Raw genomic sequence first — 71,701 nt, 5'->3', positions numbered from 1 at the left:
TCCAAATATCCTCTTGCAGATTCTACAAAAAGAGTGTTTCAAAACTGTTCTATCAAAAGGAAGGTTCAACTCTGTGAGTTGAATGAATGCATCATGAAGAACTTTCTGAGAATGCTTCTCTGTAGTTTTTAGGTGAAGATATTCCAAAACCCAGCACAGGCCTCGAAGTGCTCCAAATAACCACTTGCAGATTTTACCAAAAGAGTGTTTCAAAACTGCTCTTTCTATAGGTAAGTTCAAGTCTGTGAGTTGAATGCACTCAACACAAAGAAGTTTCTGAGAATGCTTCTGTTCAGTTTTTATGTGAAGATATTTCCTTTTCCAGCATAGGCCTCAAACGGCTCCAAATATCCACTTGCAGATTCTACAAAAAGAGTGTTTCCAAACTTCTCTATCAATTGGTAGGTTCAACTCTGTGAGTTGAATGAACTCATCACAAAGAAGTTTCTGAGAATCCTTCTCTCTAGTTTTTATGTGAAGATATTTCCTTTTCCAGCGTAGGCCTCAAAGCGCTCCGAATAAACACTTGCAGATTCTACAAAAGGAGTGTTTCAAAACTGTTCTATCAAATGGAACGTTCAAGTCTGTGAGTTGAATGTACTCATCACACAGATGTTTCTCAGAATGCTTCTCTCTAGTTTTTAGGTGAAGAGATTTCATTTCCCAGCATAGGCCTCAAAGCGCTCCAAATATCCACTTGCAGATTCTACAAGAAGAGTGTTTCCAAACTGCTCTTTCAAAAGGAAGCTTCAAGTCTGTGAGTTGAATGCACTCATCACAAAGAAGTTTCTGAGAATGCTTCCGTCTAGTTTCTATATGAAGATATTTCCTTTTCCAACATAGGCCCCAAAGTGCTCCAAATAAACCCTTGCAGATTCTACAAAAGGAGTGTTTCAAAACTGCTCTTTCTATAGGTAAGTTCAAGTCTGTGAGTTGAATGCACTCAACACAAAGAAGTTTCTGAGAATGCTTCTGTTCAGTTTTTATGTGAAGATATTTCCTTTTCCAGCATAGGCCTCAAACGGCTCCAAATATCCACTTGCAGATTCTACAAAAAGAGTGTTTCCAAACTTCTCTATCAATTGGTAGGTTCAACTCTGTGAGTTGAATGAACTCATCACAAAGAAGTTTCTGAGAATCCTTCTCTCTAGTTTTTATGTGAAGATATTTCCTTTTCCAGCGTAGGCCTCAAAGCACTCCAAATAAACACATGCAGATTCTACAAAAGGAGTGTTTCAAAACTGTTCTATCAAAGGGAACGTTCAAGTCTGTGAGTTGAATGTACTCATCACACAGATGTTTCTCAGAATGCTTCTGTCTAGTTTTTAGGTGAAGAGATTTCATTTCCCAGCATAGGCCTCAAAGCGCTCCAAATATCCACTTGCAGAATCTACGAAAAGAGTGTTTCAAAGCTGCTCTTTCAAAAGCAAGGTTCAAGTCTGTGTGTTGAATGCACTCATCCGAAAGAAGTTTCTGAGAATGCTTCTGTCTAGTTCTTACGTGAAGATATTTATTTTTCCAGCTTAGGCCTCAAAGCGCTCCAAATAAACACTTGCAAATTCTACAAAAGGAGTGTTTCAAAAGAGTTCTATCAAAAGGAACGTTCAAGTCTGTGAGTTGAATGCACTTATCATACCTAAGTTTCCTGGAATGCTTGTGTCTAGTTTTTATGTGAAGACATTTCCTTTTCCAGCAGAGGCCTCAAAGCACTCCAAATATCCACTTGCAGATTCTACAAAAAGAGTGTTTCAAAACTGCTCTATCAAAAGCAAGCTTCAACACTGTGAGTAGAATGCACTCATCACAAAGAAGTTTCTGAGAATGCTTCTGTCTAGTTTTTATGTGAAGATATTTCCTTTTCCAACATAGGCCTCAAAGCGCTCCAAATAAACACTTGCAGATTCTAAAAAAGGAGTGTTTCGAAACTGCTCTTTCAAGAGGAACGTTCAAGTCTGTGAGTTGAATGCACTCATCACACAGAAGTTTCTGAGAATGCTTCTGTCTAGTTTTTATGTGAAGATGTTTCCTTTTCCAGCATAGGCCTCCAAACGCTCCAAATATCCTCTTGCAGATTCTACAAAAAGAGTGTTTCAAAACTGTTCTATCAAAAGGAAGGTTCAACTCTGTGAGTTGAATGAATGCATCATGAAGAACTTTCTGAGAATGCTTCTCTGTAGTTTTTAGGTGAAGATATTCCAAAACCCAGCACAGGCCTCGAAGTGCTCCAAATAACCACTTGCAGATTTTACCAAAAGAGTGTTTCAAAACTGCTCTTTCTATAGGGAAGTTCAAGTCTGTGAGTTGAATGCACTCAACACAAAGAAGTTTCTGAGAATGCTTCTGTTCAGTTTTTATGTGAAGATATTTCCTTTTCCAGCATAGGCCTCAAACGGCTCCAAATATCCACTTGCAGATTCTACAAAAAGAGTGTTTCCAAACTTCTCTATCAATTGGTAGGTTCAACTCTGTGAGTTGAATGAAGTCATCACAAAGAAGTTTCTGAGAATCCTTCTCTCTAGTTTTTATGTGAAGATATTTCCTTTTCCAGCGTAGGCCTCAAAGCGCTCCGAATAAACACTTTCAGATTCTACAAAAGGAGTGTTTCAAAACTGTTCTATCAAATGGAACGTTCAAGTCTGTGAGTTGAATGTACTCATCACACAGATGTTTCTCAGAATGCTTCTCTCTAGTTTTTAGGTGAAGAGATTTCATTTCCCAGCATAGGCCTCAAAGCGCTCCAAATATCCACTTGCAGATTCTACAAGAAGAGTGTTTCCAAACTGCTCTTTCAAAAGGAAGCTTCAAGTCTGTGAGTTGAATGCACTCATCACAAAGAAGTTTCTGAGAATGCTTCCGTCTAGTTTCTATATGAAGATATTTCCTTTTCCAACATAGGCCCCAAAGTGCTCCAAATAAACCCTTGCAGATTCTACAAAAGGAGTGTTTCAAAACTGCTCTTTCTATAGGTAAGTTCAAGTCTGTGAGTTGAATGCACTCAACACAAAGAAGTTTCTGAGAATGCTTCTGTTCAGTTTTTATGTGAAGATATTTCCTTTTCCAGCATAGGCCTCAAACGGCTCCAAATATCCACTTGCAGATTCTACAAAAAGAGTGTTTCCAAACTTCTCTATCAATTGGTAGGTTCAACTCTGTGAGTTGAATGAAGTCATCACAAAGAAGTTTCTGAGAATCCTTCTCTCTAGTTTTTATGTGAAGATATTTCCTTTTCCAACGTAGGCCTCAAAGCGCTCCAAATAAACACATGCAGATTCTACAAAAGGAGTGTTTCAAAACTGTTCTATCAAAGGGAACGTTCAAGTCTGTGAGTTGAATGTACTCATCACACAGATGTTTCTCAGAATGCTTCTGTCTAGTTTTTAGTTGAAGAGATTTCATTTCCCAGCATAGGCCTCAAAGCGCTCCAAATATCCACTTGCAGAATCTACGAAAAGAGTGTTTCAAAGCTGCTCTTTCAAAAGCAAGGTTCAAGTCTGTGTGTTGAATGCACTCATCCGAAAGAAGTTTCTGAGAATGCTTCTGTCTAGTTCTTACGTGAAGATATTTCCTTTTCCAGCTTAGGCCTCAAAGCGCTCCAAATAAACACTTGCAAATTCTACAAAAGGAGTGTTTCAAAAGAGTTCTATCAAAAGGCACGTTCAAGTCTGTGAGTTGAATGCACTTATCATACCGAAGTTTCCTGGAATGCTTGTGTCTAGTTTTTATGTGAAGACATTTCCTTTTCCAGCAGAGGCCTCAAAACACTCCAAATATCCACTTGCAGATTCTACAAAAAGAGTGTTTCAAAACTGCTCTATCAAAAGCAAGCTTCAACACTGTGAGTAGAATGCACTCATCACAAAGAAGTTTCTGAGAATGCTTCTGTCTAGTTTTTATGTGAAGATATTTCCTTTTCCAACATAGGCCTCAAAGCGCTCCAAATAAACACTTGCAGATTCTACAAAAGGAGTGTTTCGAAACTGCTCTTTCAAGAGGAACGTTCAAGTCTGTGAGTTGAATGCACTCATCACACAGAAGTTTCTGAGAATGCTTCTGTCTACTTTTTATGTGAAGATGTTTCCTTTTCCAGAATAGGCCTCCAAACGCTCCAAATATCCTCTTGCAGATTCTACAAAAAGAGTGTTTCAAAACTGTTCTATCAAAAGGAAGGTTCAACTCTGTGAGTTGAATGAATGCATCATGAAGAACTTTCTGAGAATGCTTCTCTGTAGTTTTTAGGTGAAGATATTCCAAAACCCAGCACAGGCCTCGAAGTGCTCCAAATAACCACTTGCAGATTTTACCAAAAGAGTGTTTCAAAACTGCTCTTTCTATAGGTAAGTTCAAGTCTGTGAGTTGAATGCACTCAACACAAAGAAGTTTCTGAGAATGCTTCTGTTCAGTTTTTATGTGAAGATATTTCCTTTTCCAGCATAGGCCTCAAACGGCTCCAAATATCCACTTGCAGATTCTACAAAAAGAGTGTTTCCAAACTTCTCTATCAATTGGTAGGTTCAACTCTGTGAGTTGAATGAACTCATCACAAAGAAGTTTCTGAGAATCCTTCTCTCTAGTTTTTATGTGAAGATATTTCCTTTTCCAGCGTAGGCCTCAAAGCACTCCAAATAAACACATGCAGATTCTACAAAAGGAGTGTTTCAAAACTGTTCTATCAAAGGGAACGTTCAAGTCTGTGAGTTGAATGTACTCATCACACAGATGTTTCTCAGAATGCTTCTGTCTAGTTTTTAGGTGAAGAGATTTCATTTCCCAGCATAGGCCTCAAAGCGCTCCAAATATCCACTTGCAGAATCTACGAAAAGAGTGTTTCAAAGCTGCTCTTTCAAAAGCAAGGTTCAAGTCTGTGTGTTGAATGCACTCATCCGAAAGAAGTTTCTGAGAATGCTTCTGTCTAGTTCTTACGTGAAGATATTTATTTTTCCAGCTTAGGCCTCAAAGCGCTCCAAATAAACACTTGCAAATTCTACAAAAGGAGTGTTTCAAAAGAGTTCTATCAAAAGGAACGTTCAAGTCTGTGAGTTGAATGCACTTATCATACCGAAGTTTCCTGGAATGCTTGTGTCTAGTTTTTATGTGAAGACATTTCCTTTTCCAGCAGAGGCCTCAAAGCACTCCAAATATCCACTTGCAGATTCTACAAAAAGAGTGTTTCAAAACTGCTCTATCAAAAGCAAGCTTCAACACTGTGAGTAGAATGCACTCATCACAAAGAAGTTTCTGAGAATGCTTCTGTCTAGTTTTTATGTGAAGATATTTCCTTTTCCAACATAGGCCTCAAAGCGCTCCAAATAAACACTTGCAGATTCTACAAAAGGAGTGTTTCGAAACTGCTCTTTCAAGAGGAACGTTCAAGTCTGTGAGTTGAATGCACTCATCACACAGAAGTTTCTGAGAATGCTTCTGTCTACTTTTTATGTGAAGATGTTTCCTTTTCCAGCATAGGCCTCCAAACGCTCCAAATATCCTCTTGCAGATTCTACAAAAAGAGTGTTTCAAAACTGTTCTATCAAAAGGAAGGTTCAACTCTGTGAGTTGAATGAATGCATCATGAAGAACTTTCTGAGAATGCTTCTCTGTAGTTTTTAGGTGAAGATATTCCAAAACCCAGCACAGGCCTCGAAGTGCTCCAAATAACCACTTGCAGATTTTACCAAAAGAGTGTTTCAAAACTGCTCTTTCTATAGGTAAGTTCAAGTCTGTGAGTTGAATGCACTCAACACAAAGAAGTTTCTGAGAATGCTTCTGTTCAGTTTTTATGTGAAGATATTTCCTTTTCCAGCATAGGCCTCAAACGGCTCCAAATATCCACTTGCAGATTCTACAAAAAGAGTGTTTCCAAACTTCTCTATCAATTGGTAGGTTCAACTCTGTGAGTTGAATGAACTCATCACAAAGAAGTTTCTGAGAATCCTTCTCTCTAGTTTTTATGTGAAGATATTTCCTTTTCCAGCGTAGGCCTCAAAGCGCTCCGAATAAACACTTGCAGATTCTACAAAAGGAGTGTTTCAAAACTGTTCTATCAAATGGAACGTTCAAGTCTGTGAGTTGAATGTACTCATCACACAGATGTTTCTCAGAATGCTTCTCTCTAGTTTTTAGGTGAAGAGATTTCATTTCCCAGCATAGGCCTCAAAGCGCTCCAAATATCCACTTGCAGATTCTACAAGAAGAGTGTTTCCAAACTGCTCTTTCAAAAGGAAGCTTCAAGTCTGTGAGTTGAATGCACTCATCACAAAGAAGTTTCTGAGAATGCTTCCGTCTAGTTTCTATATGAAGATATTTCCTTTTCCAACATAGGCCCCAAAGTGCTCCAAATAAACCCTTGCAGATTCTACAAAAGGAGTGTTTCAAAACTGCTCTTTCTATAGGTAAGTTCAAGTCTGTGAGTTGAATGCACTCAACACAAAGAAGTTTCTGAGAATGCTTCTGTTCAGTTTTTATGTGAAGATATTTCCTTTTCCAGCATAGGCCTCAAACGGCTCCAAATATCCACTTGCAGATTCTACAAAAAGAGTGTTTCCAAACTTCTCTATCAATTGGTAGGTTCAACTCTGTGAGTTGAATGAAGTCATCACAAAGAAGTTTCTGAGAATCCTTCTCTCTAGTTTTTATGTGAAGATATTTCCTTTTCCAACGTAGGCCTCAAAGCGCTCCAAATAAACACATGCAGATTCTACAAAAGGAGTGTTTCAAAACTGTTCTATCAAAGGGAACGTTCAAGTCTGTGAGTTGAATGTACTCATCACACAGATGTTTCTCAGAATGCTTCTGTCTAGTTTTTAGTTGAAGAGATTTCATTTCCCAGCATAGGCCTCAAAGCGCTCCAAATATCCACTTGCAGAATCTACGAAAAGAGTGTTTCAAAGCTGCTCTTTCAAAAGCAAGGTTCAAGTCTGTGTGTTGAATGCACTCATCCGAAAGAAGTTTCTGAGAATGCTTCTGTCTAGTTCTTACGTGAAGATATTTCCTTTTCCAGCTTAGGCCTCAAAGCGCTCCAAATAAACACTTGCAAATTCTACAAAAGGAGTGTTTCAAAAGAGTTCTATCAAAAGGCACGTTCAAGTCTGTGAGTTGAATGCACTTATCATACCGAAGTTTCCTGGAATGCTTGTGTCTAGTTTTTATGTGAAGACATTTCCTTTTCCAGCAGAGGCCTCAAAACACTCCAAATATCCACTTGCAGATTCTACAAAAAGAGTGTTTCAAAACTGCTCTATCAAAAGCAAGCTTCAACACTGTGAGTAGAATGCACTCATCACAAAGAAGTTTCTGAGAATGCTTCTGTCTAGTTTTTATGTGAAGATATTTCCTTTTCCAACATAGGCCTCAAAGCGCTCCAAATAAACACTTGCAGATTCTACAAAAGGAGTGTTTCGAAACTGCTCTTTCAAGAGGAACGTTCAAGTCTGTGAGTTGAATGCACTCATCACACAGAAGTTTCTGAGAATGCTTCTGTCTACTTTTTATGTGAAGATGTTTCCTTTTCCAGCATAGGCCTCCAAACGCTCCAAATATCCTCTTGCAGATTCTACAAAAAGAGTGTTTCAAAACTGTTCTATCAAAAGGAAGGTTCAACTCTGTGAGTTGAATGAATGCATCATGAAGAACTTTCTGAGAATGCTTCTCTGTAGTTTTTAGGTGAAGATATTCCAAAACCCAGCACAGGCCTCGAAGTGCTCCAAATAACCACTTGCAGATTTTACCAAAAGAGTGTTTCAAAACTGCTCTTTCTATAGGTAAGTTCAAGTCTGTGAGTTGAATGCACTCAACACAAAGAAGTTTCTGAGAATGCTTCTGTTCAGTTTTTATGTGAAGATATTTCCTTTTCCAGCATAGGCCTCAAACGGCTCCAAATATCCACTTGCAGATTCTACAAAAAGAGTGTTTCCAAACTTCTCTATCAATTGGTAGGTTCAACTCTGTGAGTTGAATGAACTCATCACAAAGAAGTTTCTGAGAATCCTTCTCTCTAGTTTTTATGTGAAGATATTTCCTTTTCCAGCGTAGGCCTCAAAGCACTCCAAATAAACACATGCAGATTCTACAAAAGGAGTGTTTCAAAACTGTTCTATCAAAGGGAACGTTCAAGTCTGTGAGTTGAATGTACTCATCACACAGATGTTTCTCAGAATGCTTCTGTCTAGTTTTTAGGTGAAGAGATTTCATTTCCCAGCATAGGCCTCAAAGCGCTCCAAATATCCACTTGCAGAATCTACGAAAAGAGTGTTTCAAAGCTGCTCTTTCAAAAGCAAAGTTCAAGTCTGTGTGTTGAATGCACTCATCCGAAAGAAGTTTCTGAGAGTGCTTCTGTCTAGTTCTTACGTGAAGATATTTATTTTTCCAGCTTAGGCCTCAAAGCGCTCCAAATAAACACTTGCAAATTCTACAAAAGGAGTGTTTCAAAAGAGTTCTATCAAAAGGAACGTTCAAGTCTGTGAGTTGAATGCACTTATCATACCGAAGTTTCCTGGAATGCTTGTGTCTAGTTTTTATGTGAAGACATTTCCTTTTCCAGCAGAGGCCTCAAAGCACTCCAAATATCCACTTGCAGATTCTACAAAAAGAGTGTTTCAAAACTGCTCTATCAAAAGCAAGCTTCAACACTGTGAGTAGAATGCACTCATCACAAAGAAGTTTCTGAGAATGCTTCTGTCTAGTTTTTATGTGAAGATATTTCCTTTTCCAACATAGGCCTCAAAGCGCTCCAAATAAACACTTGCAGATTCTACAAAAGGAGTGTTTCGAAACTGCTCTTTCAAGAGGAACGTTCAAGTCTGTGAGTTGAATGCACTCATCACACAGAAGTTTCTGAGAATGCTTCTGTCTACTTTTTATGTGAAGATGTTTCCTTTTCCAGAATAGGCCTCAAAACGCTCCAAATATCCTCTTGCAGATTCTACAAAAAGAGTGTTTCAAAACTGTTCTATCAAAAGGAAGGTTCATCTCTGTGAGTTGAATGAATGCGTCATGAAGAACTTTCTGAGAATGCTTCTCTGTAGTTTTTAGGTGAAGATATTTCAAAACCCAGCACAGGCCTCGAAGTGCTCCAAATAACCACTTGCAGATTTTACCAAAAGAGTGTTTCAAAACTGCTCTTTCTATAGGTAAGTTCAAGTCTGTGAGTTGAATGCACTCAACACAAAGAAGTTTCTGAGAATGCTTCTGTTCAGTTTTTATGTGAAGATATTTCCTTTTCCAGCATAGGCCTCAAACGGCTCCAAATATCCACTTGCAGATTCTACAAAAAGAGTGTTTCCAAACTTCTCTATCAATTGGTAGGTTCAACTCTGTGAGTTGAATGAAGTCATCACAAAGAAGTTTCTGAGAATCCTTCTCTCTAGTTTTTATGTGAAGATATTTCCTTTTCCAGCGTAGGCCTCAAAGCACTCCAAATAAACACATGCAGATTCTACAAACTTAATGTTTCAAAACTGTTCTATCAAAGGGAACGTTCAAGTCTGTGAGTTGAATGTACTCATCACACAGATGTTTCTCAGAATGCTTCTGTCTAGTTTTTAGGTGAAGAGATTTCATTTCCCAGCATAGGCCTCAAAGCGCTCCAAATATCCACTTGCAGATTCTACAAGAAGAGTGTTTCCAAACTGCTCTTTCAAAAGGAAGCTTCAAGTCTGTGAGTTGAATGCACTCATCACAAAGAAGTTTCTGAGAATGCTTAAGTCTAGTTTCTATATGAAGATATTTCCTTTTCCAACGTAGGCCCCAAAGTGCTCCAAATAAACCCTTGCAGATTCTACAAAAGGAGTGTTTCAAAACTGCTCTTTCTATAGGTAAGTTCAAGTCTGTGAGTTGAATGCACTCAACACAAAGAAGTTTCTGAGAATGCTTCTGTTCAGTTTTTATGTGAAGATATTTCCTTTTCCAGCATAGGCCTCAAACGGCTCCAAATATCCACTTGCAGATTCTACAAAAAGAGTGTTTCCAAACTTCTCTATCAATTGGTAGGTTCAACTCTGTGAGTTGAATGAAGTCATCACAAAGAAGTTTCTGAGAATCCTTCTCTCTAGTTTTTATGTGAAGATATTTCCTTTTCCAGCGTAGGCCTCAAAGCACTCCAAATAAACACATGCAGATTCTACAAACTTAATGTTTCAAAACTGTTCTATCAAAGGGAACGTTGAAGTCTGTGAGTTGAATGTACTCATCACACAGATGTTTCTCAGAATGCTTCTGTCTAGTTTTTAGGTGAAGAGATTTCATTTCCCAGCATAGGCCTCAAAGCGCTCCAAATATCCACTTGCAGAATCTACGAAAAGAGTGTTTCAAAGCTGCTCTTTCAAAAGCAAAGTTCAAGTCTGTGTGTTGAATGCACTCATCCGAAAGAAGTTTCTGAGAATGCTTCTGTCTAGTTCTTACGTGAAGATATTTATTTTTCCAGCTTAGGCCTCAAAGCGCTCCAAATAAACACTTGCAAATTCTACAAAAGGAGTGTTTCAAAAGAGTTCTATCAAAAGGAACGTTCAAGTCTGTGAGTTGAATGCACTTATCATACCGAAGTTTCCTGGAATGCTTGTGTCTAGTTTTTATGTGAAGACATTTCCTTTTCCAGCAGAGGCCTCAAAGCACTCCAAATATCCACTTGCAGATTCTACAAAAAGAGTGTTTCAAAACTGCTCTATCAAAAGCAAGCTTCAACACTGTGAGTAGAATGCACTCATCACAAAGAAGTTTCTGAGAATGCTTCTGTCTAGTTTTTATGTGAAGATATTTCCTTTTCCAACATAGGCCTCAAAGCGCTCCAAATAAACACTTGCAGATTCTACAAAAGGAGTGTTTCGAAACTGCTCTTTCAAGAGGAACGTTCAAGTCTGTGAGTTGAATGCACTCATCACACAGAAGTTTCTGAGAATGATTCGGTCTAGTTTTTATGTGAAGATGTTTCCTTTTCCAGCATAGGCCTCCAAACGCTCCAAATATCCTCTTGCAGATTCTACAAAAAGAGTGTTTCAAAACTGTTCTATCAATAGGAAGGTTCAACTCTGTGAGTTGAATGAATGCATCATGAAGAACTTTCTGAGAATGCTTCTCTGTAGTTTTTAGGTGAAGATATTCCAAAACCCAGCACAGGCCTCGAAGTGCTCCAAATAACCACTTGCAGATTTTACCAAAAGAGTGTTTCAAAACTGCTCTTTCTATAGGTAAGTTCAAGTCTGTGAGTTGAATGCACTCAACACAAAGAAGTTTCTGAGAATGCTTCTGTTCAGTTTTTATGTGAAGATATTTCCTTTTCCAGCATAGGCCTCAAACGGCTCCAAATATCCACTTGCAGATTCTACAAAAAGAGTGTTTCCAAACTTCTCTATCAATTGGTAGGTTCAACTCTGTGAGTTGAATGAACTCATCACAAAGAAGTTTCTGAGAATCCTTCTCTCTAGTTTTTATGTGAAGATATTTCCTTTTCCAACGTAGGCCTCAAAGCGCTCCAAATAAACACATGCAGATTCTACAAAAGGAGTGTTTCAAAACTGTTCTATCAAAGGGAACGTTGAAGTCTGTGAGTTGAATGTACTCATCACACAGATGTTTCTCAGAATGCTTCTGTCTAGTTTTTAGTTGAAGAGATTTCATTTCCCAGCATAGGCCTCAAAGCGCTCCAAATATCCACTTGCAGAATCTACGAAAAGAGTGTTTCAAAGCTGCTCTTTCAAAAGCAAGGTTCAAGTCTGTGTGTTGAATGCACTCATCCGAAAGAAGTTTCTGAGAATGCTTCTGTCTAGTTCTTACGTGAAGATATTTCCTTTTCCAGCTTAGGCCTCAAAGCGCTCCAAATAAACACTTGCAAATTCTACAAAAGGAGTGTTTCAAAAGAGTTCTATCAAAAGGCACGTTCAAGTCTGTGAGTTGAATGCACTTATCATACCGAAGTTTCCTGGAATGCTTGTGTCTAGTTTTTATGTGAAGACATTTCCTTTTCCAGCAGAGGCCTCAAAGCACTCCAAATATCCACTTGCAGATTCTACAAAAAGAGTGTTTCAAAACTGCTCTATCAAAAGCAAGCTTCAACACTGTGAGTAGAATGCACTCATCACAAAGAAGTTTCTGAGAATGCTTCTGTCTAGTTTTTATGTGAAGATATTTCCTTTTCCAACATAGGCCTCAAAGCGCTCCAAATAAACACTTGCAGATTCTACAAAAGGAGTGTTTCGAAACTGCTCTTTCAAGAGGAACGTTCAAGTCTGTGAGTTGAATGCACTCATCACACAGAAGTTTCTGAGAATGATTCGGTCTAGTTTTTATGTGAAGATGTTTCCTTTTCCAGCATAGGCCTCCAAACGCTCCAAATATCCTCTTGCAGATTCTACAAAAAGAGTGTTTCAAAACTGTTCTATCAATAGGAAGGTTCAACTCTGTGAGTTGAATGAATGCATCATGAAGAACTTTCTGAGAATGCTTCTCTGTAGTTTTTAGGTGAAGATATTCCAAAACCCAGCACAGGCCTCGAAGTGCTCCAAATAACCACTTGCAGATTTTACCAAAAGAGTGTTTCAAAACTGCTCTTTCTATAGGTAAGTTCAAGTCTGTGAGTTGAATGCACTCAACACAAAGAAGTTTCTGAGAATGCTTCTGTTCAGTTTTTATGTGAAGATATTTCCTTTTCCAGCATAGGCCTCAAACGGCTCCAAATATCCACTTGCAGATTCTACAAAAAGAGTGTTTCCCAACTTCTCTATCAATTGGTAGGTTCAACTCTGTGAGTTGAATGAACTCATCACAAAGAAGTTTCTGAGAATCCTTCTCTCTAGTTTTTATGTGAAGATATTTCCTTTTCCTACGTAGGCCTCAAAGCGCTCCAAATAAACACATGCAGATTCTACAAAAGGAGTGTTTCAAAACTGTTCTATCAAAGGGAACGTTCAAGTCTGTGAGTTGAATGTACTCATCACACAGATGTTTCTCAGAATGCTTCTGTCTAGTTTTTAGTTGAAGAGATTTCATTTCCCAGCATAGGCCTCAAAGCGCTCCAAATATCCACTTGCAGAATCTACGAAAAGAGTGTTTCAAAGCTGCTCTTTCAAAAGCAAGGTTCAAGTCTGTGTGTTGAATGCACTCATCCGAAAGAAGTTTCTGAGAATGCTTCTGTCTAGTTCTTACGTGAAGATATTTCCTTTTCCAGCTTAGGCCTCAAAGCGCTCCAAATAAACACTTGCAAATTCTACAAAAGGAGTGTTTCAAAAGAGTTCTATCAAAAGGCACGTTCAAGTCTGTGAGTTGAATGCACTTATCATACCGAAGTTTCCTGGAATGCTTGTGTCTAGTTTTTATGTGAAGACATTTCCTTTTCCAGCAGAGGCCTCAAAACACTCCAAATATCCACTTGCAGATTCTACAAAAAGAGTGTTTCAAAACTGCTCTATCAAAAGCAAGCTTCAACACTGTGAGTAGAATGCACTCATCACAAAGAAGTTTCTGAGAATGCTTCTGTCTAGTTTTTATGTGAAGATATTTCCTTTTCCAACATAGGCCTCAAAGCGTTCCAAATAAACACTTGCAGATTCTACAAAAGGAGTGTTTCGAAACTGCTCTTTCAAGAGGAACGTTCAAGTCTGTGAGTTGAATGCACTCATCACACAGAAGTTTCTGAGAATGCTTCTGTCTACTTTTTATGTGAAGATGTTTCCTTTTCCAGAATAGGCCTCAAAACGCTCCAAATATCCTCTTGCAGATTCTACAAAAAGAGTGTTTCAAAACTGTTCTATCAAAAGGAAGGTTCAACTCTGTGAGTTGAATGAATGCATCATGAAGAACTTTCTGAGAATGCTTCTCTGTAGTTTTTAGGTGAAGATATTCCAAAACCCAGCACAGGCCTCGAAGTGCTCCAAATAACCACTTGCAGATTTTACCAAAAGAGTGTTTCAAAACTGCTCTTTCTATAGGTAAGTTCAAGTCTGTGAGTTGAATGCACTCAACACAAAGAAGTTTCTGAGAATGCTTCTGTTCAGTTTTTATGTGAAGATATTTCCTTTTCCAGCATAGGCCTCAAACGGCTCCAAATATCCACTTGCAGATTCTACAAAAAGAGTGTTTCCAAACTTCTCTATCAATTGGTAGGTTCAACTCTGTGAGTTGAATGAACTCATCACAAAGAAGTTTCTGAGAATCCTTCTCTCTAGTTTTTATGTGAAGATATTTCCTTTTCCAACGTAGGCCTCAAAGCACTCCAAATAAACACATGCAGATTCTACAAAAGGAGTGTTTCAAAACTGTTCTATCAAAGGGAACGTTCAAGTCTGTGAGTTGAATGTACTCATCACACAGATGTTTCTCAGAATGCTTCTGTCTAGTTTTTAGGTGAAGAGATTTCATTTCCCAGCATAGGCCTCAAAGCGCTCCAAATATCCACTTGCAGAATCTACGAAAAGAGTGTTTCAAAGCTGCTCTTTCAAAAGCAAAGTTCAAGTCTGTGTGTTGAATGCACTCATCCGAAAGAAGTTTCTGAGAATGCTTCTGTCTAGTTCTTACGTGAAGATATTTATTTTTCCAGCTTAGGCCTCAAAGCGCTCCAAATAAAGACTTGCAAATTCTACAAAAGGAGTGTTTCAAAAGAGTTCTATCAAAAGGAACGTTCAAGTCTGTGAGTTGAATGCACTTATCATACCGAAGTTTCCTGGAATGCTCGTGTCTAGTTTTTATGTGAAGACATTTCCTTTTCCAGCAGAGGCCTCAAAGCACTCCAAATATCCACTTGCAGATTCTACAAAAAGAGTGTTTCAAAACTGCTCTATCAAAAGCAAGCTTCAACACTGTGAGTAGAATGCACTCATCACAAAGAAGTTTCTGAGAATGCTTCTGTCTAGTTTTTATGTGAAGATATTTCCTTTTCCAACATAGGCCTCAAAGCGCTCCAAATAAACACTTGCAGATTCTACAAAAGGAGTGTTTCGAAACTGCTCTTTCAAGAGGAACGTTCAAGTCTGTGAGTTGAATGCACTCATCACACAGAAGTTTCTGAGAATGCTTCTGTCTACTTTTTATGTGAAGATGTTTCCTTTTCCAGAATAGGCCTCAAAACGCTCCAAATATCCTCTTGCAGATTCTACAAAAAGAGTGTTTCAAAACTGTTCTATCAAAAGGAAGGTTCAACTCTGTGAGTTGAATGAATGCATCATGAAGAACTTTCTGAGAATGCTTCTCTGTAGTTTTTAGGTGAAGATATTTCAAAACCCAGCACAGGCCTCGAAGTGCTCCAAATAACCACTTGCAGATTTTACCAAAAGAGTGTTTCAAAACTGCTCTTTCTATAGGTAAGTTCAAGTCTGTGAGTTGAATGCACTCAACACAAAGAAGTTTCTGAGAATGCTTCTGTTCAGTTTTTATGTGAAGATATTTCCTTTTCCAGCATAGGCCTCAAACGGCTCCAAATATCCACTTGCAGATTCTACAAAAAGAGTGTTTCCAAACTTCTCTATCAATTGGTAGGTTCAACTCTGTGAGTTGAATGAACTCATCACAAAGAAGTTTCTGAGAATCCTTCTCTCTAGTTTTTATGTGAAGATATTTCCTTTTCCAGCGTAGGCCTCAAAGCGCTCCGAATAAACACTTGCAGATTCTACAAACTTAATGTTTCAAAACTGTTCTATCAAAGGGAACGTTCAAGTCTGTGAGTTGAATGTACTCATCACACAGATGTTTCTCAGAATGCTTCTGTCTAGTTTTTAGGTGAAGAGATTTCATTTCCCAGCATAGGCCTCAAAGCGCTCCAAATATCCACTTGCAGATTCTACAAGAAGAGTGTTTCCAAACTGCTCTTTCAAAAGGAAGCTTCAAGTCTGTGAGTTGAATGCACTCATCACAAAGAAGTTTCTGAGAATGCTTCCGTCTAGTTTCTATATGAAGATATTTCCTTTTCCAACATAGGCCCCAAAGTGCTCCAAATAAACCCTTGCAGATTCTACAAAAGGAGTGTTTCAAAACTGCTCTTTCTATAGGTAAGTTCAAGTCTGTGAGTTGAATGCACTCAACACAAAGAAGTTTCTGAGAATGCTTCTGTTCAGTTTTTATGTGAAGATATTTCCTTTTCCAGCATAGGCCTCAAACGGCTCCAAATATCCACTTGCAGATTCTACAAAAAGAGTGTTTCCAAACTTCTCTATCAATTGGTAGGTTCAACTCTGTGAGTTGAATGAACTCATCACAAAGAAGTTTCTGAGAATCCTTCTCTCTAGTTTTTATGTGAAGATATTTCCTTTTCCAGCGTAGGCCTCAAAGCACTCCAAATAAACACATGCAGATTCTACAAACTTAATGTTTCAAAACTGTTCTATCAAAGGGAACGTTGAAGTCTGTGAGTTGAATGTACTCATCACACAGATGTTTCTCAGAATGCTTCTGTCTAGTTTTTAGGTGAAGAGATTTCATTTCCCAGCATAGGCCTCAAAGCGCTCCAAATATCCACTTGCAGAATCTACGAAAAGAGTGTTTCAAAGCTGCTCTTTCAAAAGCAAAGTTCAAGTCTGTGTGTTGAATGCACTCATCCGAAAGAAGTTTCTGAGAATGCTTCTGTCTAGTTCTTACGTGAAGATATTTATTTTTCCAGCTTAGGCCTCAAAGCGCTCCAAATAAACACTTGCAAATTCTACAAAAGGAGTGTTTCAAAAGAGTTCTATCAAAAGGAACGTTCAAGTCTGTGAGTTGAATGCACTTATCATACCGAAGTTTCCTGGAATGCTTGTGTCTAGTTTTTATGTGAAGACATTTCCTTTTCCAGCAGAGGCCTCAAAGCACTCCAAATATCCACTTGCAGATTCTACAAAAAGAGTGTTTCAAAACTGCTCTATCAAAAGCAAGCTTCAACACTGTGAGTAGAATGCACTCATCACAAAGAAGTTTCTGAGAATGCTTCTGTCTAGTTTTTATGTGAAGATATTTCCTTTTCCAACATAGGCCTCAAAGCGCTCCAAATAAACACTTGCAGATTCTACAAAAGGAGTGTTTCGAAACTGCTCTTTCAAGAGGAACGTTCAAGTCTGTGAGTTGAATGCACTCATCACACAGAAGTTTCTGAGAATGATTCGGTCTAGTTTTTATGTGAAGATGTTTCCTTTTCCAGCATAGGCCTCCAAACGCTCCAAATATCCTCTTGCAGATTCTACAAAAAGAGTGTTTCAAAACTGTTCTATCAATAGGAAGGTTCAACCCTGTGAGTTGAATGAATGCATCATGAAGAACTTTCTGAGAATGCTTCTCTGTAGTTTTTAGGTGAAGATATTCCAAAACCCAGCACAGGCCTCGAAGTGCTCCAAATAACCACTTGCAGATTTTACCAAAAGAGTGTTTCAAAACTGCTCTTTCTATAGGTAAGTTCAAGTATGTGAGTTGAATGCACTCAACACAAAGAAGTTTCTGAGAATGCTTCTGTTCAGTTTTTATGTGAAGATATTTCCTTTTCCAGCATAGGCCTCAAACGGCTCCAAATATCCACTTGCAGATTCTACAAAAAGAGTGTTTCCAAACTTCTCTATCAATTGGTAGGTTCAACTCTGTGAGTTGAATGAAGTCATCACAAAGAAGTTTCTGAGAATCCTTCTCTCTAGTTTTTATGTGAAGATATTTCCTTTTCCAACGTAGGCCTCAAAGCGCTCCAAATAAACACATGCAGATTCTACAAAAGGAGTGTTTCAAAACTGTTCTATCAAAGGGAACGTTCAAGTCTGTGAGTTGAATGTACTCATCACACAGATGTTTCTCAGAATGCTTCTGTCTAGTTTTTAGTTGAAGAGATTTCATTTCCCAGCATAGGCCTCAAAGCGCTCCAAATATCCACTTGCAGAATCTACGAAAAGAGTGTTTCAAAGCTGCTCTTTCAAAAGCAAGGTTCAAGTCTGTGTGTTGAATGCACTCATCCGAAAGAAGTTTCTGAGAATGCTTCTGTCTAGTTCTTACGTGAAGATATTTCCTTTTCCAGCTTAGGCCTCAAAGCGCTCCAAATAAACACTTGCAAATTCTACAAAAGGAGTGTTTCAAAAGAGTTCTATCAAAAGGCACGTTCAAGTCTGTGAGTTGAATGCACTTATCATACCGAAGTTTCCTGGAATGCTTGTGTCTAGTTTTTATGTGAAGACATTTCCTTTTCCAGCAGAGGCCTCAAAACACTCCAAATATCCACTTGCAGATTCTACAAAAAGAGTGTTTCAAAACTGCTCTATCAAAAGCAAGCTTCAACACTGTGAGTAGAATGCACTCATCACAAAGAAGTTTCTGAGAATGCTTCTGTCTAGTTTTTATGTGAAGATATTTCCTTTTCCAACATAGGCCTCAAAGCGCTCCAAATAAACACTTGCAGATTCTACAAAAGGAGTGTTTCGAAACTGCTCTTTCAAGAGGAACGTTCAAGTCTGTGAGTTGAATGCACTCATCACACAGAAGTTTCTGAGAATGCTTCTGTCTACTTTTTATGTGAAGATGTTTCCTTTTCCAGAATAGGCCTCCAAACGCTCCAAATATCCTCTTGCAGATTCTACAAAAAGAGTGTTTCAAAACTGTTCTATCAAAAGGAAGGTTCAACTCTGTGAGTTGAATGAATGCATCATGAAGAACTTTCTGAGAATGCTTCTCTGTAGTTTTTAGGTGAAGATATTCCAAAACCCAGCACAGGCCTCGAAGTGCTCCAAATAACCACTTGCAGATTTTACCAAAAGAGTGTTTCAAAACTGCTCTTTCTATAGGTAAGTTCAAGTCTGTGAGTTGAATGCACTCAACACAAAGAAGTTTCTGAGAATGCTTCTGTTCAGTTTTTATGTGAAGATATTTCCTTTTCCAGCATAGGCCTCAAACGGCTCCAAATATCCACTTGCAGATTCTACAAAAAGAGTGTTTCCAAACTTCTCTATCAATTGGTAGGTTCAACTCTGTGAGTTGAATGAACTCATCACAAAGAAGTTTCTGAGAATCCTTCTCTCTAGTTTTTATGTGAAGATATTTCCTTTTCCAGCGTAGGCCTCAAAGCGCTCCAAATAAACACATGCAGATTCTACAAAAGGAGTGTTTCAAAACTGTTCTATCAAAGGGAACGTTTAAGTCTGTGAGTTGAATGTACTCATCACACAGATGTTTCTCAGAATGCTTCTGTCTAGTTTTTAGGTGAAGAGATTTCATTTCCCAGCATAGGCCTCAAAGCGCTCCAAATATCCACTTGCAGAATCTACGAAAAGAGTGTTTCAAAGCTGCTCTTTCAAAAGCAAAGTTCAAGTCTGTGTGTTGAATGCACTCATCCGAAAGAAGTTTCTGAGAATGCTTCTGTCTAGTTCTTACGTGAAGATATTTATTTTTCCAGCTTAGGCCTCAAAGCGCTCCAAATAAACACTTGCAAATTATACAAAAGGAGTGTTTCAAAAGAGTTCTATCAAAAGGAACGTTCAAGTCTGTGAGTTGAATGCACTTATCATACCGAAGTTTCCTGGAATGCTTGTGTCTAGTTTTTATGTGAAGACATTTCCTTTTCCAGCAGAGGCCTCAAAGCACTCCAAATATCCACTTGCAGATTCTACAAAAAGAGTGTTTCAAAACTGCTCTATCAAAAGCAAGCTTCAACACTGTGAGTAGAATGCACTCATCACAAAGAAGTTTCTGAGAATGCTTCTGTCTAGTTTTTATGTGAAGATATTTCCTTTTCCAACATAGGCCTCAAAGCGCTCCAAATAAACACTTGCAGATTCTACAAAAGGAGTGTTTCGAAACTGCTCTTTCAAGAGGAACGTTCAAGTCTGTGAGTTGAATGCACTCATCACACAGAAGTTTCTGAGAATGCTTCTGTCTACTTTTTATGTGAAGATGTTTCCTTTTCCAGCATAGGCCTCCAAACGCTCCAAATATCCTCTTGCAGATTCTACAAAAAGAGTGTTTCAAAACTGTTCTATCAAAAGGAAGGTTCAACTCTGTGAGTTGAATGAATGCATCATGAAGAACTTTCTGAGAATGCTTCTCTGTAGTTTTTAGGTGAAGATATTCCAAAACCCAGCACAGGCCTCGAAGTGCTCCAAATAACCACTTGCAGATTTTACCAAAAGAGTGTTTCAAAACTGCTCTTTCTATAGGTAAGTTCAAGTCTGTGAGTTGAATGCACTCAACACAAAGAAGTTTCTGAGAATGTTTCTGTTCAGTTTTTATGTGAAGATATTTCCTTTTCCAGCATAGGCCTCAAACGGCTCCAAATATCCACTTGCAGATTCTACAAAAAGAGTGTTTCCAAACTTCTCTATCAATTGGTAGGTTCAACTCTGTGAGTTGAATGAAGTCATCACAAAGAAGTTTCTGAGAATCCTTCTCTCTAGTTTTTATGTGAAGATATTTCCTTTTCCAGCGTAGGCCTCAAAGCGCTCCGAATAAACACTTGCAGATTCTACAAACTTAATTTTTCAAAACTGTTCTATCAAAGGGAACGTTCAAGTCTGTGAGTTGAATGTACTCATCACACAGATGTTTCTCAGAATGCTTCTCTCTAGTTTTTAGGTGAAGAGATTTCATTTCCCAGCGTAGGCCTCAAAGCGCTCCAAATATCCACTTGCAGATTCTACAAGAAGAGTGTTTCCAAACTGCTCTTTCAAAAGGAAGCTTCAAGTCTGTGAGTTGAATGCACTCATCACAAAGAAGTTTCTGAGAATGCTTCCGTCTAGTTTCTATATGAAGATATTTCCTTTTCCAACATAGGCCCCAAAGTGCTCCAAATAAACCCTTGCAGATTCTACAAAAGGAGTGTTTCAAAACTGCTCTTTCTATAGGTAAGTTCAAGTCTGTGAGTTGAATGCACTCAACACAAAGAAGTTTCTGAGAATGCTTCTGTTCAGTTTTTATGTGAAGATATTTCCTTTTCCAGCATAGGCCTCAAACGGCTCCAAATATCCACTTGCAGATTCTACAAAAAGAGTGTTTCCAAACTTCTCTATCAATTGGTAGGTTCAACTCTGTGAGTTGAATGAAGTCATCACAAAGAAGTTTCTGAGAATCCTTCTCTCTAGTTTTTATGTGAAGATATTTCCTTTTCCAACGTAGGCCTCAAAGCGCTCCAAATAAACACATGCAGATTCTACAAAAGGAGTGTTTCAAAACTGTTCTATCAAAGGGAACGTTCAAGTCTGTGAGTTGAATGTACTCATCACACAGATGTTTCTCAGAATGCTTCTGTCTAGTTTTTAGTTGAAGAGATTTCATTTCCCAGCATAGGCCTCAAAGCGCTCCAAATATCCACTTGCAGAATCTACGAAAAGAGTGTTTCAAAGCTGCTCTTTCAAAAGCAAGGTTCAAGTCTGTGTGTTGAATGCACTCATCCGAAAGAAGTTTCTGAGAATGCTTCTGTCTAGTTCTTACGTGAAGATATTTCCTTTTCCAGCTTAGGCCTCAAAGCGCTCCAAATAAACACTTGCAAATTCTACAAAAGTAGTGTTTCAAAAGAGTTCTATCAAAAGGCACGTTCAAGTCTGTGAGTTGAATGCACTTATCATACCGAAGTTTCCTGGAATGCTTGTGTCTAGTTTTTATGTGAAGACATTTCCTTTTCCAGCAGAGGCCTCAAAACACTCCAAATATCCACTTGCAGATTCTACAAAAAGAGTGTTTCAAAACTGCTCTATCAAAAGCAAGCTTCAACACTGTGAGTAGAATGCACTCATCACAAAGAAGTTTCTGAGAATGCTTCTGTCTAGTTTTTATGTGAAGATATTTCCTTTTCCAACATAGGCCTCAAAGCGCTCCAAATAAACACTTGCAGATTCTACAAAAGGAGTGTTTCGAAACTGCTCTTTCAAGAGGAACGTTCAAGTCTGTGAGTTGAATGCACTCATCACACAGAAGTTTCTGAGAATGCTTCTGTCTACTTTTTATGTGAAGATGTTTCCTTTTCCAGAATAGGCCTCCAAACGCTCCAAATATCCTCTTGCAGATTCTACAAAAAGAGTGTTTCAAAACTGTTCTATCAAAAGGAAGGTTCAACTCTGTGAGTTGAATGAATGCATCATGAAGAACTTTCTGAGAATGCTTCTCTGTAGTTTTTAGGTGAAGATATTCCAAAACCCAGCACAGGCCTCGAAGTGCTCCAAATAACCACTTGCAGATTTTACCAAAAGAGTGTTTCAAAACTGCTCTTTCTATAGGTAAGTTCAAGTCTGTGAGTTGAATGCACTCAACACAAAGAAGTTTCTGAGAATGCTTCTGTTCAGTTTTTATGTGAAGATATTTCCTTTTCCAGCATAGGCCTCAAACGGCTCCAAATATCCACTTGCAGATTCTACAAAAAGAGTGTTTCCAAACTTCTCTATCAATTGGTAGGTTCAACTCTGTGAGTTGAATGAACTCATCACAAAGAAGTTTCTGAGAATCCTTCTCTCTAGTTTTTATGTGAAGATATTTCCTTTTCCAGCGTAGGCCTCAAAGCACTCCAAATAAACACATGCAGATTCTACAAAAGGAGTGTTTCAAAACTGTTCTATCAAACGGAACGTTCAAGTCTGTGAGTTGAATGTACTCATCACACAGATGTTTCTCAGAATGCTTCTGTCTAGTTTTTAGGTGAAGAGATTTCATTTCCCAGCATAGGCCTCAAAGCGCTCCAAATATCCACTTGCAGAATCTACGAAAAGAGTGTTTCAAAGCTGCTCTTTCAAAAGCAAAGTTCAAGTCTGTGTGTTGAATGCACTCATCCGAAAGAAGTTTCTGAGAGTGCTTCTGTCTAGTTCTTACGTGAAGATATTTATTTTTCCAGCTTAGGCCTCAAAGCGCTCCAAATAAACACTTGCAAATTCTACAAAAGGAGTGTTTCAAAAGAGTTCTATCAAAAGGAACGTTCAAGTCTGTGAGTTGAATGCACTTATCATACCGAAGTTTCCTGGAATGCTTGTGTCTAGTTTTTATGTGAAGACATTTCCTTTTCCAGCAGAGGCCTCAAAGCACTCCAAATATCCACTTGCAGATTCTACAAAAAGAGTGTTTCAAAACTGCTCTATCAAAAGCAAGCTTCAACACTGTGAGTAGAATGCACTCATCACAAAGAAGTTTCTGAGAATGCTTCTGTCTCGTTTTTATGTGAAGATATTTCCTTTTCCAACATAGGCCTCAAAGCGCTCCAAATAAACACTTGCAGATTCTACAAAAGGAGTGTTTCGAAACTGCTCTTTCAAGAGGAACGTTCAAGTCTGTGAGTTGAATGCACTCAACACAAAGAAGTTTCTGAGAATGCTTCTCTTCAGTTTTTATGTGAAGATATTTCCTTTTCCAGCATAGGCCTCAAACGGCTCCAAATATCCACTTGCAGATTCTACAAAAAGAGTGTTTCCAAACTTCTCTATCAATTGGTAGGTTCAACTCTGTGAGTTGAATGAAGTCATCACAAAGAAGTTTCTGAGAATCCTTCTCTCTAGTTTTTATGTGAAGATATTTCCTTTTCCAGCGTAGGCCTCAAAGCACTCCAAATAAACACATGCAGATTCTACAAACTTAATGTTTCAAAACTGTTCTATCAAAGGGAACGTTCAAGTCTGTGAGTTGAATGTACTCATCACACAGATGTTTCTCAGAATGCTTCTGTCTAGTTTTTAGGTGAAGAGATTTCATTTCCCAGCATAGGCCTCAAAGCGCTCCAAATATCCACTTGCAGATTCTACAAGAAGAGTGTTTCCAAACTGCTCTATCAAAAGGAAGCTTCAAGTCTGTGAGTTGAATGCACTCATCACAAAGAAGTTTCTGAGAATGCTTCCGTCTAGTTTCTATATGAAGATATTTCCTTTTCCAACGTAGGCCCCAAAGTGCTCCAAATAAACCCTTGCAGATTCTACAAAAGGAGTGTTTCAAAACTGCTCTTTCTATAGGTAAGTTCAAGTCTGTGAGTTGAATGCACTCAACACAAAGAAGTTTCTGAGAATGCTTCTGTTCAGTTTTTATGTGAAGATATTTCCTTTTCCAGCATAGGCCTCAAACGGCTCCAAATATCCACTTGCAGATTCTACAAAAAGAGTGTTTCCAAACTTCTTTATCAATTGGTAGGTTCAACTCTGTGAGTTGAATGAAGTCATCACAAAGAAGTTTCTGAGAATCCTTCTCTCTAGTTTTTATGTGAAGATATTTCCTTTTCCAGCGTAGGCCTCAAAGCACTCCAAATAAACACATGCAGATTCTACAAACTTAATGTTTCAAAACTGTTCTATCAAAGGGAACGTTGAAGTCTGTGAGTTGAATGTACTCATCACACAGATGTTTCTCAGAATGCTTCTGTCTAGTTTTTAGGTGAAGAGATTTCATTTCCCAGCATAGGCCTCAAAGCGCTCCAAATATCCACTTGCAGAATCTACGAGAAGAGTGTTTCAAAGCTGCTCTTTCAAAAGCAAAGTTCAAGTCTGTGTGTTGAATGCACTCATCCGAAAGAAGTTTCTGAGAATGCTTCTGTCTAGTTCTTACGTGAAGATATTTATTTTTCCAGCTTAGGCCTCAAAGCGCTCCAAATAAACACTTGCAAATTCTACAAAAGGAGTGTTTCAAAAGAGTTCTATCAAAAGGAACGTTCAAGTCTGTGAGTTGAATGCACTTATCATACCGAAGTTTCCTGGAATGCTTGTGTCTAGTTTTTATGTGAAGACATTTCCTTTTCCAGCAGAGGCCTCAAAGCACTCCAAATATCCACTTGCAGATTCTACAAAAAGAGTGTTTCAAAACTGCTCTATCAAAAGCAAGCTTCAACACTGTGAGTAGAATGCACTCATCACAAAGAAGTTTCTGAGAATGCTTCTGTCTAGTTTTTATGTGAAGATATTTCCTTTTCCAACATAGGCCTCAAAGCGCTCCAAATAAACACTTGCAGATTCTACAAAAGGAGTGTTTCGAAACTGCTCTTTCAAGAGGAACGTTCAAGTCTGTGAGTTGAATGCACTCATCACACAGAAGTTTCTGAGAATGATTCGGTCTAGTTTTTATGTGAAGATGTTTCCTTTTATAGCATAGGCCTCCAAACGCTCCAAATATCCTCTTGCAGATTCTACAAAAAGAGTGTTTCAAAACTGTTCTATCAATAGGAAGGTTCAACTCTGTGAGTTGAATGAATGCATCATGAAGAACTTTCTGAGAATGCTTCTCTGTAGTTTTTAGGTGAAGATATTCCAAAACCCAGCACAGGCCTCGAAGTGCTCCAAATAACCACTTGCAGATTTTACCAAAAGAGTGTTTCAAAACTGCTCTTTCTATAGGTAAGTTCAAGTATGTGAGTTGAATGCACTCAACACAAAGAAGTTTCTGAGAATGCTTCTGTTCAGTTTTTATGTGAAGATATTTCCTTTTCCAGCATAGGCCTCAAACGGCTCCAAATATCCACTTGCAGATTCTACAAAAAGAGTGTTTCCAAACTTCTCTATCAATTGGTAGGTTCAACTCTGTGAGTTGAATGAACTCATCACAAAGAAGTTTCTGAGAATCCTTCTCTCTAGTTTTTATGTGAAGATATTTCCTTTTCCAACGTAGGCCTCAAAGCGCTCCAAATAAACACATGCAGATTCTACAAAAGGAGTGTTTCAAAACTGTTCTATCAAAGGGAACGTTCAAGTCTGTGAGTTGAATGTACTCATCACACAGATGTTTCTCAGAATGCTTCTGTCTAGTTTTTAGTTGAAGAGATTTCATTTCCCAGCATAGGCCTCAAAGCGCTCCAAATATCCACTTGCAGAATCTACGAAAAGAGTGTTTCAAAGCTGCTCTTTCAAAAGCAAGGTTCAAGTCTGTGTGTTGAATGCACTCATCCGAAAGAAGTTTCTGAGAATGCTTCTGTCTAGTTCTTACGTGAAGATATTTCCTTTTCCAGCTTAGGCCTCAAAGCGCTCCAAATAAACACTTGCAAATTCTACAAAAGGAGTGTTTCAAAAGAGTTCTATCAAAAGGCACGTTCAAGTCTGTGAGTTGAATGCACTTATCATACCGAAGTTTCCTGGAATGCTTGTGTCTAGTTTTTATGTGAAGACATTTCCTTTTCCAGCAGAGGCCTCAAAACACTCCAAATATCCACTTGCAGATTCTACAAAAAGAGTGTTTCAAAACTGCTCTATCAAAAGCAAGCTTCAACACTGTGAGTAGAATGCACTCATCACAAAGAAGTTTCTGAGAATGCTTCTGTCTAGTTTTTATGTGAAGATATTTCCTTTTCCAACATAGGCCTCAAAGCGCTCCAAATAAACACTTGCAGATTCTACAAAAGGAGTGTTTCGAAACTGCTCTTTCAAGAGGAACGTTCAAGTCTGTGAGTTGAATGCACTCATCACACAGAAGTTTCTGAGAATGCTTCTGTCTACTTTTTATGTGAAGATGTTTCCTTATCCAGAATAGGCCTCAAAACGCTCCAAATATCCTCTTGCAGATTCTACAAAAAGAGTGTTTCAAAACTGTTCTATCAAAAGGAAGGTTCAACTCTGTGAGTTGAATGAATGCATCATGAAGAACTTTCTGAGAATGCTTCTCTGTAGTTTTTAGGTGAAGATATTCCAAAACCCAGCACAGGCCTCGAAGTGCTCCAAATAACCACTTGCAGATTTTACCAAAAGAGTGTTTCAAAACTGCTCTTTCTATAGGTAAGTTCAAGTCTGTGAGTTGAATGCACTCAACACAAAGAAGTTTCTGAGAATGCTTCTGTTCAGTTTTTATGTGAAGATATTTCCTTTTCCAGCATAGGCCTCAAACGGCTCCAAATATCCACTTGCAGATTCTACAAAAAGAGTGTTTCCAAACTTCTCTATCAATTGGTAGGTTCAACTCTGTGAGTTGAATGAACTCATCACAAAGAAGTTTCTGAGAATCCTTCTCTCTAGTTTTTATGTGAAGATATTTCCTTTTCCAGCGTAGGCCTCAAAGCACTCCAAATAAACACATGCAGATTCTACAAAAGGAGTGTTTCAAAACTGTTCTATCAAAGGGAACGTTCAAGTCTGTGAGTTGAATGTACTCATCACACAGATGTTTCTCAGAATGCTTCTGTCTAGTTTTTAGGTGAAGAGATTTCATTTCCCAGCATAGGCCTCAAAGCGCTCCAAATATCCACTTGCAGAATCTACGAAAAGAGTGTTTCAAAGCTGCTCTTTCAAAAGCAAAGTTCAAGTCTGTGTGTTGAATGCACTCATCCGAAAGAAGTTTCTGAGAATGCTTCTGTCTAGTTCTTACGTGAAGATATTTATTTTTCCAGCTTAGGCCTCAAAGCGCTCCAAATAAACACTTGCAAATTCTACAAAAGGAGTGTTTCAAAAGAGTTCTATCAAAAGGAACGTTCAAGTCTGTGAGTTGAATGCACTTATCATACCGAAGTTTCCTGGAATGCTTGTGTCTAGTTTTTATGTGAAGACATTTCCTTTTCCAGCAGAGGCCTCAAAGCACTCCAAATATCCACTTGCAGATTCTACAAAAAGAGTGTTTCAAAACTGCTCTATCAAAAGCAAGCTTCAACACTGTGAGTAGAATGCACTCATCACAAAGAAGTTTCTGAGAATGCTTCTGTCTAGTTTTTATGTGAAGATATTTCCTTTTCCAACATAGGCCTCAAAGCGCTCCAAATAAACACTTGCAGATTCTACAAAAGGAGTGTTTCGAAACTGCTCTTTCAAGAGGAACGTTCAAGTCTGTGAGTTGAATGCACTCATCACACAGAAGTTTCTGAGAATGCTTCTGTCTACTTTTTATGTGAAGATGTTTCCTTTTCCAGAATAGGCCTCAAAACGCTCCAAATATCCTCTTGCAGATTCTACAAAAAGAGTGTTTCAAAACTGTTCTATCAAAAGGAAGGTTCAACTCTGTGAGTTGAATGAATGCATCATGAAGAACTTTCTGAGAATGCTTCTCTGTAGTTTTTAGGTGAAGATATTTCAAAACCCAGCACAGGCCTCGAAGTGCTCCAAATAACCACTTGCAGATTTTACCAAAAGAGTGTTTCAAAACTGCTCTTTCTATAGGTAAGTTCAAGTCTGTGAGTTGAATGCACTCAACACAAAGAAGTTTCTGAGAATGCTTCTGTTCAGTTTTTATGTGAAGATATTTCCTTTTCCAGCATAGGCCTCAAACGGCTCCAAATATCCACTTGCAGATTCTACAAAAAGAGTGTTTCCAAACTTCTCTATCAATTGGTAGGTTCACCTCTGTGAGTTGAATGAACTCATCACAAAGAAGTTTCTGAGAATCCTTCTCTCTAGTTTTTATGTGAAGATATTTCCTTTTCCAGCATAGGCCTCAAAGCGCTCCGAATAAACACTTGCAGATTCTACAAACTTAATGTTTCAAAACTGTTCTATCAAAGGGAACGTTCAAGTCTGTGAGTTGAATGTACTCATCACACAGATGTTTCTCAGAATGCTTCTGTCTAGTTTTTAGGTGAAGAGATTTCATTTCCCAGCATAGGCCTCAAAGCGCTCCAAATATCCACTTGCAGATTCTACAAGAAGAGTGTTTCCAAACTGCTCTTTCAAAAGGAAGCTTCAAGTCTGTGAGTTGAATGCACTCATCACAAAGAAGTTTCTGAGAATGCTTCCGTCTAGTTTCTATATGAAGATATTTCCTTTTCCAACATAGGCCCCAAAGTGCTCCAAATAAACCCTTGCAGATTCTACAAAAGGAGTGTTTCAAAACTGCTCTTTCTATAGGTAAGTTCAAGTCTGTGAGTTGAATGCACTCAACACAAAGAAGTTTCTGAGAATGCTTCTGTTCAGTTTTTATGTGAAGATATTTCCTTTTCCAGCATAGGCCTCAAACGGCTCCAAATATCCACTTGCAGATTCTACAAAAAGAGTGTTTCCAAACTTCTCTATCAATTGGTAGGTTCAACTCTGTGAGTTGAATGAAGTCATCACAAAGAAGTTTCTGAGAATCCTTCTCTCTAGTTTTTATGTGAAGATATTTCCTTTTCCAGCGTAGGCCTCAAAGCACTCCAAATAAACACATGCAGATTCTACAAACTTAATGTTTCAAAACTGTTCTATCAAAGGGAACGTTGAAGTCTGTGAGTTGAATGTACTCATCACACAGATGTTTCTCAGAATGCTTCTGTCTAGTTTTTAGGTGAAGAGATTTCATTTCCCAGCATAGGCCTCAAAGCGCTCCAAATATCCACTTGCAGAATCTACGAAAAGAGTGTTTCAAAGCTGCTCTTTCAAAAGCAAAGTTCAAGTCTGTGTGTTGAATGCACTCATCCGAAAGAAGTTTCTGAGAATGCTTCTGTCTAGTTCTTACGTGAAGATATTTATTTTTCCAGCTTAGGCCTCAAAGCGCTCCAAATAAACACTTGCAAATTCTACAAAAGGAGTGTTTCAAAAGAGTTCTATCAAAAGGAACGTTCAAGTCTGTGAGTTGAATGCACTTATCATACCGAAGTTTCCTGGAATGCTTGTGTCTAGTTTTTATGTGAAGACATTTCCTTTTCCAGCAGAGGCCTCAAAGCACTCCAAATATCCACTTGCAGATTCTACAAAAAGAGTGTTTCAAAACTGCTCTATCAAAAGCAAGCTTCAACACTGTGAGTAGAATGCACTCATCACAAAGAAGTTTCTGAGAATGCTTCTGTCTAGTTTTTATGTGAAGATATTTCCTTTTCCAACATAGGCCTCAAAGCGCTCCAAATAAACACTTGCAGATTCTACAAAAGGAGTGTTTCGAAACTGCTCTTTCAAGAGGAACGTTCAAGTCTGTGAGTTGAATGCACTCATCACACAGAAGTTTCTGAGAATGCTTCTGTCTACTTTTTATGTGAAGATGTTTCCTTTTCCAGAATAGGCCTCAAAACGCTCCAAATATCCTCTTGCAGATTCTACAAAAAGAGTGTTTCAAAACTGTTCTATCAAAAGGAAGGTTCAACTCTGTGAGTTGAATGAATGCATCATGAAGAACTTTCTGAGAATGCTTCTCTGTAGTTTTTAGGTGAAGATATTTCAAAACCCAGCACAGGCCTCGAAGTGCTCCAAATAACCACTTGCAGATTTTACCAAAAGAGTGTTTCAAAACTGCTCTTTCTATAGGTAAGTTCCAGTCTGTGAGTTGAATGCACTCAACACAAAGAAGTTTCTGAGAATGCTTCTGTTCAGTTTTTATGTGAAGATATTTCCTTTTCCAGCATAGGCCTCAAACGGCTCCAAATATCCACTTGCAGATTCTACAAAAAGAGTGTTTCCAAACTTCTCTATCAATTGGTAGGTTCAACTCTGTGAGTTGAATGAACTCATCACAAAGAAGTTTCTGAGAATCCTTCTCTCTAGTTTTTATGTGAAGATATTTCCTTTTCCAGCGTAGGCCTCAAAGCGCTCCGAATAAACACTTGCAGATTCTACAAACTTAATTTTTCAAAACTGTTCTATCAAAGGGAACGTTCAAGTCTGTGAGTTGAATGTACTCATCACACAGATGTTTCTCAGAATGTTTCTGTCTAGTTTTTAGGTGAAGAGATTTCATTTCCCAGCATAGGCCTCAAAGCGCTCCAAATATCCACTTGCAGATTCTACAAGAAGAGTGTTTCCAAACTGCTCTTTCAAAAGGAAGCTTCAAGTCTGTGAGTTGAATGCACTCATCACAAAGAAGTTTCTGAGAATGCTTCCGTCTAGTTTCTATATGAAGATATTTCCTTTTCCAACATAGGCCCCAAAGTGCTCCAAATAAACCCTTGCAGATTCTACAAAAGGAGTGTTTCAAAACTGCTCTTTCTATAGGTAAGTTCAAGTCTGTGAGTTGAATGCACTCAACACAAAGAAGTTTCTGAGAATGCTTCTGTTCAGTTTTTATGTGAAGATATTTCCTTTTCCAGCATAGGCCTCAAACGGCTCCAAATATCCACTTGCAGATTCTACAAAAAGAGTGTTTCCAAACTTCTCTATCAATTGGTAGGTTCAACTCTGTGAGTTGAATGAAGTCATCACAAAGAAGTTTCTGAGAATCCTTCTCTCTAGTTTTTATGTGAAGATATTTCCTTTTCCAGCGTAGGCCTCAAAGCACTCCAAATAAACACATGCAGATTCTACAAACTTAATGTTTCAAAACTGTTCTATCAAAGGGAACGTTGAAGTCTGTGAGTTGAATGTACTCATCACACAGATGTTTCTCAGAATGCTTCTGTCTAGTTTTTAGGTGAAGAGATTTCATTTCCCAGCATAGGCCTCAAAGCGCTCCAAATATCCACTTGCAGAATCTACGAAAAGAGTGTTTCAAAGCTGCTCTTTCAAAAGCAAAGTTCAAGTCTGTGTGTTGAATGCACTCATCCGAAAGAAGTTTCTGAGAATGCTTCTGTCTAGTTCTTACGTGAAGATATTTATTTTTCCAGCTTAGGCCTCAAAGCGCTCCAAATAAACACTTGCAAATTCTACAAAAGGAGTGTTTCAAAAGAGTTCTATCAAAAGGAACGTTCAAGTCTGTGAGTTGAATGCACTTATCATACCGAAGTTTCCTGGAATGCTTGTGTCTAGTTTTTATGTGAAGACATTTCCTTTTCCAGCAGAGGCCTCAAAGCACTCCAAATATCCACTTGCAGATTCTACAAAAAGAGTGTTTCAAAACTGCTCTATCAAAAGCAAGCTTCAACACTGTGAGTAGAATGCACTCATCACAAAGAAGTTTCTGAGAATGCTTCTGTCTAGTTTTTATGTGAAGATATTTCCTTTTCCAACATAGGCCTCAAAGCGCTCCAAATAAACACTTGCAGATTCTACAAAAGGAGTGTTTCGAAACTGCTCTTTCAAGAGGAACGTTCAAGTCTGTGAGTTGAATGCACTCATCACACAGAAGTTTCTGAGAATGCTTCTGTCTAGTTTTTATGTGAAGATGTTTCCTTTTCCAGCATAGGCCTCCAAACGCTCCAAATATCCTCTTGCAGATTCTACAAAAAGAGTGTTTCAAAACTGTTCTATCAAAAGGAAGGTTCAACTCTGTGAGTTGAATGAATGCATCATGAAGAACTTTCTGAGAATGCTTCTCTGTAGTTTTTAGGTGAAGATATTCCAAAACCCAGCACAGGCCTCGAAGTGCTCCAAATAACCACTTGCAGATTTTACCAAAAGAGTGTTTCAAAACTGCTCTTTCTATAGGTAAGTTCAAGTCTGTGAGTTGAATGCACTCAACACAAAGAAGTTTCTGAGAATGCTTCTGTTCAGTTTTTATGTGAAGATATTTCCTTTTCCAGCATAGGCCTCAAACGGCTCCAAATATCCACTTGCAGATTCTACAAAAAGAGTGTTTCCAAACTTCTCTATCAATTGGTAGGTTCAACTCTGTGAGTTGAATGAAGTCATCACAAAGAAGTTTCTGAGAATCCTTCTCTCTAGTTTTTATGTGAAGATATTTCCTTTTCCAGCGTAGGCCTCAAAGCGCTCTGAATAAACACTTGCAGATTCTACAAACTTAATGTTTCAAAACTGTTCTATCAAAGGGAACGTTCAAGTCTGTGAGTTGAATGTACTCATCACACAGATGTTTCTCAGAATGCTTCTGTCTAGTTTTTAGGTGAAGAGATTTCATTTCCCAGCATAGGCCTCAAAGCGCTCCAAATATCCACTTGCAGATTCTATAAGAAGAGAGTTTCCAAACTGCTCTTTCAAAAGGAAGCTTCAAGACTGTGAGTTGAATGCACTCATCACAAAGAAGTTTCTGAGAATGCTTCCGTCTAGTTTCTATGTGAAGATATTTCCTTTTCCAACATAGGCCCCAAAGTGCTCCAAATAAACCCTTGCAGATTCTACAAAAGGAGTGTTTCAAAACTGCTCTTTCTATAGGTAAGTTCAAGTCTGTGAGTTGAATGCACTCAACACAAAGAAGTTTCTGAGAATGCTTCTGTTCAGTTTTTATGTGAAGATATTTCCTTTTCCAGCATAGGCCTCAAACGGCTCCAAATATCCACTTGCAGATTCTACAAAAAGAGTGTTTCCAAACTTCTCTATCAATTGGTAGGTTCAACTCTGTGAGTTGAATGAACTCATCACAAAGAAGTTTCTGAGAATCCTTCTCTCTAGTTTTTATGTGAAGATATTTCCTTTTCCAACATAGGCCTCAAAGCGCTCCAAATAAACACATGCAGATTCTACAAAAGGAGTGTTTCAAAACTGTTCTATCAAAGGGAACGTTCAAGTCTGTGAGTTGAATGTACTCATCACACAGATGTTTCTCAGAATGCTTCTGTCTAGTTTTTAGGTGAAGAGATTTCATTTCCCAGCATAGGCCTCAAAGCGCTCCAAATATCCACTTGCAGAATCTACGAAAAGAGTGTTTCAAAGCTGCTCTTTCAAAAGCAAGGTTCAAGTCTGTGTGTTGAATGCACTCATCCGAAAGAAGTTTCTGAGAATGCTTCTGTCTAGTTCTTACGTGAAGATATTTCCTTTTCCAGCTTAGGCCTCAAAGCGCTCCAAATAAACACTTGCAAATTCTACAAAAGGAGTGTTTCAAAAGAGTTCTATCAAAAGGAACGTTCAAGTCTGTGAGTTGAATGCACTTATCATACCGAAGTTTCCTGGAATGCTTGTGTCTAGTTTTTATGTGAAGACATTTCCTTTTCCAGCAGAGGCCTCAAAACACTCCAAATATCCACATGCAGATTCTACAAAAAGAGTGTTTCAAAACTGCTCTATCAAAAGCAAGCTTCAACACTGTGAGTAGAATTCACTCATCACAAAGAAGTTTCTGAGAATGCTTTTGTCTAGTTTTTATGTGAAGATATTTCCTTTTCCAACATAGGCCTCAAAGCGCTCCAAATAAACACTTGCAGATTCTACAAAAGGAGTGTTTCGAAACTGCTCTTTCAAGAGGAACGTTCAAGTCTGTGAGTTGAATGCACTCATCACACAGAAGTTTCTGAGAATGCTTCTGTCTACTTTTTATGTGAAGATGTTTCCTTTTCCAGAATAGGCCTCAAAACGCTCCAAATATCCTCTTGCAGATTCTACAAAAAGAGTGTTTCAAAACTGTTCTATCAAAAGGAAGGTTCAACTCTGTGAGTTGAATGAATGCATCATGAAGAACTTTCTGAGAATGCTTCTCTGTAGTTTTTAGGTGAAGATATTCCAAAACCCAGCACAGGCCTCGAAGTGCTCTAAATATCCACTTGCAGATTTTACCAAAAGAGTGTTTCAAAACTGCTCTTTCTATAGGTAAGTTCAAGTCTGTGAGTTGAATGCACTCAACACAAAGAAGTTTCTGAGAATGCTTCTGTTCAGTTTTTATGTGAAGATATTTCCTTTTCCAGCATAGGCCTCAAACGGCTCCAAATATCCACTTGCAGATTCTACAAAAAGAGTGTTTCCAAACTTCTCTATCAATTGGTAGGTTCAGCTCTGTGAGTTGAATGAAGTCATCACAAAGAAGTTTCTGAGAATCCTTCTCTCTAGTTTTTATGTGAAGATATTTCCTTTTCCAACGTAGGCCTCAAGGTGCTCCGAATAAACACTTGCAGATTCTACAAACTTAATGTTTCAAAACTGTTCTATCAAAAGGAACGTTGAAGTCTGTGAGTTGAATGCACTCATCACAAAGAAGTTTCTCAGAATGCTTCCGTCTAGTTTTTAGGTGAAGAGATTTCATTTCCCAGCACAGGCCTCAAAGCGCTCCAAATATCCACTTGCAGATTCTACAAGAAGAGTGTTTCCAAACTGCTCTTTCAAAAGGAAGCTTCAAGTCTGTGAGTTGAATGCACTCATCACAAAGAAGTTTCTGAGAATGCTTCCGTCTAGTTTCTATATGAAGATATTTCCTTTTCCAACATAGGCCCCAAAGTGCTCCAAATAAACCCTTGCAGATTCTACAAAAGGAGTGTTTCAAAACTGCTCTTTCTATAGGTAAGTTCAAGTCTGTGAGTTGAATGCACTCAACACAAAGAAGTTTCTGAGAATGCTTCTGTTCAGTTTTTATGTGAAGATATTTCCTTTTCCAGCATAGGCCTCAAACGGCTCCAAATATCCACTTGCAGATTCTACAAAAAGAGTGTTTCCAAACTTCTCTATCAATTGGTAGGTTCAACTCTGTGAGTTGAATGAAGTCATCACAAAGAAGTTTCTGAGAATCCTTCTCTCTAGTTTTTACGTGAAGATATTTCCTTTTCCAGCGTAGGCCTCAAAGCGCTCCAAATAAACACATGCAGATTCTACAAAAGGAGTGTTTCAAAACAGTTCTATCAAAGGGAACGTTCAAGTCTGTGAGTTGAATGTACTCATCACACAGATGTTTCTCAGAATGCTTCTGTCTAGTTTTTAGGTGAAGAGATTTCATTTCCCAGCATAGGCCTCAAAGCACTCCAAATATCCACTTGCAGATTCTATAAGAAGAGAGTTTCCAAACTGCTCTTTCAAAAGGAAGCTTCAAGTCTGTGAGTTGAATGCACTCATCACAAAGAAGTTTCTGAGAATGCTTCCGTCTAGTTTCTATGTGAAGATATTTCCTTTTCCAACATAGGCCCCAAAGTGCTCCAAATAAACCCTTGCAGATTCTACAAAAGGAGTGTTTCAAAACTGCTCTTTCTATAGGTAAGTTCAAGTCTGTGAGTTGAATGCACTCAACACAAAGAAGTTTCTGAGAATGCTTCTGTTCAGTTTTTATGTGAAGATATTTCCTTTTCCAGCATAGGCCTCAAACGGCTCCAAATATCCACTTGCAGATTCTACAAAAAGAGTGTTTCCAAACTTCTCTATCAATTGGTAGGTTCAACTCTGTGAGTTGAATGAACTCATCACAAAGAAGTTTCTGAGAATCCTTCTCTCTAGTTTTTATGTGAAGATATTTCCTTTTCCAACATAGGCCTCAAAGCGCTCCAAATAAACACATGCAGATTCTACAAAAGGAGTGTTTCAAAACTGTTCTATCAAAGGGAACGTTCAAGTCTGTGAGTTGAATGTACTCATCACACAGATGTTTCTCAGAATGCTTCTGTCTAGTTTTTAGGTGAAGAGATTTCATTTCCCAGCATAGGCCTCAAAGCGCTCCAAATATCCACTTGCAGATTCTATAAGAAGAGAGTTTCCAAACTGCTCTTTCAAAAGGAAGCTTCAAGTCTGTGAGTTGAATGCACTCATCACAAAGAAGTTTCTGAGAATGATTCCGTCTAGTTTCTATAGGAAGATATTTCCTTTTCCAACATAGGCCCCAAAGTGCTCCAAATAAACCCTTGCAGATTCTACAAAAGGAGTGTTTCAAAACTGCTCTTTCTATAGGTAAGTTCAAGTCTGTGAGTTGAATGCACTCAACACAAAGAAGTTTCTGAGAATGCTTCTGTTCAGTTTTTATGTGAAGATATTTCCTTTTCCAGCATAGGCCACAAACGGCTCCAAATATCCACTTGCAGATTCTACAAAAAGAGTGTTTCCAAACTTCTCTATCAATTGGTAGGTTCAACTCTGTGAGTTGAATGAACTCATCACAAAGAAGTTTCTGAGAATCCTTCTCTCTAGTTTTTATGTGAAGATATTTCCTTTTCCAGCGTAGGCCTCAAAGCACTCCAAATAAACACATGCAGATTCTACAAAAGGAGTGTTTCAAAACTGTTCTATCAAAGGGAACGTTCAAGTCTGTGAGTTGAATGTACTCATCACACAGATGTTTCTCAGAATGCTTCTGTCTAGTTTTTAGGTGAAGAGATTTCATTTCCCAGCATAGGCCTCAAAGCGCTCCAAATATCCACTTGCAGAATCTACGAAAAGAGTGTTTCAAAGCTGCTCTTTCAAAAGCAAAGTTCAAGTCTGTGTGTTGAATGCACTCATCCGAAAGAAGTTTCTGAGAATGCTTCTGTCTAGTTCTTACGTGAAGATATTTATTTTTCCAGCTTAGGCCTCAAAGCGCTCCAAATAAACACTTGCAAATTCTACAAAAGGAGTGTTTCAAAAGAGTTCTATCAAAAGGAACGTTCAAGTCTGTGAGTTGAATGCACTTATCATACCGAAGTTTCCTGGAATGCTTGTGTCTAGTTTTTATGTGAAGACATTTCCTTTTCCAGCAGAGGCCTCAAAGCACTCCAAATATCCACTTGCAGATTCTACAAAAAGAGTGTTTCAAAACTGCTCTATCAAAAGCAAGCTTCAACACTGTGAGTAGAATGCACTCATCACAAAGAAGTTTCTGAGAATGCTTCTGTCTAGTTTTTATGTGAAGATATTTCCTTTTCCAACATAGGCCTCAAAGCGCTCCAAATAAACACCTGCAGATTCTACAAAAGGAGTGTTTCGAAACTGCTCTTTCAAGAGGAACGTTCAAGTCTGTGAGTTGAATGCACTCATCACACAGAAGTTTCTGAGAATGCTTCTGTCTAGTTTTTATGTGAAGATGTTTCCTTTTCCAGCATAGGCCTCCAAACGCTCCAAATATCCTCTTGCAGATTCTACAAAAAGAGTGTTTCAAAACTGTTCTATCAAAAGGAAGGTTCAACTCTGTGAGTTGAATGAATGCATCATGAAGAACTTTCTGAGAATGCTTCTCTGTAGTTTTTAGGTGAAGATATTCCAAAACCCAGCACAGGCCTCGAAGTGCTCCAAATAACCACTTGCAGATTTTACCAAAAGAGTGTTTCAAAACTGCTCTTTCTATAGGTAAGTTCAAGTCTGTGAGTTGAATGCACTCAACACAAAGAAGTTTCTGAGAATGCTTCTGTTCAGTTTTTATGTGAAGATATTTCCTTTTCCAGCATAGGCCTCAAACGGCTCCAAATATCCACTTGCAGATTCTACAAAAAGAGTGTTTCCAAACTTCTCTATCAATTGGTAGGTTCAACTCTGTGAGTTGAATGAAGTCATCACAAAGAAGTTTCTGAGAATCCTTCTCTCTAGTTTTTATGTGAAGATATTTCCTTTTCCAGCGTAGGCCTCAAAGCGCTCCGAATAAACACTTGCAGATTCTACAAACTTAATGTTTCAAAACTGTTCTATCAAAGGGAACGTTCAAGTCTGTGAGTTGAATGTACTCATCACACAGATGTTTCTCAGAATGCTTCTGTCTAGTTTTTAGGTGAAGAGATTTCATTTCCCAGCATAGGCCTCAAAGCGCTCCAAATATCCACTTGCAGATTCTATAAGAAGAGAGTTTCCAAACTGCTCTTTCAAAAGGAAGCTTCAAGACTGTGAGTTGAATGCACTCATCACAAAGAAGTTTCTGAGAATGCTTCCGTCTAGTTTCTATGTGAAGATATTTCCTTTTCCAACATAGGCCCCAAAGTGCTCCAAATAAACCCTTGCAGATTCTACAAAAGGAGTGTTTCAAAACTGCTCTTTCTATAGGTAAGTTCAAGTCTGTGAGTTGAATGCACTCAACACAAAGAAGTTTCTGAGAATGCTTCTGTTCAGTTTTTATGTGAAGATATTTCCTTTTCCAGCATAGGCCTCAAACGGCTCCAAATATCCACTTGCAGATTCTACAAAAAGAGTGTTTCCAAACTTCTCTATCAATTGGTAGGTTCAACTCTGTGAGTTGAATGAACTCATCACAAAGAAGTTTCTGAGAATCCTTCTCTCTAGTTTTTATGTGAAGATATTTCCTTTTCCAACATAGGCCTCAAAGCGCTCCAAATAAACACATGCAGATTCTACAAAAGGAGTGTTTCAAAACTGTTCTATCAAAGGGAACGTTCAAGTCTGTGAGTTGAATGTACTCATCACACAGATGTTTCTCAGAATGCTTCTGTCTAGTTTTTAGGTGAAGAGATTTCATTTCCCAGCATAGGCCTCAAAGCGCTCCAAATATCCACTTGCAGAATCTACGAAAAGAGTGTTTCAAAGCTGCTCTTTCAAAAGCAAGGTTCAAGTCTGTGTGTTGAATGCACTCATCCGAAAGAAGTTTCTGAGAATGCTTCTGTCTAGTTCTTACGTGAAGATATTTCCTTTTCCAGCTTAGGCCTCAAAGCGCTCCAAATAAACACTTGCAAATTCTACAAAAGGAGTGTTTCAAAAGAGTTCTATCAAAAGGAACGTTCAAGTCTGTGAGTTGAATGCACTTATCATACCGAAGTTTCCTGGAATGCTTGTGTCTAGTTTTTATGTGAAGACATTTCCTTTTCCAGCAGAGGCCTCAAAACACTCCAAATATCCACTTGCAGATTCTACAAAAAGAGTGTTTCAAAACTGCTCTATCAAAAGCAAGCTTCAACACTGTGAGTAGAATGCACTCATCACAAAGAAGTTTCTGAGAATGCTTCTGTCTAGTTTTTATGTGAAGATATTTCCTTTTCCAACATAGGCCTCAAAGCACTCCAAATAAACACTTGCAGATTCTACAAAAGGAGTGTTTCGAAACTGCTCTTTCAAGAGGAACGTTCAAGTCTGTGAGTTGAATGCACTCATCACACAGAAGTTTCTGAGAATGCTTCTGTCTACTTTTTATGTGAAGATGTTTCCTTTTCCAGAATAGGCCTCAAAACGCTCCAAATATCCTCTTGCAGATTCTACAAAAAGAGTGTTTCAAAACTGTTCTATCAAAAGGAAGGTTCAACTCTGTGAGTTGAATGAATGCATCATGAAGAACTTTCTGAGAATGCTTCTCTGTAGTTTTTAGGTGAAGATATTCCAAAACCCAGCACAGGCCTCGAAGTGCTCTAAATATCCACTTGCAGATTTTACCAAAAGAGTGTTTCAAAACTGCTCTTTCTATAGGTAAGTTCAAGTCTGTGAGTTGAATGCACTCAACACAAAGAAGTTTCTGAGAATGCTTCTGTTCAGTTTTTATGTGAAGATATTTCCTTTTCCAGCATAGGCCTCAAACGGCTCCAAATATCCACTTGCAGATTCTACAAAAAGAGTGTTTCCAAACTTCTCTATCAATTGGTAGGTTCAACTCTGTGAGTTGAATGAAGTCATCACAAAGAAGTTTCTGAGAATCCTTCTCTCTAGTTTTTATGTGAAGATATTTCCTTTTCCAACATAGGCCTCAAGGTGCTCCGAATAAACACTTGCAGATTCTACAAACTTAATGTTTCAAAACTGTTCTATCAAAAGGAACGTTGAAGTCTGTGAGTTGAATGAACTCATCACAAAGAAGTTTCTCAGAATGCTTCCGTCTAGTTTTTAGGTGAAGAGATTTCATTTCCCAGCACAGGCCTCAAAGCGCTCCAAATATCCACTTGCAGATTCTACAAGAAGAGTGTTTCCAAACTGCTCTTTCAAAAGGAAGCTTCAAGTCTGTGAGTTGAATGCACTCATCACAAAGAAGTTTCTGAGAATGCTTCCGTCTAGTTTCTATATGAAGATATTTCCTTTTCCAACATAGGCCCCAAAGTGCTCCAAATAAACCCTTGCAGATTCTACAAAAGGAGTGTTTCAAAACTGCTCTTTCTATAGGTAAGTTCAAGTCTGTGAGTTGAATGCACTCAACACAAAGAAGTTTCTGAGAATGCTTCTGTTCAGTTTTTATGTGAAGATATTTCCTTTTCCAGCATAGGCCTCAAACGGCTCCAAATATCCACTTGCAGATTCTACAAAAAGAGTGTTTCCAAACTTCTCTATCAATTGGTAGGTTCAACTCTGTGAGTTGAATGAAGTCATCACAAAGAAGTTTCTGAGAATCCTTCTCTCTAGTTTTTAGGTGAAGATATTTCCTTTTCCAGCGTAGGCATCAAAGCGCTCCAAATAAACACATGCAGATTCTACAAAAGGAGTGTTTCAAAACAGTTCTATCAAAGGGAACGTTCAAGTCTGTGAGTTGAATGTACTCATCACACAGATGTTTCTCAGAATGCTTCTGTCTAGTTTTCAGGTGAAGAGATTTCATTTCCCAGCATAGGCCTCAAAGCACTCCAAATATCCACTTGCAGATTCTATAAGAAGAGAGTTTCCAAACTGCTCTTTCAAAAGGAAGCTTCAAGTCTGTGAGTTGAATGCACTCATCACAAAGAAGTTTCTGAGAATGCTTCCGTCTAGTTTCTATGTGAAGATATTTCCTTTTCCAACATAGGCCCCAAAGTGCTCCAAATAAACCCTTGCAGATTCTACAAAAGGAGTGTTTCAAAACTGCTCTTTCTATAGGTAAGTTCAAGTCTGTGAGTTGAATGCACTCAACACAAAGAAGTTTCTGAGAATGCTTCTGTTCAGTTTTTATGTGAAGATATTTCCTTTTCCAGCATAGGCCTCAAACGGCTCCAAATATCCACTTGCAGATTCTACAAAAAGAGTGTTTCCAAACTTCTCTATCAATTGGTAGGTTCAACTCTGTGAGTTGAATGAACTCATCACAAAGAAGTTTCTGAGAATCCTTCTCTCTAGTTTTTATGTGAAGATATTTCCTTTTCCAACATAGGCCTCAAAGCACTCCAAATAAACACATGCAGATTCTACAAAAGGAGTGTTTCAAAACTGTTCTATCAAAGGGAACGTTCAAGTCTGTGAGTTGAATGTACTCATCACACAGATGTTTCTCAGAATGCTTCTGTCTAGTTTTTAGGTGAAGAGATTTCATTTCCCAGCATAGGCCTCAAAGCGCTCCAAATATCCACTTGCAGATTCTATAAGAAGAGAGTTTCCAAACTGCTCTTTCAAAAGGAAGCTTCAAGTCTGTGAGTTGAATGCACTCATCACAAAGAAGTTTCTGAGAATGATTCCGTCTAGTTTCTATAGGAAGATATTTCCTTTTCCAACATAGGCCCCAAAGTGCTCCAAATAAACCCTTGCAGATTCTACAAAAGGAGTGTTTCAAAACTGCTCTTTCTATAGGTAAGTTCAAGTCTGTGAGTTGAATGCACTCAACACAAAGAAGTTTCTGAGAATGCTTCTGTTCAGTTTTTATGTGAAGATATTTCCTTTTCCAGCATAGGCCTCAAACGGCTCCAAATATCCACTTGCAGATTCTACAAAAAGAGTGTTTCCAAACTTCTCTATCAATTGGTAGGTTCAACTCTGTGAGTTGAATGAACTCATCACAAAGAAGTTTCTGAGAATCCTTCTCTCTAGTTTTTATGTGAAGATATTTCCTTTTCCAGCGTAGGCCTCAAAGCACTCCAAATAAACACATGCAGATTCTACAAAAGGAGTGTTTCAAAACTGTTCTATCAAAGGGAACGTTCAAGTCTGTGAGTTGAATGTACTCATCACACAGATGTTTCTCAGAATGCTTCTGTCTAGTTTTTAGGTGAAGAGATTTCATTTCCCAGCATAGGCCTCAAAGCGCTCCAAATATCCACTTGCAGAATCTACGAAAAGAGTGTTTCAAAGCTGCTCTTTCAAAAGCAAGGTTCAAGTCTGTGTGTTGAATGCACTCATCCGAAAGAAGTTTCTGAGAATGCTTCTGTCTAGTTCTTACGTGAAGATATTTATTTTTCCAGCTTAGGCCTCAAAGCGCTCCAAATAAACACTTGCAAATTCTACAAAAGGAGTGTTTCAAAAGAGTTCTATCAAAAGGAACGTTCAAGTCTGTGAGTTGAATGCACTTATCATACCGAAGTTTCCTGGAATGCTTGTGTCTAGTTTTTATGTGAAGACATTTCCTTTTCCAGCAGAGGCCTCAAAGCACTCCAAATATCCACTTGCAGATTCTACAAAAAGAGTGTTTCAAAACTGCTCTATCAAAAGCAAGCTTCAACACTGTGAGTAGAATGCACTCATCACAAAGAAGTTTCTGAGAATGCTTCTGTCTAGTTTTTATGTGAAGATATTTCCTTTTCCAACATAGGCCTCAAAGCGCTCCAAATAAACACTTGCAGATTCTACAAAAGGAGTGTTTCGAAACTGCTCTTTCAAGAGGAACGTTCAAGTCTGTGAGTTGAATGCACTCATCACACAGAAGTTTCTGAGAATGCTTCTGTCTAGTTTTTATGTGAAGATGTTTCCTTTTCCAGCATAGGCCTCCAAACGCTCCAAATATCCTCTTGCAGATTCTACAAAAAGAGTGTTTCAAAACTGTTCTATCAAAAGGAAGGTTCAACTCTGTGAGTTGAATGAATGCATCATGAAGAACTTTCTGAGAATGCTTCTCTGTAGTTTTTAGGTGAAGATATTCCAAAACCCAGCACAGGCCTCGAAGTGCTCCAAATAACCACTTGCAGATTTTACCAAAAGAGTGTTTCAAAACTGCTCTTTCTATAGGTAAGTTCAAGTCTGTGAGTTGAATGCACTCAACACAAAGAAGTTTCTGAGAATGCTTCTGTTCAGTTTTTATGTGAAGATATTTCCTTTTCCAGCATAGGCCTCAAACGGCTCCAAATATCCACTTGCAGATTCTACAAAAAGAGTGTTTCCAAACTTCTCTATCAATTGGTAGGTTCAACTCTGTGAGTTGAATGAAGTCATCACAAAGAAGTTTCTGAGAATCCTTCTCTCTAGTTTTTATGTGAAGATATTTCCTTTTCCAGCGTAGGCCTCAAAGCGCTCCGAATAAACACTTGCAGATTCTACAAAAGGAGTGTTTCAAAACTGTTCTATCAAATGGAACGTTCAAGTCTGTGAGTTGAATGTACTCATCACACAGATGTTTCTCAGAATGCTTCTCTCTTGTTTTTAGGTGAAGAGATTTCATTTCCCAGCATAGGCCTCAAAGCGCTCCAAATATCCACTTGCAGATTCTACAAGAAGAGTGTTTCCAAACTGCTCTTTCAAAAGGAAGCTTCAAGTCTGTGAGTTGAATGCACTCATCACAAAGAAGTTTCTGAGAATGCTTCCGTCTAGTTTCTATATGAAGATATTTCCTTTTCCAACATAGGCCCCAAAGTGCTCCAAATAAACCCTTGCAGATTCTACAAAAGGAGTGTTTCAAAACTGCTCTTTCTATAGGTAAGTTCAAGTCTGTGAGTTGAATGCACTCAACACAAAGAAGTTTCTGAGAATGCTTCTGTTCAGTTTTTATGTGAAGATATTTTCTTTTCCAGCATAGGCCTCAAACGGCTCCAAATATCCACTTGCAGATTCTACAAAAAGAGTGTTTCCAAACTTCTCTATCAATTGGTAGGTTCAACTCTGTGAGTTGAATGAAGTCATCACAAAGAAGTTTCTGAGAATCCTTCTCTCTAGTTTTTATGTGAAGATATTTCCTTTTCCAACGTAGGCCTCAAAGCGCTCCAAATAAACACATGCAGATTCTACAAAAGGAGTGTTTCAAAACTGTTCTATCAAAGGGAACGTTCAAGTCTGTGAGTTGAATGTACTCATCACACAGATGTTTCTCAGAATGCTTCTGTCTAGTTTTTAGTTGAAGAGATTTCATTTCCCAGCATAGGCCTCAAAGCGCTCCAAATATCCACTTGCAGAATCTACGAAAAGAGTGTTTCAAAGCTGCTCTTTCAAAAGCAAGGTTCAAGTCTGTGTGTTGAATGCACTCATCCGAAAGAAGTTTCTGAGAATGCTTCTGTCTAGTTCTTACGTGAAGATATTTCCTTTTCCAGCTTAGGCCTCAAAGCGCTCCAAATAAACACTTGCAAATTCTACAAAAGGAGTGTTTCAAAAGAGTTCTATCAAAAGGCACGTTCAAGTCTGTGAGTTGAATGCACTTATCATACCGAAGTTTCCTGGAATGCTTGTGTCTAGTTTTTATGTGAAGACATTTCCTTTTCCAGCAGAGGCCTCAAAACACTCCAAATATCCACTTGCAGATTCTACAAAAAGAGTGTTTCAAAACTGCTCTATCAAAAGCAAGCTTCAACACTGTGAGTAGAATGCACTCATCACAAAGAAGTTTCTGAGAATGCTTCTGTCTAGTTTTTATGTGAAGATATTTCCTTTTCCAACATAGGCCTCAAAGCGCTCCAAATAAACACTTGCAGATTCTACAAAAGGAGTGTTTCGAAACTGCTCTTTCAAGAGGAACGTTCAAGTCTGTGAGTTGAATGCACTCATCACACAGAAGTTTCTGAGAATGCTTCTGTCTACTTTTTATGTGAAGATGTTTCCTTTTCCAGAATAGGCCTCCAAACGCTCCAAATATCCTCTTGCAGATTCTACAAAAAGAGTGTTTCAAAACTGTTCTATCAAAAGGAAGGTTCAACTCTGTGAGTTGAATGAATGCATCATGAAGAACTTTCTGAGAATGCTTCTCTGTAGTTTTTAGGTGAAGATATTCCAAAACCCAGCACAGGCCTCGAAGTGCTCCAAATAACCACTTGCAGATTTTACCAAAAGAGTGTTTCAAAACTGCTCTTTCTATAGGTAAGTTCAAGTCTGTGAGTTGAATGCACTCAACACAAAGAAGTTTCTGAGAATGCTTCTGTTCAGTTTTTATGTGAAGATATTTCCTTTTCCAGCATAGGCCTCAAACGGCTCCAAATATCCACTTGCAGATTCTACAAAAAGAGTGTTTCCAAACTTCTCTATCAATTGGTAGGTTCAACTCTGTGAGTTGAATGAACTCATCACAAAGAAGTTTCTGAGAATCCTTCTCTCTAGTTTTTATGTGAAGATATTTCCTTTTCCAGCGTAGGCCTCAAAGCACTCCAAATAAACACATGCAGATTCTACAAAAGGAGTGTTTCAAAACTGTTCTATCAAAGGGAACGTTCAAGTCTGTGAGTTGAATGTACTCATCACACAGATGTTTCTCAGAATGCTTCTGTCTAGTTTTTAGGTGAAGAGATTTCATTTCCCAGCATAGGCCTCAAAGCGCTCCAAATATCCACTTGCAGAATCTACGAAAAGAGTGTTTCAAAGCTGCTCTTTCAAAAGCAAAGTTCAAGTCTGTGTGTTGAATGCACTCATCCGAAAGAAGTTTCTGAGAATGCTTCTGTCTAGTTCTTACGTGAAGATATTTATTTTTCCAGCTTAGGCCTCAAAGCGCTCCAAATAAACACTTGCAAATTCTACAAAAGGAGTGTTTCAAAAGAGTTCTATCAAAAGGAACGTTCAAGTCTGTGAGTTGAATGCACTTATCATACCGAAGTTTCCTGGAATGCTTGTGTCTAGTTTTTATGTGAAGACATTTCCTTTTCCAGCAGAGGCCTCAAAGCACTCCAAATATCCACTTGCAGATTCTACAAAAAGAGTGTTTCAAAACTGCTCTATCAAAAGCAAGCTTCAACACTGTGAGTAGAATGCACTCATCACAAAGAAGTTTCTGAGAATGCTTCTGTCTAGTTTTTATGTGAAGATATTTCCTTTTCCAACATAGGCCTCAAAGCGCTCCAAATAAACACTTGCAGATTCTACAAAAGGAGTGTTTCGAAACTGCTCTTTCAAGAGGAACGTTCAAGTCTGTGAGTTGAATGCACTCATCACACAGAAGTTTCTGAGAATGCTTCTGTCTACTTTTTATGTGAAGATGTTTCCTTTTCCAGAATAGGCCTCAAAACGCTCCAAATATCCTCTTGCAGATTCTACAAAAAGAGTGTTTCAAAACTGTTCTATCAAAAGGAAGGTTCAACTCTGTGAGTTGAATGAATGCATCATGAAGAACTTTCTGAGAATGCTTCTCTGTAGTTTTTAGGTGAAGATATTTCAAAACCCAGCACAGGCCTCGAAGTGCTCCAAATAACCACTTGCAGATTTTACCAAAAGAGTGTTTCAAAACTGCTCTTTCTATAGGTAAGTTCAAGTCTGTGAGTTGAATGCACTCAACACAAAGAAGTTTCTGAGAATGCTTCTGTTCAGTTTTTATGTGAAGATATTTCCTTTTCCAGCGTAGGCCTCAAACGGCTCCAAATATCCACTTGCAGATTCTACAAAAAGAGTGTTTCCAAACTTCTCTATCAATTGGTAGGTTCAACTCTGTGAGTTGAATGAAGTCATCACAAAGAAGTTTCTGAGAATCCTTCTCTCTAGTTTTTATGTGAAGATATTTCCTTTTCCAGCGTAGGCCTCATAGCACTCCAAATAAACACATGCAGATTCTACAAAAGGAGTGTTTCAAAACTGTTCTACCAAAGGGAACGTTCAAGTCTGTGAGTTGAATGTACTCATCACACAGATGTTTCTCAGAATGCTTCTGTCTAGTTTTTAGGTGAAGAGATTTCATTTCCCAGCATAGGCCTCAAAGCGCTCCAAATATCCACTTGCAGATTCTACAAGAAGAGTGTTTCCAAACTGCTCTTTCAAAAGGAAGCTTCAAGTCTGTGAGTTGAATGCACTCATCACAAAGAAGTTTCTGAGAATGCTTCCGTCTAGTTTCTATATGAAGATATTTCCTTTTCCAACATAGGCCCCAAAGTGCTCCAAATAAACCCTTGCAGATTCTACAAAAGGAGTGTTTCAAAACTGCTCTTTCTATAGGTAAGTTCAAGTCTGTGAGTTGAATGCACTCAACACAAAGAAGTTTCTGAGAATGCTTCTGTTCAGTTTTTATGTGAAGATATTTCCTTTTCCAGCATAGGCCTCAAACGGCTCCAAATATCCACTTGCAGATTCTACAAAAAGAGTGTTTCCAAACTTCTCTATCAATTGGTAGGTTCAACTCTGTGAGTTGAATGAAGTCATCACAAAGAAGTTTCTGAGAATCCTTCTCTCTAGTTTTTATGTGAAGATATTTCCTTTTCCAGCGTAGGCCTCAAAGCACTCCAAATAAACACATGCAGATTCTACAAACTTAATGTTTCAAAACTGTTCTATCAAAGGGAACGTTGAAGTCTGTGAGTTGAATGTACTCATCACACAGATGTTTCTCAGAATGCTTCTGTCTAGTTTTTAGGTGAAGAGATTTCATTTCCCAGCATAGGCCTCAAAGCGCTCCAAATATCCACTTGCAGAATCTACGAAAAGAGTGTTTCAAAGCTGCTCTTTCAAAAGCAAAGTTCAAGTCTGTGTGTTGAATGCACTCATCCGAAAGAAGTTTCTGAGAATGCTTCTGTCTAGTTCTTACGTGAAGATATTTATTTTTCCAGCTTAGGCCTCAAAGCGCTCCAAATAAACACTTGCAAATTCTACAAAAGGAGTGTTTCAAAAGAGTTCTATCAAAAGGAACGTTCAAGTCTGTGAGTTGAATGCACTTATCATACCGAAGTTTCCTGGAATGCTTGTGTCTAGTTTTTATGTGAAGACATTTCCTTTTCCAGCAGAGGCCTCAAAGCACTCCAAATATCCACTTGCAGATTCTACAAAAAGAGTGTTTCAAAACTGCTCTATCAAAAGCAAGCTTCAACACTGTGAGTAGAATGCACTCATCACAAAGAAGTTTCTGAGAATGCTTCTGTCTAGTTTTTATGTGAAGATATTTCCTTTTCCAACATAGGCCTCAAAGCGCTCCAAATAAACACTTGCAGATTCTACAAAAGGAGTGTTTCGAAACTGCTCTTTCAAGAGGAACGTTCAAGTCTGTGAGTTGAATGCACTCATCACACAGAAGTTTCTGAGAATGATTCGGTCTAGTTTTTATGTGAAGATGTTTCCTTTTCCAGCATAGGCCTCCAAACGCTCCAAATATCCTCTTGCAGATTCTACAAAAAGAGTGTTTCAAAACTGTTCTATCAATAGGAAGGTTCAACTCTGTGAGTTGAATGAATGCATCATGAAGAACTTTCTGAGAATGCTTCTCTGTAGTTTTTAGGTGAAGATATTCCAAAACCCAGCACAGGCCTCGAAGTGCTCCAAATAACCACTTGCAGATTTTACCAAAAGAGTGTTTCAAAACTGCTCTTTCTATAGGTAAGTTCAAGTCTGTGAGTTGAATGCACTCAACACAAAGAAGTTTCTGAGAATGCTTCTGTTCAGTTTTTATGTGAAGATATTTCCTTTTCCAGCATAGGCCTCAAACGGCTCCAAATATCCACTTGCAGATTCTACAAAAAGAGTGTTTCCAAACTTCTCTATCAATTGGTAGGTTCAACTCTGTGAGTTGAATGAAGTCATCACAAAGAAGTTTCTGAGAATCCTTCTCTCTAGTTTTTATGTGAAGATATTTCCTTTTCCAACGTAGGCCTCAAAGCGCTCCAAATAAACACATGCAGATTCTACAAAAGGAGTGTTTCAAAACTGTTCTATCAAAGGGAACGTTCAAGTCTGTGAGTTGAATGTACTCATCACACAGATGTTTCTCAGAATGCTTCTGTCTAGTTTTTAGTTGAAGAGATTTCATTTCCCAGCATAGGCCTCAAAGCGCTCCAAATATCCACTTGCAGAATCTACGAAAAGAGTGTTTCAAAGCTGCTCTTTCAAAAGCAAGGTTCAAGTCTGTGTGTTGAATGCACTCATCCGAAAGAAGTTTCTGAGAATGCTTCTGTCTAGTTCTTACGTGAAGATATTTCCTTTTCCAGCTTAGGCCTCAAAGCGCTCCAAATAAACACTTGCAAATTCTACAAAAGGAGTGTTTCAAAAGAGTTCTATCAAAAGGCACGTTCAAGTCTGTGAGTTGAATGCACTTATCATACCGAAGTTTCCTGGAATGCTTGTGTCTAGTTTTTATGTGAAGACATTTCCTTTTCCAGCAGAGGCCTCAAAACACTCCAAATATCCACTTGCAGATTCTACAAAAAGAGTGTTTCAAAACTGCTCTATCAAAAGCAAGCTTCAACACTGTGAGTAGAATGCACTCATCACAAAGAAGTTTCTGAGAATGCTTCTGTCTAGTTTTTATGTGAAGATATTTCCTTTTCCAACATAGGCCTCAAAGCGCTCCAAATAAACACTTGCAGATTCTACAAAAGGAGTGTTTCGAAACTGCTCTTTCAAGAGGAACGTTCAAGTCTGTGAGTTGAATGCACTCATCACACAGAAGTTTCTGAGAATGCTTCTGTCTACTTTTTATGTGAAGATGTTTCCTTTTCCAGAATAGGCCTCAAAACGCTCCAAATATCCTCTTGCAGATTCTACAAAAAGAGTGTTTCAAAACTGTTCTATCAAAAGGAAGGTTCAACTCTGTGAGTTGAATGAATGCATCATGAAGAACTTTCTGAGAATGCTTCTCTGTAGTTTTTAGGTGAAGATATTCCAAAACCCAGCACAGGCCTCGAAGTGCTCCAAATAACCACTTGCAGATTTTACCAAAAGAGTGTTTCAAAACTGCTCTTTCTATAGGTAAGTTCAAGTCTGTGAGTTGAATGCACTCAACACAAAGAAGTTTCTGAGAATGCTTCTGTTCAGTTTTTATGTGAAGATATTTCCTTTTCCAGCATAGGCCTCAAACGGCTCCAAATATCCACTTGCAGATTCTACAAAAAGAGTGTTTCCAAACTTCTCTATCAATTGGTAGGTTCAACTCTGTGAGTTGAATGAACTCATCACAAAGAAGTTTCTGAGAATCCTTCTCTCTAGTTTTTATGTGAAGATATTTCCTTTTCCAGCGTAGGCCTCAAAGCGCTCTGAATAAACACTTGCAGATTCTACAAACTTAATGTTTCAAAACTGTTCTATCAAAGGGAACGTTCAAGTCTGTGAGTTGAATGTACTCATCACACAGATGTTTCTCAGAATGCTTCTGTCTAGTTTTTAGGTGAAGAGATTTCATTTCCCAGCATAGGCCTCAAAGCGCTCCAAATATCCACTTGCAGATTCTATAAGAAGAGAGTTTCCAAACTGCTCTTTCAAAAGGAAGCTTCAAGACTGTGAGTTGAATGCACTCATCACAAAGAAGTTTCTGAGAATGCTTCCGTCTAGTTTCTATGTGAAGATATTTCCTTTTCCAACATAGGCCCCAAAGTGCTCCAAATAAACCCTTGCAGATTCTACAAAAGGAGTGTTTCAAAACTGCTCTTTCTATAGGTAAGTTCAAGTCTGTGAGTTGAATGCACTCAACACAAAGAAGTTTCTGAGAATGCTTCTGTTCAGTTTTTATGTGAAGATATTTCCTTTTCCAGCATAGGCCTCAAACGGCTCCAAATATCCACTTGCAGATTCTACAAAAAGAGTGTTTCCAAACTTCTCTATCAATTGGTAGGTTCAACTCTGTGAGTTGAATGAACTCATCACAAAGAAGTTTCTGAGAATCCTTCTCTCTAGTTTTTATGTGAAGATATTTCCTTTTCCAACATAGGCCTCAAAGCGCTCCAAATAAACACATGCAGATTCTACAAAAGGAGTGTTTCAAAACTGTTCTATCAAAGGGAACGTTCAAGTCTGTGAGTTGAATGTACTCATCACACAGATGTTTCTCAGAATGCTTCTGTCTAGTTTTTAGGTGAAGAGATTTCATTTCCCAGCATAGGCCTCAAAGCGCTCCAAATATCCACTTGCAGAATCTACGAAAAGAGTGTTTCAAAGCTGCTCTTTCAAAAGCAAGGTTCAAGTCTGTGTGTTGAATGCACTCATCCGAAAGAAGTTTCTGAGAATGCTTCTGTCTAGTTCTTACGTGAAGATATTTCCTTTTCCAGCTTAGGCCTCAAAGCGCTCCAAATAAACACTTGCAAATTCTACAAAAGGAGTGTTTCAAAAGAGTTCTATCAAAAGGAACGTTCAAGTCTGTGAGTTGAATGCACTTATCATACCGAAGTTTCCTGGAATGCTTGTGTCTAGTTTTTATGTGAAGACATTTCCTTTTCCAGCAGAGGCCTCAAAACACTCCAAATATCCACATGCAGATTCTACAAAAAGAGTGTTTCAAAACTGCTCTATCAAAAGCAAGCTTCAACACTGTGAGTAGAATGCACTCATCACAAAGAAGTTTCTGAGAATGCTTTTGTCTAGTTTTTATGTGAAGATATTTCCTTTTCCAACATAGGCCTCAAAGCGCTCCAAATAAACACTTGCAGATTCTACAAAAGGAGTGTTTCGAAACTGCTCTTTCAAGAGGAACGTTCAAGTCTGTGAGTTGAATGCACTCATCACACAGAAGTTTCTGAGAATGCTTCTGTCTACTTTTTATGTGAAGATGTTTCCTTTTCCAGAATAGGCCTCAAAACGCTCCAAATATCCTCTTGCAGATTCTACAAAAAGAGTGTTTCAAAACTGTTCTATCAAAAGGAAGGTTCAACTCTGTGAGTTGAATGAATGCATCATGAAGAACTTTCTGAGAATGCTTCTCTGCAGTTTTTAGGTGAAGATATTCCAAAACCCAGCACAGGCCTCGAAGTGCTCTAAATATCCACTTGCAGATTTTACCAAAAGAGTGTTTCAAAACTGCTCTTTCTATAGGTAAGTTCAAGTCTGTGAGTTGAATGCACTCAACACAAAGAAGTTTCTGAGAATGCTTCTGTTCAGTTTTTATGTGAAGATATTTCCTTTTCCAGCATAGGCCTCAAACGGCTCCAAATATCCACTTGCAGATTCTACAAAAAGAGTGTTTCCAAACTTCTCTATCAATTGGTAGGTTCAACTCTGTGAGTTGAATGAAGTCATCACAAAGAAGTTTCTGAGAATCCTTCTCTCTAGTTTTTATGTGAAGATATTTCCTTTTCCAACGTAGGCCTCAAGGTGCTCCGAATAAACACTTGCAGATTCTACAAACTTAATGTTTCAAAACTGTTCTATCAAAAGGAACGTTGAAGTCTGTGAGTTGAATGCACTCATCACAAAGAAGTTTCTCAGAATGCTTCCGTCTAGTTTTTAGGTGAAGAGATTTCATTTCCCAGCACAGGCCTCAAAGCGCTCCAAATATCCACTTGCAGATTCTACAAGAAGAGTGTTTCCAAACTGCTCTTTCAAAAGGAAGCTTCAAGTCTGTGAGTTGAATGCACTCATCACAAAGAAGTTTCTGAGAATGCTTCCGTCTAGTTTCTATATGAAGATATTTCCTTTTCCAACATAGGCCCCAAAGTGCTCCAAATAAACCCTTGCAGATTCTACAAAAGGAGTGTTTCAAAACTGCTCTTTCTATAGGTAAGTTCAAGTCTGTGAGTTGAATGCACTCAACACAAAGAAGTTTCTGAGAATGCTTCTGTTCAGTTTTTATGTGAAGATATTTCCTTTTCCAGCATAGGCCTCAAACGGCTCCAAATATCCACTTGCAGATTCTACAAAAAGAGTGTTTCCAAACTTCTCTATCAATTGGTAGGTTCAACTCTGTGAGTTGAATGAGGTCATCACAAAGAAGTTTCTGAGAATCCTTCTCTCTAGTTTTTACGTGAAGATATTTCCTTTTCCAGCGTAGGCCTCAAAGCGCTCCAAATAAACACATGCAGATTCTACAAAAGGAGTGTTTCAAAACAGTTCTATCAAAGGGAACGTTCAAGTCTGTGAGTTGAATGTACTCATCACACAGATGTTTCTCAGAATGCTTCTGTCTAGTTTTTAGGTGAAGAGATTTCATTTCCCAGCATAGGCCTCAAAGCACTCCAAATATCCACTTGCAGATTCTATAAGAAGAGAGTTTCCAAACTGCTCTTTCAAAAGGAAGCTTCAAGTCTGTGAGTTGAATGCACTCATCACAAAGAAGTTTCTGAGAATGCTTCCGTCTAGTTTCTATGTGAAGATATTTCCTTTTCCAACATAGGCCCCAAAGTGCTCCAAATAAACCCTTGCAGATTCTACAAAAGGAGTGTTTCAAAACTGCTCTTTCTATAGGTAAGTTCAAGTCTGTGAGTTGAATGCACTCAACACAAAGAAGTTTCTGAGAATGCTTCTGTTCAGTTTTTATGTGAAGATATTTCCTTTTCCAGCATAGGCCTCAAACGGCTCCAAATATCCACTTGCAGATTCTACAAAAAGAGTGTTTCCAAACTTCTCTATCAATTGGTAGGTTCAACTCTGTGAGTTGAATGAACTCATCACAAAGAAGTTTCTGAGAATCCTTCTCTCTAGTTTTTATGTGAAGATATTTCCTTTTCCAACATAGGCCTCAAAGCGCTCCAAATAAACACATGCAGATTCTACAAAAGGAGTGTTTCAAAACTGTTCTATCAAAGGGAACGTTCAAGTCTGTGAGTTGAATGTACTCATCACACAGATGTTTCTCAGAATGCTTCTGTCTAGTTTTTAGGTGAAGAGATTTCATTTCCCAGCATAGGCCTCAAAGCGCTCCAAATATCCACTTGCAGATTCTATAAGAAGAGAGTTTCCAAACTGCTCTTTCAAAAGGAAGCTTCAAGTCTGTGAGTTGAATGCACTCATCACAAAGAAGTTTCTGAGAATGATTCCGTCTAGTTTCTATAGGAAGATATTTCCTTTTCCAACATAGGCCCCAAAGTGCTCCAAATAAACCCTTGCAGATTCTACAAAAGGAGTGTTTCAAAACTGCTCTTTCTATAGGTAAGTTCAAGTCTGTGAGTTGAATGCACTCAACACAAAGAAGTTTCTGAGAATGCTTCTGTTCAGTTTTTATGTGAAGATATTTCCTTTTCCAGCATAGGCCACAAACGGCTCCAAATATCCACTTGCAGATTCTACAAAAAGAGTGTTTCCAAACTTCTCTATCAATTGGTAGGTTCAACTCTGTGAGTTGAATGAACTCATCACAAAGAAGTTTCTGAGAATCCTTCTCTCTAGTTTTTATGTGAAGATATTTCCTTTTCCAGCGTAGGCCTCAAAGCACTCCAAATAAACACATGCAGATTCTACAAAAGGAGTGTTTCAAAACTGTTCTATCAAAGGGAACGTTCAAGTCTGTGAGTTGAATGTACTCATCACACAGATGTTTCTCAGAATGCTTCTGTCTAGTTTTTAGGTGAAGAGATTTCATTTCCCAGCATAGGCCTCAAAGCGCTCCAAATATCCACTTGCAGAATCTACGAAAAGAGTGTTTCAAAGCTGCTCTTTCAAAAGCAAAGTTCAAGTCTGTGTGTTGAATGCACTCATCCGAAAGAAGTTTCTGAGAATGCTTCTGTCTAGTTCTTACGTGAAGATATTTATTTTTCCAGCTTAGGCCTCAAAGCGCTCCAAATAAACACTTGCAAATTCTACAAAAGGAGTGTTTCAAAAGAGTTCTATCAAAAGGAACGTTCAAGTCTGTGAGTTGAATGCACTTATCATACCGAAGTTTCCTGGAATGCTTGTGTCTAGTTTTTATGTGAAGACATTTCCTTTTCCAGCAGAGGCCTCAAAGCACTCCAAATATCCACTTGCAGATTCTACAAAAAGAGTGTTTCAAAACTGCTCTATCAAAAGCAAGCTTCAACACTGTGAGTAGAATGCACTCATCACAAAGAAGTTTCTGAGAATGCTTCTGTCTAGTTTTTATGTGAAGATATTTCCTTTTCCAACATAGGCCTCAAAGCGCTCCAAATAAACACCTGCAGATTCTACAAAAGGAGTGTTTCGAAACTGCTCTTTCAAGAGGAACGTTCAAGTCTGTGAGTTGAATGCACTCATCACACAGAAGTTTCTGAGAATGCTTCTGTCTAGTTTTTATGTGAAGATGTTTCCTTTTCCAGCATAGGCCTCCAAACGCTCCAAATATCCTCTTGCAGATTCTACAAAAAGAGTGTTTCAAAACTGTTCTATCAAAAGGAAGGTTCAACTCTGTGAGTTGAATGAATGCATCATGAAGAACTTTCTGAGAATGCTTCTCTGTAGTTTTTAGGTGAAGATATTCCAAAACCCAGCACAGGCCTCGAAGTGCTCCAAATAACCACTTGCAGATTTTACCAAAAGAGTGTTTCAAAACTGCTCTTTCTATAGGTAAGTTCAAGTCTGTGAGTTGAATGCACTCAACAGAAAGAAGTTTCTGAGAATGCTTCTGTTCAGTTTTTATGTGAAGATATTTCCTTTTCCAGCATAGGCCTCAAACGGCTCCAAATATCCACTTGCAGATTCTACAAAAAGAGTGTTTCCAAACTTCTCTATCAATTGGTAGGTTCAACTCTGTGAGTTGAATGAACTCATCACAAAGAAGTTTCTGAGAATCCTTCTCTCTAGTTTTTATGTGAAGATATTTCCTTTTCCAGCGTAGGCCTCAAAGCACTCCAAATAAACACATGCAGATTCTACAAAAGGAGTGTTTCAAAACTGTTCTATCAAAGGGAACGTTCAAGTCTGTGAGTTGAATGTACTCATCACACAGATGTTTCTCAGAATGCTTCTGTCTAGTTTTTAGGTGAAGAGATTTCATTTCCCAGCATAGGCCTCAAAGCGCTCCAAATATCCACTTGCAGAATCTACGAAAAGAGTGTTTCAAAGCTGCTCTTTCAAAAGCAAAGTTCAAGTCTGTGTGTTGAATGCACTCATCCGAAAGAAGTTTCTGAGAATGCTTCTGTCTAGTTCTTACGTGAAGATATTTATTTTTCCAGCTTAGGCCTCAAAGCGCTCCAAATAAACACTTGCAAATTCTACAAAAGGAGTGTTTCAAAAGAGTTCTATCAAAAGGAACGTTCAAGTCTGTGAGTTGAATGCACTTATCATACCGAAGTTTCCTGGAATGCTTGTGTCTAGTTTTTATGTGAAGACATTTCCTTTTCCAGCAGAGGCCTCAAAGCACTCCAAATATCCACTTGCAGATTCTACAAAAAGAGTGTTTCAAAACTGCTCTATCAAAAGCAAGCTTCAACACTGTGAGTAGAATGCACTCATCACAAAGAAGTTTCTGAGAATGCTTCTGTCTAGTTTTTATGTGAAGATATTTCCTTTTCCAACATAGGCCTCAAAGCGCTCCAAATAAACACTTGCAGATTCTACAAAAGGAGTGTTTCGAAACTGCTCTTTCAAGAGGAACGTTCAAGTCTGTGAGTTGAATGCACTCATCACACAGAAGTTTCTGAGAATGCTTCTGTCTACTTTTTATGTGAAGATGTTTCCTTTTCCAGAATAGGCCTCAAAACGCTCCAAATATCCTCTTGCAGATTCTACAAAAAGAGTGTTTCAAAACTGTTCTATCAAAAGGAAGGTTCAACTCTGTGAGTTGAATGAATGCATCATGAAGAACTTTCTGAGAATGCTTCTCTGTAGTTTTTAGGTGAAGATATTTCAAAACCCAGCACAGGCCTCGAAGTGCTCCAAATAACCACTTGCAGATTTTACCAAAAGAGTGTTTCAAAACTGCTCTTTCTATAGGTAAGTTCAAGTCTGTGAGTTGAATGCACTCAACACAAAGAAGTTTATGAGAATGCTTCTGTTCAGTTTTTATGTGAAGATATTTCCTTTTCCAGCATAGGCCTCAAACGGCTCCAAATATCCACTTGCAGATTCTACAAAAAGAGTGTTTCCAAACTTCTCTATCAATTGGTAGGTTCAACTCTGTGAGTTGAATGAAGTCATCACAAAGAAGTTTCTGAGAATCCTTCTCTCTAGTTTTTATGTGAAGATATTTCCTTTTCCAGCGTAGGCCTCAAAGCACTCCAAATAAACACATGCAGATTCTACAAAAGGAGTGTTTCAAAACTGTTCTACCAAAGGGAACGTTCAAGTCTGTGAGTTGAATGTACTCATCACACAGATGTTTCTCAGAATGCTTCTGTCTAGTTTTTAGGTGAAGAGATTTCATTTCCCAGCATAGGCCTCAAAGCGCTCCAAATATCCACTTGCAGATTCTACAAGAAGAGTGTTTCCAAACTGCTCTTTCAAAAGGAAGCTTCAAGTCTGTGAGTTGAATGCACTCATCACAAAGAAGTTTCTGAGAATGCTTCCGTCTAGTTTCTATATGAAGATATTTCCTTTTCCAACATAGGCCCCAAAGTGCTCCAAATAAACCCTTGCAGATTCTACAAAAGGAGTGTTTCAAAACTGCTCTTTCTATAGGTAAGTTCAAGTCTGTGAGTTGAATGCACTCAACACAAAGAAGTTTCTGAGAATGCTTCTGTTCAGTTTTTATGTGAAGATATTTCCTTTTCCAGCATAGGCCTCAAACGGCTCCAAATATCCACTTGCAGATTCTACAAAAAGAGTGTTTCCAAACTTCTCTATCAATTGGTAGGTTCAACTCTGTGAGTTGAATGAAGTCATCACAAAGAAGTTTCTGAGAATCCTTCTCTCTAGTTTTTATGTGAAGATATTTCCTTTTCCAGCGTAGGCCTCAAAGCACTCCAAATAAACACATGCAGATTCTACAAACTTAATGTTTCAAAACTGTTCTATCAAAGGGAACGTTGAAGTCTGTGAGTTGAATGTACTCATCACACAGATGTTTCTCAGAATGCTTCTGTCTAGTTTTTAGGTGAAGAGATTTCATTTCCCAGCATAGGCCTCAAAGCGCTCCAAATATCCACTTGCAGAATCTACGAAAAGAGTGTTTCAAAGCTGCTCTTTCAAAAGCAAAGTTCAAGTCTGTGTGTTGAATGCACTCATCCGAAAGAAGTTTCTGAGAATGCTTCTGTCTAGTTCTTACGTGAAGATATTTATTTTTCCAGCTTAGGCCTCAAAGCGCTCCAAATAAACACTTGCAAATTCTACAAAAGGAGTGTTTCAAAAGAGTTCTATCAAAAGGAACGTTCAAGTCTGTGAGTTGAATGCACTTATCATACCGAAGTTTCCTGGAATGCTTGTGTCTAGTTTTTATGTGAAGACATTTCCTTTTCCAGCAGAGGCCTCAAAGCACTCCAAATATCCACTTGCAGATTCTACAAAAAGAGTGTTTCAAAACTGCTCTATCAAAAGCAAGCTTCAACACTGTGAGTAGAATGCACTCATCACAAAGAAGTTTCTGAGAATGCTTCTGTCTAGTTTTTATGTGAAGATATTTCCTTTTCCAACATAGGCCTCAAAGCGCTCCAAATAAACACTTGCAGATTCTACAAAAGGAGTGTTTCGAAACTGCTCTTTCAAGAGGAACGTTCAAGTCTGTGAGTTGAATGCACTCATCACACAGAAGTTTCTGAGAATGCTTCTGTCTAGTTTTTATGTGAAGATGTTTCCTTTTCCAGCATAGGCCTCCAAACGCTCCAAATATCCTCTTGCAGATTCTACAAAAAGAGTGTTTCAAAACTGTTCTATCAAAAGGAAGGTTCAACTCTGTGAGTTGAATGAATGCATCATGAAGAACTTTCTGAGAATGCTTCTCTGTAGTTTTTAGGTGAAGATATTCCAAAACCCAGCACAGGCCTCGAAGTGCTCCAAATAACCACTTGCAGATTTTACCAAAAGAGTGTTTCAAAACTGCTCTTTCTATAGGTAAGTTCAAGTCTGTGAGTTGAATGCACTCAACACAAAGAAGTTTCTGAGAATGCTTCTGTTCAGTTTTTATGTGAAGATATTTCCTTTTCCAGCATAGGCCTCAAACGGCTCCAAATATCCACTTGCAGATTCTACAAAAAGAGTGTTTCCAAACTTCTCTATCAATTGGTAGGTTCAACTCTGTGAGTTGAATGAAGTCATCACAAAGAAGTTTCTGAGAATCCTTCTCTCTAGTTTTTATGTGAAGATATTTCCTTTTCCAGCGTAGGCCTCAAAGCGCTCTGAATAAACACTTGCAGATTCTACAAACTTAATGTTTCAAAACTGTTCTATCAAAGGGAACGTTCAAGTCTGTGAGTTGAATGTACTCATCACACAGATGTTTCTCAGAATGCTTCTGTCTAGTTTTTAGGTGAAGAGATTTCATTTCCCAGCATAGGCCTCAAAGCGCTCCAAATATCCACTTGCAGATTCTATAAGAAGAGAGTTTCCAAACTGCTCTTTCAAAAGGAAGCTTCAAGACTGTGAGTTGAATGCACTCATCACAAAGAAGTTTCTGAGAATGCTTCCGTCTAGTTTCTATGTGAAGATATTTCCTTTTCCAACATAGGCCCCAAAGTGCTCCAAATAAACCCTTGCAGATTCTACAAAAGGAGTGTTTCAAAACTGCTCTTTCTATAGGTAAGTTCAAGTCTGTGAGTTGAATGCACTCAACACAAAGAAGTTTCTGAGAATGCTTCTGTTCAGTTTTTATGTGAAGATATTTCCTTTTCCAGCATAGGCCTCAAACGGCTCCAAATATCCACTTGCAGATTCTACAAAAAGAGTGTTTCCAAACTTCTCTATCAATTGGTAGGTTCAACTCTGTGAGTTGAATGAACTCATCACAAAGAAGTTTCTGAGAATCCTTCTCTCTAGTTTTTATGTGAAGATATTTCCTTTTCCAACATAGGCCTCAAAGCGCTCCAAATAAACACATGCAGATTCTACAAAAGGAGTGTTTCAAAACTGTTCTATCAAAGGGAACGTTCAAGTCTGTGAGTTGAATGTACTCATCACACAGATGTTTCTCAGAATGCTTCTGTCTAGTTTTTAGGTGAAGAGATTTCATTTCCCAGCATAGGCCTCAAAGCGCTCCAAATATCCACTTGCAGAATCTACGAAAAGAGTGTTTCAAAGCTGCTCTTTCAAAAGCAAGGTTCAAGTCTGTGTGTTGAATGCACTCATCCGAAAGAAGTTTCTGAGAATGCTTCTGTCTAGTTCTTACGTGAAGATATTTCCTTTTCCAGCTTAGGCCTCAAAGCGCTCCAAATAAACACTTGCAAATTCTACAAAAGGAGTGTTTCAAAAGAGTTCTATCAAAAGGAACGTTCAAGTCTGTGAGTTGAATGCACTTATCATACCGAAGTTTCCTGGAATGCTTGTGTCTAGTTTTTATGTGAAGACATTTCCTTTTCCAGCAGAGGCCTCAAAACACTCCAAATATCCACATGCAGATTCTACAAAAAGAGTGTTTCAAAACTGCTCTATCAAAAGCAAGCTTCAACACTGTGAGTAGAATTCACTCATCACAAAGAAGTTTCTGAGAATGCTTTTGTCTAGTTTTTATGTGAAGATATTTCCTTTTCCAACATAGGCCTCAAAGCGCTCCAAATAAACACTTGCAGATTCTACAAAAGGAGTGTTTCGAAACTGCTCTTTCAAGAGGAACGTTCAAGTCTGTGAGTTGAATGCACTCATCACACAGAAGTTTCTGAGAATGCTTCTGTCTACTTTTTATGTGAAGATGTTTCCTTTTCCAGAATAGGCCTCAAAACGCTCCAAATATCCTCTTGCAGATTCTACAAAAAGAGTGTTTCAAAACTGTTCTATCAAAAGGAAGGTTCAACTCTGTGAGTTGAATGAATGCATCATGAAGAACTTTCTGAGAATGCTTCTCTGTAGTTTTTAGGTGAAGATATTCCAAAACCCAGCACAGGCCTCGAAGTGCTCTAAATATCCACTTGCAGATTTTACCAAAAGAGTGTTTCAAAACTGCTCTTTCTATAGGTAAGTTCAAGTCTGTGAGTTGAATGCACTCAACACAAAGAAGTTTCTGAGAATGCTTCTGTTCAGTTTTTATGTGAAGATATTTCCTTTTCCAGCATAGGCCTCAAACGGCTCCAAATATCCACTTGCAGATTCTACAAAAAGAGTGTTTCCAAACTTCTCTATCAATTGGTAGGTTCAACTCTGTGAGTTGAATGAAGTCATCACAAAGAAGTTTCTGAGAATCCTTCTCTCTAGTTTTTATGTGAAGATATTTCCTTTTCCAACGTAGGCCTCAAGGTGCTCCGAATAAACACTTGCAGATTCTACAAACTTAATGTTTCAAAACTGTTCTATCAAAAGGAACGTTGAAGTCTGTGAGTTGAATGCACTCATCACAAAGAAGTTTCTCAGAATGCTTCCGTCTAGTTTTTAGGTGAAGAGATTTCATTTCCCAGCACAGGCCTCAAAGCGCTCCAAATATCCACTTGCAGATTCTACAAGAAGAGTGTTTCCAAACTGCTCTTTCAAAAGGAAGCTTCAAGTCTGTGAGTTGAATGCACTCATCACAAAGAAGTTTCTGAGAATGCTTCCGTCTAGTTTCTATATGAAGATATTTCCTTTTCCAACATAGGCCCCAAAGTGCTCCAAATAAACCCTTGCAGATTCTACAAAAGGAGTGTTTCAAAACTGCTCTTTCTATAGGTAAGTTCAAGTCTGTGAGTTGAATGCACTCAACACAAAGAAGTTTCTGAGAATGCTTCTGTTCAGTTTTTATGTGAAGATATTTCCTTTTCCAGCATAGGCCTCAAACGGCTCCAAATATCCACTTGCAGATTCTACAAAAAGAGTGTTTCCAAACTTCTCTATCAATTGGTAGGTTCAACTCTGTGAGTTGAATGAAGTCATCACAAAGAAGTTTCTGAGAATCCTTCTCTCTAGTTTTTACGTGAAGATATTTCCTTTTCCAGCGTAGGCCTCAAAGCGCTCCAAATAAACACATGCAGATTCTACAAAAGGAGTGTTTCAAAACAGTTCTATCAAAGGGAACGTTCAAGTCTGTGAGTTGAATGTACTCATCACACAGATGTTTCTCAGAATGCTTCTGTCTAGTTTTCAGGTGAAGAGATTTCATTTCCCAGCATAGGCCTCAAAGCACTCCAAATATCCACTTGCAGATTCTATAAGAAGAGAGTTTCCAAACTGCTCTTTCAAAAGGAAGCTTCAAGTCTGTGAGTTGAATGCACTCATCACAAAGAAGTTTCTGAGAATGCTTCCGTCTAGTTTCTATGTGAAGATATTTCCTTTTCCAACATAGGCCCCAAAGTGCTCCAAATAAACCCTTGCAGATTCTACAAAAGGAGTGTTTCAAAACTGCTCTTTCTATAGGTAAGTTCAAGTCTGTGAGTTGAATGCACTCAACACAAAGAAGTTTCTGAGAATGCTTCTGTTCAGTTTTTATGTGAAGATATTTCCTTTTCCAGCATAGGCCTCAAACGGCTCCAAATATCCACTTGCAGATTCTACAAAAAGAGTGTTTCCAAACTTCTCTATCAATTGGTAGGTTCAACTCTGTGAGTTGAATGAACTCATCACAAAGAAGTTTCTGAGAATCCTTCTCTCTAGTTTTTATGTGAAGATATTTCCTTTTCCAACATAGGCCTCAAAGCGCTCCAAATAAACACATGCAGATTCTACAAAAGGAGTGTTTCAAAACTGTTCTATCAAAGGGAACGTTCAAGTCTGTGAGTTGAATGTACTCATCACACAGATGTTTCTCAGAATGCTTCTGTCTAGTTTTTAGGTGAAGAGATTTCATTTCCCAGCATAGGCCTCAAAGCGCTCCAAATATCCACTTGCAGATTCTATAAGAAGAGAGTTTCCAAACTGCTCTTTCAAAAGGAAGCTTCAAGTCTGTGAGTTGAATGCACTCATCACAAAGAAGTTTCTGAGAATGATTCCGTCTAGTTTCTATAGGAAGATATTTCCTTTTCCAACATAGGCCCCAAAGTGCTCCAAATAAACCCTTGCAGATTCTACAAAAGGAGTGTTTCAAAACTGCTCTTTCTATAGGTAAGTTCAAGTCTGTGAGTTGAATGCACTCAACACAAAGAAGTTTCTGAGAATGCTTCTGTTCAGTTTTTATGTGAAGATATTTCCTTTTCCAGCATAGGCCACAAACGGCTCCAAATATCCACTTGCAGATTCTACAAAAAGAGTGTTTCCAAACTTCTCTATCAATTGGTAGGTTCAACTCTGTGAGTTGAATGAACTCATCACAAAGAAGTTTCTGAGAATCCTTCTCTCTAGTTTTTATGTGAAGATATTTCCTTTTCCAGCGTAGGCCTCAAAGCACTCCAAATAAACACATGCAGATTCTACAAAAGGAGTGTTTCAAAACTGTTCTATCAAAGGGAACGTTCAAGTCTGTGAGTTGAATGTACTCATCACACAGATGTTTCTCAGAATGCTTCTGTCTAGTTTTTAGGTGAAGAGATTTCATTTCCCAGCATAGGCCTCAAAGCGCTCCAAATATCCACTTGCAGAATCTACGAAAAGAGTGTTTCAAAGCTGCTCTTTCAAAAGCAAAGTTCAAGTCTGTGTGTTGAATGCACTCATCCGAAAGAAGTTTCTGAGAATGCTTCTGTCTAGTTCTTACGTGAAGATATTTATTTTTCCAGCTTAGGCCTCAAAGCGCTCCAAATAAACACTTGCAAATTCTACAAAAGGAGTGTTTCAAAAGAGTTCTATCAAAAGGAACGTTCAAGTCTGTGAGTTGAATGCACTTATCATACCGAAGTTTCCTGGAATGCTTGTGTCTAGTTTTTATGTGAAGACATTTCCTTTTCCAGCAGAGGCCTCAAAGCACTCCAAATATCCACTTGCAGATTCTACAAAAAGAGTGTTTCAAAACTGCTCTATCAAAAGCAAGCTTCAACACTGTGAGTAGAATGCACTCATCACAAAGAAGTTTCTGAGAATGCTTCTGTCTAGTTTTTATGTGAAGATATTTCCTTTTCCAACATAGGCCTCAAAGCGCTCCAAATAAACACCTGCAGATTCTACAAAAGGAGTGTTTCGAAACTGCTCTTTCAAGAGGAACGTTCAAGTCTGTGAGTTGAATGCACTCATCACACAGAAGTTTCTGAGAATGCTTCTGTCTAGTTTTTATGTGAAGATGTTTCCTTTTCCAGCATAGGCCTCCAAACGCTCCAAATATCCTCTTGCAGATTCTACAAAAAGAGTGTTTCAAAACTGTTCTATCAAAAGGAAGGTTCAACTCTGTGAGTTGAATGAATGCATCATGAAGAACTTTCTGAGAATGCTTCTCTGTAGTTTTTAGGTGAAGATATTCCAAAACCCAGCACAGGCCTCGAAGTGCTCCAAATAACCACTTGCAGATTTTACCAAAAGAGTGTTTCAAAACTGCTCTTTCTATAGGTAAGTTCAAGTCTGTGAGTTGAATGCACTCAACACAAAGAAGTTTCTGAGAATGCTTCTGTTCAGTTTTTATGTGAAGATATTTCCTTTTCCAGCATAGGCCTCAAACGGCTCCAAATATCCACTTGCAGATTCTACAAAAAGAGTGTTTCCAAACTTCTCTATCAATTGGTAGGTTCAACTCTGTGAGTTGAATGAAGTCATCACAAAGAAGTTTCTGAGAATCCTTCTCTCTAGTTTTTATGTGAAGATATTTCCTTTTCCAGCGTAGGCCTCAAAGCGCTCCGAATAAACACTTGCAGATTCTACAAACTTAATGTTTCAAAACTGTTCTATCAAAGGGAACGTTCAAGTCTGTGAGTTGAATGTACTCATCACACAGATGTTTCTCAGAATGCTTCTGTCTAGTTTTTAGGTGAAGAGATTTCATTTCCCAGCATAGGCCTCAAAGCGCTCCAAATATCCACTTGCAGATTCTATAAGAAGAGAGTTTCCAAACTGCTCTTTCAAAAGGAAGCTTCAAGACTGTGAGTTGAATGCACTCATCACAAAGAAGTTTCTGAGAATGCTTCCGTCTAGTTTCTATGTGAAGATATTTCCTTTTCCAACATAGGCCCCAAAGTGCTCCAAATAAACCCTTGCAGATTCTACAAAAGGAGTGTTTCAAAACTGCTCTTTCTATAGGTAAGTTCAAGTCTGTGAGTTGAATGCACTCAACACAAAGAAGTTTCTGAGAATGCTTCTGTTCAGTTTTTATGTGAAGATATTTCCTTTTCCAGCATAGGCCTCAAACGGCTCCAAATATCCACTTGCAGATTCTACAAAAAGAGTGTTTCCAAACTTCTCTATCAATTGGTAGGTTCAACTCTGTGAGTTGAATGAACTCATCACAAAGAAGTTTCTGAGAATCCTTCTCTCTAGTTTTTATGTGAAGATATTTCCTTTTCCAACATAGGCCTCAAAGCGCTCCAAATAAACACATGCAGATTCTACAAAAGGAGTGTTTCAAAACTGTTCTATCAAAGGGAACGTTCAAGTCTGTGAGTTGAATGTACTCATCACACAGATGTTTCTCAGAATGCTTCTGTCTAGTTTTTAGGTGAAGAGATTTCATTTCCCAGCATAGGCCTCAAAGCGCTCCAAATATCCACTTGCAGAATCTACGAAAAGAGTGTTTCAAAGCTGCTCTTTCAAAAGCAAGGTTCAAGTCTGTGTGCTGAATGCACTCATCCGAAAGAAGTTTCTGAGAATGCTTCTGTCTAGTTCTTACGTGAAGATATTTCCTTTTCCAGCTTAGGCCTCAAAGCGCTCCAAATAAACACTTGCAAATTCTACAAAAGGAGTGTTTCAAAAGAGTTCTATCAAAAGGAACGTTCAAGTCTGTGAGTTGAATGCACTTATCATACCGAAGTTTCCTGGAATGCTTGTGTCTAGTTTTTATGTGAAGACATTTCCTTTTCCAGCAGAGGCCTCAAAACACTCCAAATATCCACTTGCAGATTCTACAAAAAGAGTGTTTCAAAACTGCTCTATCAAAAGCAAGCTTCAACACTGTGAGTAGAATGCACTCATCACAAAGAAGTTTCTGAGAATGCTTCTGTCTAGTTTTTATGTGAAGATATTTCCTTTTCCAACATAGGCCTCAAAGCACTCCAAATAAACACTTGCAGATTCTACAAAAGGAGTGTTTCGAAACTGCTCTTTCAAGAGGAACGTTCAAGTCTGTGAGTTGAATGCACTCATCACACAGAAGTTTCTGAGAATGCTTCTGTCTACTTTTTATGTGAAGATGTTTCCTTTTCCAGAATAGGCCTCAAAACGCTCCAAATATCCTCTTGCAGATTCTACAAAAAGAGTGTTTCAAAACTGTTCTATCAAAAGGAAGGTTCAACTCTGTGAGTTGAATGAATGCATCATGAAGAACTTTCTGAGAATGCTTCTCTGTAGTTTTTAGGTGAAGATATTCCAAAACCCAGCACAGGCCTCGAAGTGCTCTAAATATCCACTTGCAGATTTTACCAAAAGAGTGTTTCAAAACTGCTCTTTCTATAGGTAAGTTCAAGTCTGTGAGTTGAATGCACTCAACACAAAGAAGTTTCTGAGAATGCTTCTGTTCAGTTTTTATGTGAAGATATTTCCTTTTCCAGCATAGGCCTCAAACGGCTCCAAATATCCACTTGCAGATTCTACAAAAAGAGTGTTTCCAAACTTCTCTATCAATTGGTAGGTTCAACTCTGTGAGTTGAATGAAGTCATCACAAAGAAGTTTCTGAGAATCCTTCTCTCTAGTTTTTATGTGAAGATATTTCCTTTTCCAACATAGGCCTCAAGGTGCTCCGAATAAACAATTGCAGATTCTACAAACTTAATGTTTCAAAACTGTTCTATCAAAAGGAACGTTGAAGTCTGTGAGTTGAATGAACTCATCACAAAGAAGTTTCTCAGAATGCTTCCGTCTAGTTTTTAGGTGAAGAGATTTCATTTCCCAGCACAGGCCTCAAAGCGCTCCAAATATCCACTTGCAGATTCTACAAGAAGAGTGTTTCCAAACTGCTCTTTCAAAAGAAAGCTTCAAGTCTGTGAGTTGAATGCACTCATCACAAAGAAGTTTCTGAGAATGCTTCCGTCTAGTTTCTATATGAAGATATTTCCTTTTCCAACATAGGCCCCAAAGTGCTCCAAATAAACCCTTGCAGATTCTACAAAAGGAGTGTTTCAAAACTGCTCTTTCTATAGGTAAGTTCAAGTCTGTGAGTTGAATGCACTCAACACAAAGAAGTTTCTGAGAATGCTTCTGTTCAGTTTTTATGTGAAGATATTTCCTTTTCCAGCATAGGCCTCAAACGGCTCCAAATATCCACTTGCAGATTCTACAAAAAGAGTGTTTCCAAACTTCTCTATCAATTGGTAGGTTCAACTCTGTGAGTTGAATGAAGTCATCACAAAGAAGTTTCTGAGAATCCTTCTCTCTAGTTTTTACGTGAAGATATTTCCTTTTCCAGCGTAGGCATCAAAGCGCTCCAAATAAACACATGCAGATTCTACAAAAGGAGTGTTTCAAAACAGTTCTATCAAAGGGAACGTTCAAGTCTGTGAGTTGAATGTACTCATCACACAGATGTTTCTCAGAATGCTTCTGTCTAGTTTTCAGGTGAAGAGATTTCATTTCCCAGCATAGGCCTCAAAGCACTCCAAATATCCACTTGCAGATTCTATAAGAAGAGAGTTTCCAAACTGCTCTTTCAAAAGGAAGCTTCAAGTCTGTGAGTTGAATGCACTCATCACAAAGAAGTTTCTGAGAATGCTTCCGTCTAGTTTCTATGTGAAGATATTTCCTTTTCCAACATAGGCCCCAAAGTGCTCCAAATAAACCCTTGCAGATTCTACAAAAGGAGTGTTTCAAAACTGCTCTTTCTATAGGTAAGTTCAAGTCTGTGAGTTGAATGCACTCAACACAAAGAAGTTTCTGAGAATGCTTCTGTTCAGTTTTTATGTGAAGATATTTCCTTTTCCAGCATAGGCCTCAAACGGCTCCAAATATCCACTTGCAGATTCTACAAAAAGAGTGTTTCCAAACTTCTCTATCAATTGGTAGGTTCAACTCTGTGAGTTGAATGAACTCATCACAAAGAAGTTTCTGAGAATCCTTCTCTCTAGTTTTTATGTGAAGATATTTCCTTTTCCAACATAGGCCTCAAAGCACTCCAAATAAACACATGCAGATTCTACAAAAGGAGTGTTTCAAAACTGTTCTATCAAAGGGAACGTTCAAGTCTGTGAGTTGAATGTACTCATCACACAGATGTTTCTCAGAATGCTTCTGTCTAGTTTTTAGGTGAAGAGATTTCATTTCCCAGCATAGGCCTCAAAGCGCTCCAAATATCCACTTGCAGATTCTATAAGAAGAGAGTTTCCAAACTGCTCTTTCAAAAGGAAGCTTCAAGTCTGTGAGTTGAATGCACTCATCACAAAGAAGTTTCTGAGAATGATTCCGTCTAGTTTCTATAGGAAGATATTTCCTTTTCCAACATAGGCCCCAAAGTGCTCCAAATAAACCCTTGCAGATTCTACAAAAGGAGTGTTTCAAAACTGCTCTTTCTATAGGTAAGTTCAAGTCTGTGAGTTGAATGCACTCAACACAAAGAAGTTTCTGAGAATGCTTCTGTTCAGTTTTTATGTGAAGATATTTCCTTTTCCAGCATAGGCCTCAAACGGCTCCAAATATCCACTTGCAGATTCTACAAAAAGAGTGTTTCCAAACTTCTCTATCAATTGGTAGGTTCAACTCTGTGAGTTGAATGAACTCATCACAAAGAAGTTTCTGAGAATCCTTCTCTCTAGTTTTTATGTGAAGATATTTCCTTTTCCAGCGTAGGCCTCAAAGCACTCCAAATAAACACATGCAGATTCTACAAAAGGAGTGTTTCAAAACTGTTCTATCAAAGGGAACGTTCAAGTCTGTGAGTTGAATGTACTCATCACACAGATGTTTCTCAGAATGCTTCTGTCTAGTTTTTAGGTGAAGAGATTTCATTTCCCAGCATAGGCCTCAAAGCGCTCCAAATATCCACTTGCAGAATCTACGAAAAGAGTGTTTCAAAGCTGCTCTTTCAAAAGCAAGGTTCAAGTCTGTGTGTTGAATGCACTCATCCGAAAGAAGTTTCTGAGAATGCTTCTGTCTAGTTCTTACGTGAAGATATTTATTTTTCCAGCTTAGGCCTCAAAGCGCTCCAAATAAACACTTGCAAATTCTACAAAAGGAGTGTTTCAAAAGAGTTCTATCAAAAGGAACGTTCAAGTCTGTGAGTTGAATGCACTTATCATACCGAAGTTTCCTGGAATGCTTGTGTCTAGTTTTTATGTGAAGACATTTCCTTTTCCAGCAGAGGCCTCAAAGCACTCCAAATATCCACTTGCAGATTCTACAAAAAGAGTGTTTCAAAACTGCTCTATCAAAAGCAAGCTTCAACACTGTGAGTAGAATGCACTCATCACAAAGAAGTTTCTGAGAATGCTTCTGTCTAGTTTTTATGTGAAGATATTTCCTTTTCCAACATAGGCCTCAAAGCGCTCCAAATAAACACTTGCAGATTCTACAAAAGGAGTGTTTCGAAACTGCTCTTTCAAGAGGAACGTTCAAGTCTGTGAGTTGAATGCACTCATCACACAGAAGTTTCTGAGAATGCTTCTGTCTAGTTTTTATGTGAAGATGTTTCCTTTTCCAGCATAGGCCTCCAAACGCTCCAAATATCCTCTTGCAGATTCTACAAAAAGAGTGTTTCAAAACTGTTCTATCAAAAGGAAGGTTCAACTCTGTGAGTTGAATGAATGCATCATGAAGAACTTTCTGAGAATGCTTCTCTGTAGTTTTTAGGTGAAGATATTCCAAAACCCAGCACAGGCCTCGAAGTGCTCCAAATAACCACTTGCAGATTTTACCAAAAGAGTGTTTCAAAACTGCTCTTTCTATAGGTAAGTTCAAGTCTGTGAGTTGAATGCACTCAACACAAAGAAGTTTCTGAGAATGCTTCTGTTCAGTTTTTATGTGAAGATATTTCCTTTTCCAGCATAGGCCTCAAACGGCTCCAAATATCCACTTGCAGATTCTACAAAAAGAGTGTTTCCAAACTTCTCTATCAATTGGTAGGTTCAACTCTGTGAGTTGAATGAAGTCATCACAAAGAAGTTTCTGAGAATCCTTCTCTCTAGTTTTTATGTGAAGATATTTCCTTTTCCAGCGTAGGCCTCAAAGCGCTCCGAATAAACACTTGCAGATTCTACAAAAGGAGTGTTTCAAAACTGTTCTATCAAATGGAACGTTCAAGTCTGTGAGTTGAATGTACTCATCACACAGATGTTTCTCAGAATGCTTCTCTCTTGTTTTTAGGTGAAGAGATTTCATTTCCCAGCATAGGCCTCAAAGCGCTCCAAATATCCACTTGCAGATTCTACAAGAAGAGTGTTTCCAAACTGCTCTTTCAAAAGGAAGCTTCAAGTCTGTGAGTTGAATGCACTCATCACAAAGAAGTTTCTGAGAATGCTTCCGTCTAGTTTCTATATGAAGATATTTCCTTTTCCAACATAGGCCCCAAAGTGCTCCAAATAAACCCTTGCAGATTCTACAAAAGGAGTGTTTCAAAACTGCTCTTTCTATAGGTAAGTTCAAGTCTGTGAGTTGAATGCACTCAACACAAAGAAGTTTCTGAGAATGCTTCTGTTCAGTTTTTATGTGAAGATATTTCCTTTTCCAGCATAGGCCTCAAACGGCTCCAAATATCCACTTGCAGATTCTACAAAAAGAGTGTTTCCAAACTTCTCTATCAATTGGTAGGTTCAACTCTGTGAGTTGAATGAAGTCATCACAAAGAAGTTTCTGAGAATCCTTCTCTCTAGTTTTTATGTGAAGATATTTCCTTTTCCAACGTAGGCCTCAAAGCGCTCCAAATAAACACATGCAGATTCTACAAAAGGAGTGTTTCAAAACTGTTCTATCAAAGGGAACGTTCAAGTCTGTGAGTTGAATGTACTCATCACACAGATGTTTCTCAGAATGCTTCTGTCTAGTTTTTAGTTGAAGAGATTTCATTTCCCAGCATAGGCCTCAAAGCGCTCCAAATATCCACTTGCAGAATCTACGAAAAGAGTGTTTCAAAGCTGCTCTTTCAAAAGCAAGGTTCAAGTCTGTGTGTTGAATGCACTCATCCGAAAGAAGTTTCTGAGAATGCTTCTGTCTAGTTCTTACGTGAAGATATTTCCTTTTCCAGCTTAGGCCTCAAAGCGCTCCAAATAAACACTTGCAAATTCTACAAAAGGAGTGTTTCAAAAGAGTTCTATCAAAAGGAACGTTCAAGTCTGTGAGTTGAATGCACTTATCATACCGAAGTTTCCTGGAATGCTTGTGTCTAGTTTTTATGTGAAGACATTTCCTTTTCCAGCAGAGGCCTCAAAACACTCCAAATATCCACTTGCAGATTCTACAAAAAGAGTGTTTCAAAACTGCTCTATCAAAAGCAAGCTTCAACACTGTGAGTAGAATGCACTCATCACAAAGAAGTTTCTGAGAATGCTTCTGTCTAGTTTTTATGTGAAGATATTTCCTTTTCCAACATAGGCCTCAAAGCACTCCAAATAAACACTTGCAGATTCTACAAAAGGAGTGTTTCGAAACTGCTCTTTCAAGAGGAACGTTCAAGTCTGTGAGTTGAATGCACTCATCACACAGAAGTTTCTGAGAATGCTTCTGTCTACTTTTTATGTGAAGATGTTTCCTTTTCCAGAATAGGCCTCAAAACGCTCCAAATATCCTCTTGCAGATTCTACAAAAAGAGTGTTTCAAAACTGTTCTATCAAAAGGAAGGTTCAACTCTGTGAGTTGAATGAATGCATCATGAAGAACTTTCTGAGAATGCTTCTCTGTAGTTTTTAGGTGAAGATATTCCAAAACCCAGCACAGGCCTCGAAGTGCTCTAAATATCCACTTGCAGATTTTACCAAAAGAGTGTTTCAAAACTGCTCTT

The sequence above is a fragment of the Pongo abelii genome, chromosome 12 (assembly GCF_028885655.2).
Source record: "Pongo abelii isolate AG06213 chromosome 12, NHGRI_mPonAbe1-v2.0_pri, whole genome shotgun sequence".
NCBI lineage: Eukaryota > Metazoa > Chordata > Mammalia > Primates > Hominidae > Pongo > Pongo abelii.
This window is presented reverse-complemented; position numbering follows the sequence as displayed.